The following is a 72,089-nucleotide window of genomic DNA, read 5'->3' as shown; positions in this document are numbered from 1 at the left end:
CGGCTTGCAACTAATTCAAACATATATAGATCAGATTCATTAAAAAAAATACCAATTGTCATCTTGAAAGGTTGAAGGAGTTCAGTTTCAACATTTCTCCAACTCAAAGGATTTATAGAAAATTCTCAAATGTCAGTGTTTCTTCCTTAGTCGAAAACAATGTGGAATAATTACATTTTTTTGAACTTATGTATTTCACGGTTATATGTGAATTTTCTCTACTTCAAAGTAAAAACAAAAATTCCTTTTCGGAAAATACTCTTATAATTCTATTAAATTCTATTTACCTCCCAAAACATATTTTTAGGGCTTGTTTGGTCAAGCTTCTAGGAGACCAATAGTACTCTTTTGGTTAAAAAAACACGTTTTGGAAATTTTGAGGTATTTGGCCAAGATAAAAGAGTGTTTTTGAGTAGCATCAGAAGTAGAAAATTAATTTATTCAAGATACAAACAACCTTGATTTATATTTTCAAATTATCCCTCTTAATTTTTCTTGGTACTAATAATTGTAGGGCTGTGTTCTGTTACTTTTATGTTGATGAATTCTTAGAATCTCTGTTACTCACAATGGAAAGATTTATATGTTATTGGGCGAGAAGGGGCTCCCAAGAATCCCATTAAGAGTTAAAGGGCCCACTAGATGCGTCTAGACTCGTCGGGTGGTGACAAACTTGGTATTATAACATAGATTTTACAAGTCCAAGGAGTCGAATATTGTCTTAGGAGAGTCTTATTTATGGGTATGTAGCAGTAGTGCGCAACACTTATAAGCTGGAGGCTGTTGAGACAGATTCTATATCCCAGGCAGTAATATAAAACTTCAAGGATCTAGCAATCCGATTATTTCCATTGACCTTTTTGTTTGATTATATATGATGAAAAAAGGGTAATTAAGGTCGCTTGAGGTGATTTGCTTTTATCCTACGTCAACCTCCAGATGTACTGGTCCATAAATGTGAAATCATGGTGAGTGAAGATTTTATAAAAGGACAAGGTAAACCTAAAACCAGATGAAAGAAAGTTATTTCGAAAGACCAACAATTTCTTACGATCTAGGAAGAAAAGATAAGGTACACGGGAAGAAAAAGATCTATGGGTGATACTTGTTAGTTGAGAAAATATGAGAACTTCTAATGTTTTTCATTTGTATTGCATAATATTAGCATGAGATGATCATAGATAGAGTAACATAGTTAGTGAGGATTTATATAACTGACACAACTTATTTGAAATTGAGGCATATCTATTGTAGTGAACAAGTACCAAGGGAAGGTGGGGTATAGAGATAATTACTCCTTCCATTTTAATTTATGTGAATTTTTTTTTACTGCGCCGGAGTTTAAGAGTGAAAAGTAGACTTTAAAAACTGTAATCTTAAATATGGGTGTATTACTATTATCTATTTATCTATACTATATTAAAAGTACGAAAGCCCTTAGTGAAATGTCATTCGCCTTTTTTATCCTTTAAAAATTGATTTCACATTGGACAAATAGTCATTTAATTATTTCTCTAATATTTAGGACAATAGTTAGATAATTATTTTTCTAATATTTAGAACTATTAGTTATTTTCTAATATTTAGGACTTCTAAATCAACTAAATTTTCTATATTAAAATTTTCCTTATTTTAACTATGTGATATACCATATTTGTTTAAAAACAAAATAATGACACATCATAATACGGTTTTTAGGTTTAAAAGCTTAAGGAAAAACATTGCACATTCACATTAATAAGACTTCTAAGCCACAAAGGCTAAAAGAAAACGAAAATTTAAAAGAGGAAAATAGAAAAGAAAAAAAAGTAAAAGACTGAAACATTGCAAATTCACATTTGGAAAGTTTCTAAACACATTGCACTTCTTTTAGATTTAGAGTCCCATTTTTTTTACATAAAAAGACGTGATTAATGAAATTATTTAATTACAAAAAAAGAAAGTCGCTTTTCAGGTTAATAAAATATTTATAATATAATTACAAAAAAAATCCCTTTTCAGGTTAATAAAATATTTACAAATATAATTTTCAAGGAATAGTTCACAACTACATAATACAATTTATCATTATATGCTTCCAATAAGCTATTAATAAATTAAAACCTAATTCAATACTCTAATCATTACTAAAAGAAAATTAATGGATATAAATACTTATAAGTTGTTATTCAACAAACACTAAATATTAAGTAATAAGTTTCGTCACCTACAAATATTATAAAATTATTTCAAACGAAATAAAGTAAAAATCAAGATTTGAAGAAAAAGTTATAAAGAATTCAATAATATCGGCCTAACAAAAATTATAATCTGAAATATTTTTGGATGAGAGGTTTTATCAAATTCACTTTCATGATGTAATATTAGTGTTTTTAATTTCTGATATGCAATTAATTAATAGAGCTTTTGACAAGTCAAAAGATTGTTAATGAATTTTTATGATCTACAAAGCTAATTACACAAAGCAGCACACGAATTGTGGGACGAGCCCGTGTGTAAAGTGTCAGACACGTCAAGCATATGTCGAGCGTTTGAGGTGTAAGCTTCGTAAAATAGGAGCCTACACATAAGTCCAAGAGCATTTCACGTGTGCCTTGCCATGTATCGGTCCCTATTTTGCCTAAACCCTGCTTTTGCAAGTGAAAATAAAAGGGTTTGTAATAGTTAAATACAAAAACTCAAAATTGAAACATTCGTCAACTTTTACCCTTTGATTCCTTCTTCTCTTTTTAAAATATGTTGGAAATTTAGATATTTATGATTTAAAATACAATCGAGATTTTACCTTCTTAGTTAAATAATGTAACATGGACACAATTTTCTGTCATAACATGAATATAATTTATTCGATTTTATATTTGAACTCTTTTAATTTCATACTCAAATAATATTTACTCTTCATTGACTTTTTAAGTATAATATTTTAAAACGACACTCTACAACAAAAACAAATATATAGAAGAGAAAGAGAGATTGACGAGAGAGAGAATTAAAGAAGACAATCAGATAATTTAGATAATTGGCGAAAATACAATCACAATAAGTCATATTACTTCATTTATCGAGCTAGCTAAATATGATAAGTATTCATAATTTTTAAGAACTTATATTTTTTTTAATGCAAATGTATTATTTAATAATATTTATTCAATTTCTTAAAAAGTTAAAAAGTTATATATTCACCAACATGGGTACACGCACAAAGTGCGTACCCTAAAACTAGTAGTGTAAATATGACTACCACCCTTTAAAGTCTATATATATCCCACTATTTAGGGATGCGTGTCAATCAATAAGAATAACTCCTCCGATATATAGGGTAAAAAAATATCCAATTTCCATCCTTATAATTAATGATATCAATATTATTAATTTGGTCCCTTTTCTCTCTCCCATAAACAAAAATTTGACGTAATCTCCCTCTCGATACTTTCATTCTTGTTAGTCTCGGGATACGTGCTTTGCGCGTATATTTATATTTGTTTTTAAGAAACACGTAAATACTATTAGACTATATATATTTGAATTATACAAAATTATAAAATAAAATTTAGAGAAAAGAACCTGAAAATTATGAATATTGTTCCCATTAGTTAGCTCAATAAATGAAAAATTATGTCTCACAAAAGTTTTCAGATACCTAATTGTAATTTAAGGGTACTTTTGTCGAAATATTTTGTGAAAATTCATATGACCTGAAAACAAAAACAGAAATGCTTTTCGTATGATTTTCTAAATATTTATCAAACAACACAAATGAAAAAATTAAATATTTTGGCCTTTTAGAGATTGGGAATGAAAAGATTGGGCATACACCTAAAAAAATTGATAGTGATAATCTAAAGTCTAAAAATGAGTATTAATGTTAAGTTAATATTTTACTACGAATAACTTAATATAACAAATAATATAGTGAGATATTGTCATTTATTGGACTAAATGCAAATAAAAAAATGAAAATTCATTTATAATATATTTTATCTTATACTATTTTATCCTAATTACTTCAAATTAATCAATTTGGCTCTTAATATACTACACTATAATCGATTTTGCGCAGTATTCCTTTTACCCTAAGAGTTTTGTCAACTTGACAAATAATTTTATTTATATGATGAATTTGAAAAGAATTAAATTAAATATTTTGCTAATTAGTTAACTCAAAGACGTAATTATTTATTTCACAATTAAATATAGTAATTTATTTTTTACTGATTCAAATTCTTAATGTTTGCTCATCCCAAGTTTTAAGTCTTAATAAAATTTAAATTATATCTTCAACGGGTGAGACATTTCAAATGTGAAATGATGATCAATGGGAATATCCTGAAAATGATTACCGGATTTAATACCTTCTAAAGATGAATTACTTCTTTAAAGTTTGATAAAATTATATTTTAAAACTTGGCCTAATTTTTATTTGCAAATAGTAATAGATACATCACAAATCGACTTAAAATTACCTTATCTACATGTTGTACCAAAGCTTAATGTCATGCACTATTCAATGTGTGTAACTTATCTTGAAAATATAATCTGTACATTGAGATCGAAAATATTCATTTAAAAATAGTTCAAATTTTCATAAATAAAAAATAGTTCAATTAAATTAATAATAATATTTTATTAGTAGTATTATTACAGACCCTAATATGAATCATTTTTATTTTGTTTTAACCTAATTTTCCGGTACCTTACACATAGACAGATTAGAATTAGGTGGCAACACTGTCATATAATACAACCAAGAAGCTAATTATTGGCCTTGAACACGCATTATCACTTTATGGTGATTGTTAATTAATTTTGAAGTCAAAATATTAAGAAAAGTAAACATATTATAGTTATGTTACGAATCAAATAAGTAAATAATTTTGAAGTCCTACATATTAGGATTTTTATGTAATATAAACAAGGAAGGATTCAATATTTAATATTTTAGCTGATTTTAAAATGCTAAATATTAGAAAAATAATAAAATAATTATTTTGTCTAGTGTAAACTCCATTTTAAAAGGGTAAAAAAGCCGAACGACATTTCGCTAAGGGCATTCGTTCTTTTAATATAGCATAGATTAGGCCAAAGCAAGGGGCTCTATTTTTTGATAAATTTTGCTATAGAACGTAAGTTTCCTTCGGCCATTATATGATAAGTATTCCCTCCGTTCACTTTTACTCGACACATTTTGACTTTTCACGCCTCTTAAGAAATAATAAATGAAGTGTATAATTTACCATGATACTCATATTAATTGATGTATATTTTATTGGATTTGAGAAAATAATTTGAAATGAGTAATAAATACGGTGGGTATAACAGGGGGAAAAATTATTTTCTCTTGATATGCGTAAAGTGACAAGTAAAAATAAAAATTTATTTTTAGTATACATGCCAAGTAAAAGTAAATGGAGAAAGTATTAGTTTTTGTGCTATATATGTAAGGTTTTGTTTATCATTGTATAGTTATGAAAATTTTCCAATATTTTGAGCTCATAAGGTAATGGCCGAATACATTGACAGCCCATTAAACTTTGCCCAATTTTTTATTTTGGCACTTTAACTCAATTGTGTTCTATTTTGGCCTTCCAACTCTATTTCTTATATTTCATTTTAACACAAAAACTTTTATCCGATGTAAACATGCAGCGCGTATACAAACTTGCTTGGCCAAATACATAGACAACCCATTGAACTTGGCTCCATTTTTTATTTTGGCGCTCTATCTCAACCTTATTCTGTTTTGGTCCTCCAACTCTATTTTTTATGTTTCATTTTGGCACTTTATCTCAACCTTGTTCTATTACGGGTTCGAAAGTTCGCGGTTTCGAAAATTTAGCGGTTCGAAAGTTTATGAAATTTGTGGGTATTTCAAGATATGCATGCACACACGTTTCACAAAATATAAAATTTATTTCATTTTGTTTTTAACGAAACCGACCAACTTCGGGAGTTTTTTTTGCGCAAAAATGCAGGAAACTCTTTTAGTGTCCCGCAAAATTTATTTTTTAAGAAACCGACTGAAATCAGTCGGTTTTCATATAAACAGTAAGTAAATGGGGAAGGAAATAATGAAGATGAAATATGGGGGAAGGAAGTTGGGAGATTAAATATGGGGCCAACAGTTATTTTATTACTGTTGGAGAAGGAATTTTGCCATAAACAATCTGCCTCACGCGCCTACCATGTGAGCCAATTCATACTATGTGACTAGTCAGCTTTCGTGTTAAAATGAAACATAAGAAATAGAGTTGGAGAGCCAAAATGGAACAAGGTTGAGATAGAGTGCCAAAATGAAAAATGGAGCCAAAAAAATCTCCCTCGGGCGCCTACAGGGTGAGGTAATTCACACTCTGAATCTAGTCAGCTTTTGTGTTAAAGTGAAACATAAGAAATAGGATTGGAGGGCCAAAATGGAACAAGATTGGGTTAGAGTGAATGAAAAATTGGACCAAGTTTAATGGGATGTCTATGTATTTGGCCTGAGGTAATATACAGTTACAAGGTTATATATAATACGTAGTCCAAAAACGAGATTTTGTTAGAAATTATGTACTCGCGCATATACTGTATGTATGTTGTTTGCTTTTATTAAAATTAAAAGGTTCTCCCAAATTAAAAGTAATCTGCTAAGATTTATAATTAAATGTCTCTATGACACCTTATAAAGTATGAGTTTTTATATGTAGATACTGTAATTTCTAATTTAATGTTCGACTAAATTAAAAACACAAAAGTTGTGTGCAATATAAATAGGGTTAATGTGACGTAGGTTTTCTTTTCTAATACCCTTCGTCTTGGTTTGAAAGACTAATAATCGTATGTATTGCTCCAACATTGAGTACATTTTCAATATGCCCGGATTTTTTTTATAAAGTCGTTTAGGAAAATATAAGAACTCAAGAAAAAGCAATATATACTAAATTGTCAATACATATTTTACATGTTAGACACTTCTTTGTTCCTCAAGTTCAATAATTTGTGCAATATAGAAGGTGACACAGCCATGACTTTTTGGTTATGTTCTTTTGCATGAAGCTCAGCATGAAGCCTACAAAGGGCTGAACCTGCAACTTTCCATGCAAAACCACATTTTTTGACGTCTCCGATAGCCTTTGCATAATCATAAGTAACGCGATAAATAGCAAGTGCATCGTTAAATATATCCGTTGTACTCCTTGCACTCTCCTCCATATCCGTCGCTTCATATAGCAGCTACATGAACAATTGCAAATTCAAGGTATTATATTGGGGAATCACGGGAGACAATGGAGAAACGGGGACAGTGAGAATTGAACTCATAGTTATTGTATTGAAAACTCCCCCACCGAAACCTTCATGGTACTCACGATGGCTTCTTACAAGGGAAAAGGTCCAAATTTACCACTATACTATACCAAATATCTAGTTCTACCCTGAGTTATACTTTGGAGTCTAGCCTTTAACGAAGCTCCAACATGAACTGAGTTAGCCTTGGTTATACTTTAGTTAGGATCCATGCTGGAGTTCCGTTAGGGCCAGGAGAAAATATGAGACAATATGCTAATGGCCCCAAAGTATAATGGAAGGTAACATTATGAGATATTTCATGTAGTAAAAGGTATTTTTTCCCCTTCTTACAATGATGGTTGAAGTTTCTTAAGATTAATAGAAGAAGGTTTACCTGTTTGTACTTCTTAACAACCTCGTCCGCTAAGTCATTTTTCGATTCACTGCTGGTGTTGTATTGGGGAATCACGGGAGACAATGGAGAAACGGGGACAGTGAGAATTGAACTCATAGTTATTGTATTGAAAACTCCCCCACCGAAACCTTCGTGGTACTCACGATGGCTTCTTACAAGGGAAAAGGTCCAAATTTACCACTATACTATACCAAATATCTAGTTCTACCCTGAGTTATACTTTGGAGTCTAGCCTTTAACGAAGCTCCAACATGAACTGAGTTAGCCTTGGTTATACTTTAGTTAGGATCCATGCTGGAGTTCCGTTAGGGCCAGGAGAAAATATGAGACAATATGCTAATGGCCCCAAAGTATAGCGGAAGGTAACATTATGAGATATTTCATGTAGTAAAAGGTATTTTTTCCCCTTCTTACAATGATGGTTGAAGTTTCTTAAGATTAATAGAAGAAGGTTTACCTGTTTGTACTTAACAACCTCGTCCGCTAAGTCATTTTTCGATTCACTGCTGGTGTTGTATTGGGGAATCACGGGAGACAATGGAGAAACGGGGACAGTGAGAATTGAACTCATAGTTATTGTATTGAAAACTCCCCCACCGAAACCTTCGTGGTACTCACGATGGCTTCTTACAAGGGAAAAGGTCCAAATTTACCACTATACTATACCAAATATCTAGTTCTACCCTGAGTTATACTTTGGAGTCTAGCCTTTAACGAAGCTCCAACATGAACTGAGTTAGCCTTGGTTATACTTTAGTTAGGATCCATGCTGGAGTTCCGTTAGGGCGAGGAGAAAATATGAGACAATATGCTAATGGCCCCAAAGTATAATGGAAGGTAACATTATGAGATATTTCATGTAGTAAAAGGTATTTTTTCCCCTTCTTACAATGATGGTTGAAGTTTCTTAAGATTAATAGAAGAAGGTTTACCTGTTTGTACTTTTTAACAACCTCGTCCGCTAAGTCATTTTTCGATTCACTGCTGGTGTTGTATTGGGGAATCACGGGAGACAATGGAGAAACGGGGACAGTGAGAATTGAACTCATAGTTATTGTATTGAAAACTCCCCCACCGAAACCTTCGTGGTACTCACGATGGCTTCTTACAAGGGAAAAGGTCCAAATTTACCACTATACTATACCAAATATCTAGTTCTACCCTGAGTTATACTTTGGAGTCTAGCCTTTAACGAAGCTCCAACATGAACTGAGTTAGCCTTGGTTATACTTTAGTTAGGATCCATGCTGGAGTTCCGTTAGGGCGAGGAGAAAATATGAGACAATATGCTAATGGCCCCAAAGTATAATGGAAGGTAACATTATGAGATATTTCATGTAGTAAAAGGTATTTTTTCCCCTTCTTACAATGATGGTTGAAGTTTCTTAAGATTAATAGAAGAAGGTTTACCTGTTTGTACTTCTTAACAACCTCGTCCGCTAAGTCATTTTTCGATTCACTGCTGGTGTTCAACGCTTGCATCATCTCAAATCTGTACTTTTTGTACCTTTCCTCCCATAACCTCAAGCATGTCTCAGGGATTTTGACCTCAAAAGCAGGAAGTTTCTTGATTTCTGGACATATAGAGCAAGATATATCACATCCACAACTAAAAGACAACTGTAATCAATGAATATCTTGGATCAAACACTTGCCTACTGCAGCTGCTTCTTCAGCTTTAAATGACTTGACCCTGTCATAAATTTCTCCTAAAACTGAAGTAGAGATATACTCTGCTTTCTTTTCCAAGAAATGTGGAAACTTATCCACTTTCAACCTTTTCGGGATGTAGACCTGTGGGTAGAAATTAAGATTTAGGGAACAGGAAACACTTACTTAAAGAGCATACAGTGATTAAGTAAACGATGATTAATAAGGATATCAAACAGAGATCAGGTCAAAGCAACCAACCTTATTCCCACTTTTGGGGGCGTCTATAGCATCGTAATACAAATCAGTCAACTCAAACAACTTTTCTTTCATGGTCTTTGTCTCTTCATTCTCTGTGGTGTAATTCTTCCTCAATATCAGAAGTCTATCCACGAGCGCCAACCAGCTAGAAGAAGCGTCAGCCATACTATAGCTGAAAGAGCATTCTTGTTTAAATAAGAATTAAGACATCTTCACAATACGAAATAAAGTTTTTTCATTGATGTTGAAAAGGACCATATTTTGAAGAAATTCCAATGATTGAAAGGTTCAAACATACTGAAACTGTATGTTGCGTTCTTCATGGAGCCGAGAAGACAAGTTTCAGACAATATCAAAGAGACATATTCTAATTTTGGAAAGCAAAGAAAAGGGAATTCTAGACTGAGATGATACAATAATACATACTTTGGCATCCTAGTTTCTAGGAATGTCTGAAAGAGCTCATGCTCCATTTCCTCGGCAGAGAAGTCGTTGGGCTCTCTATGCAATGTCTTTGGTGTTGAATGGATTCGGCTCCACGGTCTACTTGCACGGTAATATTTTAACAGCTGAAGAATACAACATAATATGCTCAAACTGGACGGAACTCATTGAGTATTTTCAATCATTCAAGAAATGAAACGACAACACGATATGTTCTATTTTGTTATTAAAATTTAATGTGTTCTCATTATCATTTCTAATTGGACATGTAGAGTGAAATGAAGGACGCAATCTGAGACAGTTCAATTATATCATTAAGCAAAGAAACTAGAACAGTTGGCCAGTAGTAATGAAAAATTGACCTGGGGGTTTTGAGAGACCCAATATTTATCTCCATCAAAATCGCCATTAGCAATTTCAGTGGCCGCAGATCTTGGACCTTTAGTCGAGAACAATATTCCATATTTAGCATTTCCAACTACGTCACCGAGGTTCTTCACTGGGACAGCAAGTAGTCTGTGGATATCACCAAAGTGAAGTCCGGGATTCCTGTATACTAGTACCTCTCCAGATATCTGTCCGTGTTCACTGCATAAAATTGTTGAGTTTTACTTCGCAAGTTTCCAGTTAAACTTTTTAAAAGTAAAGGTGTAGCATCAAAAGATGACACAAGTTACAAACATACATGTGCTGAAATTACTAGGTAAAAATAATTATTAGGTTAGTTAAACTTTTACTCAAGACTAATTAGAAAATATGGATTGATGAGACGTTCCGACGATCAATGGCTAAGTTGACGACGATACAGAAAAAGCCCAGTGTATCTTTGACCAAAGTGCAAATCCGTGGTGCATGGTACAAGCACCTAGCCAGTGGCAGAGCCAGGAATTCTAATAAGTGGATTCAAAAATAATGCAAAAATGCATGCCTAGGGCTCGAACCTGAAATAAAGCAATTTTTTAGCCACATTTACCACTAAAATAGAATAAAAGGGCAGCCCGGTGCACAAAGCATCCCGCGTTCACGCAGGGTCGGGGGAAGGGCCGCACCCCAAGGGGGTGTGATATTGTCCAAATTCATGATCAAAATTACGAAAGTTGACTCTCGAAATCCGGATGATGTCACATAAATTGGGACATAGGGAGTATGTGTTGTGTGCGTATAAATAAATTTACTTTCCTATGTGCACAGTATATTGTTTTGACGAAGAATTGGACTATTAAGGATCATACATGATGCATTTAATGTATACTTACAGAATAACACAGACTTCATGAGGATTTAAAGTATCCGTGGGATCAGCTGTCCCCATTAGATAGAAAGTATCAGAGATAGGAAGTTTTCCTCCTTTTAGACCATTTCTTTCTTCCTTTGCCAAGGAAGATAAGCAACACCTAAGATACGGTTCACAGAGAGGTACTCCAGCCATTATCATACCCGTGGCAATAGAGGCATCATCACGATCTCTATGGTTTGCTGCAACTGCACGGAGACATAACCAATAAAACAAAAAAGTAAAGATCAGATTTGGTAAAGCAATCAACAGAGACTTAGAACAGAGTCATGCATTTTAAAATCAATGCAGGTAAAGGAATACTACGATTAAAGCTTCGATATCAAATTGCGAAGATGGCTTCAGACGATGTTTATTTAAACCAGTACAGGCACCAGCTTGTTAATTGTGCAAATAAGCATGTGATGTTTTCAATACATCATTTGAAAGTTTGAGAACCAAAACGTTACCACATGCTGAAATTTAAGCAAGACTAAGTATTAAGTTTAAAGTTGTCGGGTAACAGTATCTGAAGGTCGACATTTCTCCTTATACCTGGTAGATTATAAACCATAAACAATAAAACTTAGTTTTATTTTAACTTTTTTCTAAACCAAGAATTACCTTTTAGTGCGGTCACCTCATCTGAGTATAACCTTTGTGTCTCCTCCAAAGTGTTATTCAGTATATCAAAGAAATACTCTCCGGGAACACCTCCATAGGTCAACAGAGCAATAAGAGTTCTTGATAGATAAGTATTCCGAGGTTTAAAACTGAAAGAAGAACGTAAATGGTGTTAGTTGCACACAGTCATGAAAGTAGCATTTTAAATTTCATGTTCCGACAAAGATTCCTAAGGTGAGACTTTAGCTTTCTACTAATTGAATTGACTAAAAGGCACAAAATACCTAGGTGTAACTATTTCCAGCGAGTTAAACATTCGAGCTCTTGACAATTTTGGGTCAGCCTCAACCTTGATCATTGAAGGCCTAATCTGAATCGTGCCCCGTGGCAGCTAATATTTAAGAACAGAACATTGCATCTATTAAGAAGTTGATTTGGCAAACTAAATAAATACTAGAGTAAAAATTTGCTATAATAATGCCATGCAATAAGCCAATTAAAATGGAACAGACTAAGGTTTTGATAGACGGTGCCTTAAGGAAGAGCTTACCTTTCTATTGACTAGAAGGGTTCCCTTTACAGCAAGACCATTGTAGAATAGACGGCACTGCATTAACAAAGGCTAGAAAGACAGAGAGACATGAAAACTGAACAGATAAGAAACAAGATGAGCTTGTTTAGTGAAAACAGATTGCTAACAGCGGTTTGGAATCCAAATCAATTGATAAAACATCAAAACATTTACCGGTTCCCCACTCTGGAATTCTGCCTCTCCCAACTCGGATGAACTCTCCCCAAGTTCAACACCATTGGGATATCTCTGAAATAGTTAATTCAAAATTTAATAGAAAGTTGTTCAAGAGAGACGAAAGGAAATTGTTGCAAAGAAACGGAACGATGAATTTGTCAGATACTAAAATCAATACAAGCATGAAGCAAACCGAGCAAGAGACCGTTTCGTGTGCATTGCCTAAAACTAAAGAACATTAAGGAAATAACATAATTTCAAATGAATTAAAAAGGAAATCAAAATCTGCAATACGAACACATCCTTCCAAGTTTCTGCTACAAAAGAAAATGCTTAGTGAACTAGGTCTAATCAGATTACCTCTAACTTGGCATTCTTATACTTCACATTGAAAAAATCTTGTGGACACTTTCTTGCCAAATCTTCCGAAATATATCCAGTCCCATCTGTGTGTATAAGGGGTTTTCCATCTTCGTCATAGAGAGTACGTCCATTCTTGTCCTGAAATTATTTATTTCCAAAAAAAGAAGGCGATATTTAAATGATAAAATGAGTGTAATCGTGAGATAATCGAAGAACGGGATAACTGACAAGAGATGGCATCGAAGAGCACAAAGAAAAGAAATAGCAATGAATATAAACATGATTATATATACACATATATTATATGTTTGATAAGCAATATACATGACAATATATATCTTCAATTCTGTCAATATTCACTGAATTCAGATCAACTTGAAGCTTTACTGTCGTGGATAAAATTAGGGAGAACCTGCATTATCAGAGTAACTATGTAGCTCAGAATGAAAGCAAGTATCCATTAATTATTGAAAAGTTATAACAGTCGGGGAAATAGCAAACCTGGCCATGTATTTAGCCATGCTAGGGACCATATGTACATGCATGAAACGACACCTTGCTTCGTGGACTATCTTGTTGTGCAAAATGTAAGTTAAATTTTCATAAGGATTAAGAGATTCCATTCGAACAAAGTAGCATTTGACTGTATCGATCTTTTCCTCTTTGTCCATTGAATTTTTCTTCTTCCCGTCATCCTTATAAACTGCACAAGTACCACAATGACACAAAACCTCATTGGCATCATAAACACTTGAAAACGATAATCTCTCAGGGATTTCCCACCCCGATTTTGAGCATACTAGTGAGAATGACACTTCCATTTATTGGGAACATGAGAAGCTTCATTAAAAAAGCTACTTGTGAAAACAGAAGATCCACATTGACATAGGCCAATGCAAAGGTTCTAAGACAAGGATTTCTTTAATTACAAGTGATTGTAGATAAATAAGCAAAAAAATTGCTCTTTCAGTACAACACTTTCATTTTTGAAGACCATCGATGTTAGATGGGAGCAAACGTTGGGCTTTAGAAGTTAGAACCAAACATATATATGTTGTAGAAACACATGTGTTAAGATGGATCTACGATTATTCAAGAAAAGACAAGATTATATATGACTAAGGTGCAAGTAGCACACAAAATATAAAATAAGAAGAGGTCAAGTAAGATTGTTTGGGGCATGTCTTAGGTAGACCTTCATATACACCGGCTTATAGAAGAAGTGGCAATACGATAATTGAAGATGATAAAGACGATGAGATAGACCTAAAATCACATGTAGAGAAATTGTCTCAAAAGACCTACATACTCTTAAAATTAAGCAAATTTAGCTTAGAACACAAGATGACTGAAACAAACAATCCGCCTTGGCGATTCCAACCAGCTTGGATTAAGACTTAGTTATCAGTAGGTTCAGTGTTATTCAATCTATTTATTCTACCTTATTACTTATATGTTAAGGTACGAATAAGTGTAATTAGAGCATCTTTAATTTTAGAAAGCACAAAATTAGCATCAAAGAGACAAATTTCATCGGGAAAACATCTAACAAAGGGAAGTTCTCATTTTTCAAAAAACAAGATAGATTAGACGGCATATAGATAAGGTAATTACCAAAAAAGCGATAGCGCCTCAAACCAACAAGAATTCCATTCTTAACAATCTCTTGTGGACACCTTGGGGCTTCTTCCATAAACCTGACAACCAATATATTTTCATCTCCTAATGACTGTTGTAGATGGGTTCTTTCTGCTTTCAGGTAAGGACCCTGACGCCAGGAAGGGAAATAAAAGGTCAAAAGATGGATATAATAGCTTAGCGGAATGTGAGATGCACTGTCCAAAGTTAACAAATGTTGCCCTCTTTCCTTTTGCATTTAAAAACACTTCAAATGCAAAAGGAGTAATAACCGCGAGAAAAACTGACCTTAAAAGCATAGCTTCCATCCGAATAAACATGGCAATGATAGAAATGACTCCTTCCGGAATCCCAATCAAGATACTGGAAAACACATATATAACGCAATTATTGAATTACCAATTCTAGAGTTTAGAGATTATTATGCAGGTCTCTCATCAGTATTCAGTAAATACTAATGATAAAAATACATCAAAAGATAGAAACATAAAAGCTCATGTAAAAGCTTTTAAATGTGGAAGAACATCAGTGGATTGGGACCAAGACCTTAAATCCGGACTCGGAAAAAAAAAATAGATTCACTTGTACAAGAGCGGTATTTGAATTGCAACATCACCTGCACCCGTTTAACATTTTCACAAAGATGACCATATTTAGTCCAAATACATGACTCAAAATGAGCCATAGGTTGACATGTCATATCCAAAATATCACCAACATCATGAAGCATAATTACATCCTCCAACTTCCTCCTGCAATTGATATCGACCAAAATACCAAATTGTAGTAGTATAAAAATCACAAATTAAATATTGAATAAATGCTAAGATTACCTCCCAATGTAGTGTAGAATCAAAAATAATTTCCTGAACTCAAGATTACTGAGTGCCAGCAACTGTTCACTTATTCCTTGTATGCCGGCCCTGTTTCTAAATTCAGATGGCGTAGGATCATAAAGATCTCTTTGAAAGATTGTTCTTTCTGGACTCATTGGAGGTGATAGCATTTGTGGAGCAGATGTTGGAGAATCAGATCCATCACCGACTATGTCTGCAGACAGCAAATGAAAAATTACAGCTCTTGAACGCAACGAATAGAAAATTTGTACGAGATTGTCATTAAGCATAACTCAAAATGTCCAGACAGTTTGCTAAATGGAGGATTTTAGAGTTTGAAAAGTGGAGGGAGCATCCATGCAACAACAGCAAAAACAACAACAACAATGTGGGATATGGGGAGGGTAAAGTGTACGCAAACCTTACCACTACCTTGGGGGTAGAGAGGTTGTTTCCGTAAGACCCTCGGCTCAAGAAAGACCCTCGGAGCATCCATGCAACACATACTAAAATATTGTAGCAATTAGCAAATTCTAAGTTGCGCGGACTCTCCAAAATGCCGCCGCACCCGTGTCGGATCCTCGATACACTACATTTGGAGGATCCGACACGCACCCAGCGGCATTTTATGAGATTCCGAGCAACATACTAGCAATGGACTAGTAGGGACTAGGGAAAGGAGTTCAGTTCAAACTTCAGACACCTAAACCAAATGGTAAGCTAGAATCACCTCTATCATGTGAACATTGGTATAAAATTCATGTTCCTTCAAGACATACTTAAAAAAAAATAGTTTAAAAATTCATTAGTACCAGTACAGCAATTAGAATAAATTGATCAAGTAATTATGAAAACCGTAAGACCAACTTTACATTTAGATAAAAAAAGGTACAGAATAAAGGACGCACCCCAAGGTAACCTTACATTTAGATAATTGAATAAACTGAAAAATAATTGTGAAAAAAATAATAATAAAATGGTATAAAAGAATATGAGCAAAAGAATTAAGTTGAAAACCGTAAAAGAATTAATTTGGAGGTCAAAGTGATAACAAAAAAGTTTCTTGGGTTTATTGTAAAAGAAAAAGATTAATTTTTTGTTTTACTTCTGTTGAAAAAGACAATGTCTGGATATTATTATTTTCCAAAATTAACTAAAACATCATTATTATACCATTTTATAACGCCCTTCAAACCAGAGCAACTAACGCCCTCGAATGCAAACTTGGACAAAAAAAGTAAAGTACAGTCACTCATTCATCTCCATTATTTTACCCCCCCCCCCTTAAAAAAACTAAAGTTACCTGCAACAGACAAAAACTTGACAAATTTTTCAACATTTTGAGCAAAAAAGTTACCTTTTTCTGCAAATCATATCAAAATAACATAATAAAACATGAAAAACAAATTGATCAAAATAATTTTCACTTTGTTTTTGTTCCCACCACAAAAGTAACGTAAAAGATAACTGCATGTAACCCTTCATTAAAAAAAAAAAATTAAGTAATAACTTAAAAAATAAGCGTAAGTGAGAAGCTAATAGCACAAAACAAAAAAAAACAAAAAACCTACATGCAACAATCATAAAAAATTATCACTTAATTATAATAATAATAACTAAGTTTAGTAACAATTATTACTTGATCCCTTGAAAAAAATGCAACTTCAAAAAAAAAATACTACACATTTTAAAGAAAAAAAATGGGTACTTACCATTATTATGAACAGTAGCCTGAAAAAGTGGCCCAATTCTAGGAGAAAAATTTATTGAAGAAGAAGACGAATTTGGAGAAGAAAGAGAAATCCTTTGAATTTGAGGAGACTGAAAAAAACTTTCAGCAGATGAAACTTGAGTTGGCTGCTGCTGATAAAACTGTTGAGTTTCGGACTGATAATATTTTTTCGCCATAAATACAATAAATCCACTGAGTGTTTTTTTAATTTGAGAAACTGAGATTTCACTCAAAATATCAAGTGAACCTTCTTCTCCAATTGATAAAAGGAGTCTTCGTACTTTCTTATCTGGTAAATTTTGTCTCTGATTTTTGCAGATTTGGTTTAGCATTTGTTCTACTGATGGTGGAAGTTTAATGGCTTCTTCTTGTTCTTCTACTTCATTGTTGTAAGAGTAAAAATCTCCCATATTTTAGTTCTCTTTTTGAAGAAAACTGGGATTTGGACAAAGAAATTGAGGTTTTTATGAATTTCTTTGAGGATTTATGGAGGTTGGTTTGATGTTGGAACTTCAAAGTGCCTTTTTTGTTTCATCAACTTCAAAGTGACTTTGCAGTGTACTGACTTTGATTTACAAGAAAATAAATCAAAAAGAATATAATAATATTAAGTAATATTTCGTTTCAAATTAGACGATATAATTTGATTTAATACAAAAGTTAACAAAAATATAGTTTTAAAATATGTTACCTTAAAAACTTAATGTCCAAAAGTTTTGCGTGGGTATGATGTTTGTATGTCTATTAAGGATGAAGCGAGGAAAATAAAAAATTTAAAATTAAATTATTTTTAACTAAAGAAATGTATTATCTTTTTGGAATCGACTAATAACTAAAGTTTGTCATTTAAATTAAAACAGATTATTTTTATATTTAAAAAATTTACCCTTCAATTCGATGATTTCTCTTTGTCGTAATTATTAGAATAATTGGTATAAATACTTGTTATATTTTAAAAAAATAAGAAAATAGTAATTAATTTTTTTTTCATTATCTTTACTCTTGTAAATATGAAGAGAGATTATTAATATAGTGAAAGTAATAGTAACAATAGTAAATTAAGATTAAAAAAAATAAGAATAATTTAGTTGAAATTCAAACATGACAAAAGGGACCGAAAGGAATATAAACTTCTCATTTTGTATTAAGGAGAACCTTTTATAGTCAAATAAATATTATTATATATTTAATATCATAAAATTTAAAAGCCTTATAGTCATATAAATATTATATTACACGAAAGACTATAAATTTTAAAAGTTTTTGGTTCTTTAGTAAGTATCGTGTGGAGTTTGGATCGTATAAATTGGAAATAAAAACTTTATGTAATTTTTATGTAATGTACAATACAAGAATTTTCATGTGCTCCTTTCCTTCGTAAAATCAAACGAGAGCACAAAAGCGGGAAAGAGCGGACAAACCATGCAATTCAAAAGATAGCTACTTATAAATTCAAGTCAAAGTAAAGAATGTAATCTAACGATTATAACAGATTACCCTTTAGTTACTGTAGTAGACACATAAAATTTATAAGTTTAATCCATGCAAAATTTGGATTGAAAAAGATTATTTTTTTGTTTTACTTCTGTTGAAAAAGACAATGTCTGGGAAATTATTATTTTCCAAAATTAACTAAAACATCATTATTATCAATATTTCTAAAAATCTTTTGAAAACCCGAGCAACTAACGCCCTCGAATGCAAACTTGGACAAAAAAAAGTACAGTCGTATTCATCTCCATTATTTAACCCCCCCCCCCCCCCAAAAAAAAATTAAAAAAACTAAAGTTACCTGCAACAGACAAAAACTTGACAAATTTTGTCAACATTTTGGGCACAAAAGTTACCTTTTTCTGCAAATCATATCAAAATAACATAATAAAACATGAAAAACAAATTGATCAAAATAATTTTCACTTTGCTTTTGTTCCCAACACAAAAGTAACCTAAAACATAACTGCATGTAACCTTTGTTAAAGATAATAGAACTTACATGCAACAAACATAAAAAATTATCACTTAATTATAGTAATAACTAAGTTTAGTAACAATTATCACTTGATCACTTGAAAAAAATGCAACTTAAAAAAAAATACTACACATTTGAAGAAAAAAAAAATGGAACTTACCATTATTATTAACAGTAGCCTGAAAAAGCGGCCCATTTCTAGGAGAAAAATTAACTGAAGAAGAAGACGAATTTGGAGAAGAAAGAGAAATCCTTTGAATTTGAGGAGACTGAAAAAAACTTTCAGCAGATGAAACTTGAGTTGGCTGCTGCTGATAAAACTGTTGAGTTTCGGACTGATGATATTTTGTCGCCATAAATACAATAAATCCACTGAGTGTTTTTTTAATTTGACAAACTGAGATTTTACTCAAAATATCAAGTGAACCTTCTTCTCCAATTGATAAAAGGAGTCTTCGTACTTTTTCATCTGGTAAATTTTGTCTCTGATTTTTGCAGATTTGGTTTAGCATTTGTTCTACTGATGGTGGAAGTTTAATCACTTCTTCTTGTTCTTCTACTTCATTGTTGTAAGAGTAAAAATCTCCCATTTTAATTTCTATTGTTGCTGAAAACTGGGATTTTGGACAGAGAAATTGAGGGGTTTTGGAAATTCAAAGTGACTGGCGAGAAGGGGAACGTTGTCTGCTTGGTTAATGTGCTCCTTTGCGTAGAAAGAAAGATTTTAAGAAAGTAAAATCAAAAAAGAATATATTAATATTACTCCTCCCCTTCTCACTTATGTGACCTTATATTTTTATATTTTAATTTGTTCTTATCGAAAATAGTTTTTCTTTCTTTTTACTAGCACTAGCATGTCTCCCTACACTTTATCCTACCCAAAACTCATATGTGAGATTACGTGTTGTTCCGAAAAGAAAGGTAAATTTTTAATGATTATCAAAAATAATTAGTGTATACTTATTATTTTAGAAAATTAAGAAAGTATTGATAAAGTTTTTTCACTTTTATCCTCACTCTAATAATTGGCGATAGATATTAAGTAATCGAATGTACATAGATTCGATTCAAACTTGAAAATAAATTTTTTTTGAAGTAATACTAAAAAATAGTTTTTTGGAAGTTAAGATTGTATTTGGATATATATTTTACTTTTTTTTAAAAGTGAAGATTTATGAGTGGAAGCAAATTTTAACTCAAAAACTTGCCGAAACTAGTTTTTGGAACTTGAAAATTTTTCTTCATATTTTTTTCAAAAACGGGTCAAATTTCATGAAGAAATAATACTTTCAACTTAAATTATATATATAGAGAGAGAAATAATACTTTCAAACGGGAGCTAATTTAGTGAAAATATAATAAAGTCATAAATTAATTAAGATCAACGAATAAATAAGAATATTTTAGTTAAATTATCTTTTTAATTAGTGTTTTTTAAGTGGAGTGCAAAAGCCAAACATGACAAATAAAATGGATCGAAAAGAATATAAAGTTCTCATTTTATATTAATTAAAAAATTTTATAGTCACACAAATATTATAATATATCTGATATTATAAAATTTAAAAGTATTATAGTCATATAAATATTATGTTATATGTAAGAGTATAAGTTTCAAATTTTTATTGTTCTTTCGTAAGTATGTTTCAAGTTAAATTTGATCACATAAATTGGAACGAAACGAGTACTATTTAAGTAAAAACTTTATGTGCTCCTTCCTTTAGTAAAATCAAACGTAGAGTACAAAAGCTGAAAAGAGCAGATAAACAATTCAATTCAAAATATAGCTACTTTAAATGCAAGTCAAAGTAAAGAATGTAATCTAACGATTATTACTGTAACGATCCGACAGATAGTTCAACGGTTTGGGGTCTTGAATAGCTTCAATTCAAGTATTATGACTTGCATATGTGGTCGCAATTGAATTTCGAAAAGTTCGGACTTGATTTGGAAAGAAAAAATTCTAATTTCTGAAGGTTTAAGTTGAAAGAATTGACAAGGGTATGACTTTTGAGTAAATGACCTCGGAATCTAGATTTGAAGGTTCCAACAGGTTCGTATGATGATTTAAGACTGGGCGTATGTTCGGGTTGAGTATCGGATCACCCGAGAGCATTTCAGTGCTTATTATGGAAAGTTGGTATTTTAAAGGTTTAAGAAATTTTTAAGTTTGACTTGAAGTGATTTTTAATGTTATCAATGTCCGTTTGGGGTTCCGAGCCTTGGAGTAGCTTCGTTATGTCAATTATGACTTCTGTGCAAAATTCGAGGTCAATCGGACTTGATTTGATAGTTTCGGCGTCGAATGTAGAAGTTTAAAGTTCTAAAGTTCATTAAGCTTGAATTGAGGCGTGATTCGTGGTTTTAGCATTGTTTGATATGATTTGAAGGCTCGACTAAGTTCGTATTGTATTTTGTGGCGTGTTAGTATATTTGGTTAAGGTCTCGAGCGTCTCGAGTGGATTCCGGATGGTTAACGGAATGAATTTGGCCTTATGAAAATGTTGGTGGCACCATATCTGTTGTAACTGCACCTACGAGGTTTTGGCCGCAGGTGCGGTGCCGCAAAAACGGCCAAGAGGGTCACAAAACGGCCAGACGTGATTAGGGTTGGGGTTGCAGAAGCGAGCAGGTGGACCGTAGAAACAGAGTCGCGCTTGCGGTTGAGCGATCGCAGAAGCAGAATGGCTGGGACCGCAGACGCGGTCGAGTTTCGCAGAAGCAGGACCGCATCTGCGCATGAGGAGCCACATAAGCGAAAGCGCAGATGCGGAAATTTAGGGGCCTGAAGGGAGCCGCAAAAACGGAGCCGTAGAAGTGGCTCATGTTCCACAGATGCGAAAGGACGTTGGGCAGTAAGTTTTTTTTAAAAACGGGATTTGGCCAATTATCATTAAGTTTTCACTTGGTTGGGGCGATTTTGGAGAGCTTCAAGGGAAGATTTTCATCAAGCAGCACAAGGTAAGTGATTCCCACCTACAGCAAGTTAAATACATGGTTTGTATAAAAATTTAAACATGAAATTAGTATAAATTGTGGGAAGGGGGGAGGGGTTGGTAGAAAACCTAGGATTTGATATTTTGGATTTTTGACCTCGAAATTGGATATGGAATTAATAATAAATTATATGTTTGAGTTCGTGGAGTTATGTGTAAGATTTGTCTTCAAGAATTTTCGAAATCCGGGCACGTGGGCCCGGGAGTTGATTTTATTGACTTTTCGAGCGGAGTTGGGAATTATTTAAAATAATTAATTATGGGTATTAAAATATATTTTGATTGGTTTGCATATATGTTTGAATAGTTTTGGATCAACGGGCATCGGTTTGAGGTGTTAGAGAGGCTTTGGAGCTGGTTATGGAACTTCGGAGCGAGGTAAGTGATAGGTTATAAGTGTCCTTGTTTTATGTTTTGATGATCTAACAAACTTAATATCAAGAACCGAATAAGGAACCTGATCCACATTTGGTCAACATTCTCAAGCGCATGGAAATAACCAGACTTAAGCTGGAGATGTTCGTCAGAATTTCATAAGTTAAAGAATCAACAAGGGGAACAAATGGACTTCAGTTCCCTTGGTGATTGTACCAAGTCAACTCTTCAACAACTGAAAAGTGACTAACTGCACACGCAACAGTATAGCACAGTGCAACAGTCACCTCCATTGGGAAGGACCTTGTACCCAAGTTGCTTACATCATTCAAGTGATGTCATCAATGTTATATTAATATTAAACCAATGAAAAAACATCACTTGAGCACGGAGAGAATTTATTCAAGCCATTTACGGTGATTGATCATCAAAAAAATGATTCTTAAGTGCATCAAGAACAAAGTACAACACTACTGCGGACCAGTTCCCCATATCAAGTTATTGTAAGTCCTTAGTTGAGTTGTAACTTTGTAATAGTTCTTCAATTATAACTCCTACTTAGCTTGTTTAGAAGAATTTTGTAGGAAACCCTTTGTAAATCATAAACCCTTGTGTTTGTGTCTTGGCTAGAGTTAGTCGAGTTGTAAAGTCTTTGTAATAGAGTTATTATAAAGTGGCTTGTAATAGTATGTTACAAGTTAGTGAGGGATTAAGAGGTTAGTTCCTAGGTTGCATAGGGCGTAATCGGAAAGTTGCTCAGTAGTGAAGTTGAAATCCTACAAGGGTAGGTCGTGGTTTTTAATCCCGTTGATTTGGTAATTTTCTACGTAAAAACTCTCAGTGTTATTTACTTTATGATGTGTTCGTATAATCTGTGAAAACTAATAGAGAACCTGGTTCTCAATATAGTTTGGTGGACCCTCGAATTCTATCAATTGGTAGCAGAGCAGGTTCTATCTATCAGGCTAACACCTAAAAAGGAACCTCATAGCTACTCTACCAAACTTTGAAGAAGGTCAGTCTACCTACAAGCCACCACGTTTAATGGCCCGTACTATGGATGGTGGAAAACTAGGATGCATGACTTCATCGTGGCTGAAGATTTAGAGATATGGGATGTTATATGTGACAGACCCTTTGTTCCCACCAAGAATCTTGGTGATCCAGCTGTAGCCATTCCCACGACGAGGAAGGAATTCAATGACGTTGATCGAAAGGTCATAGAAAAGAACTTTTGTGCAAAGAAAATTCTTGCTTGTGGCATTGGTACTGATGAATATAATAGGATATCGGCATGCCAATCAGCAAAAGAAATCTGGGAGGCTCTCCAGACAGCTCACGAAGGAACAACACAGGTTAAGAAATCCAAGATCGACATGATCACAACTAAATACGAGCTCTTCAAGATGAAAGATGATGAATTCATCCAAGATATACATACTCGCTTCACCTCCATCATTAATGCGCTTCACTCTCTTGGTGAAACCATTCCAAGAAATAAGCATGTCAGGAAAATCCTTAGTGTACTGCCCAGTTCTTGGGAAAGCAAAGTGAACGCCATTACATAGGCGAATGACTTGCAGACACTGACCATAGATGAACTCATCGGCAATATGAAAACATATGAAATGAAGAAGAAGAAGAAGAAGAAGAAGAAGAAGAAGAAGGACAATGAAAGAAGAGAACCCAAAAGGGAGAAGAACCTGGTCCTCAAGACATATAGCAATGATTCAAGTGGTGAGGATAGTGATATGGCTTACTTGACAAGAAGATTCTAGAAGATGGTTCGCAGGAATTGAGGCATTCCAAAAAGGGGAAGTTCTAGCAAGCCAAAATATTATGACCTCTGTCATAAATGTGGCAAGCCAGGACACTTCATCAAGGATTGCCCTCTCCTAAAGAAAGATCAGTACAAAAACAACCTTGACAAAGCAGCAAAGAGGAACCCGATTCTTGATAAACACTTCAAAAGAAAGAATGTCGTTGAAAGCAAGCTCTTACTACATGGGGAGACTCCTTCAGCAAATCTGAAGAAGAAAATGATCATGGTGATAGTTCAATGATAGCAGTGGAAAGTGAAGCAACTGAGTATGACTTAATTTTTGCCTTGATGGCTCAGTCCGATGACGATGAAGATGGCCACGATGATGCGGTAAATTTTTCGGATGTTCAGAGAAATCTGAATTCTTATTCTCCTAAAAAACTCATATCTTTGGCAAATGTGTTAATTGATGCTTATCACAGTCTTATAAATATTAAGATGCTTTAATTGTGGAGTTAGGATAAGCAGAACAAACCAGAGATGCTTTAGTAATCGTTGTTGTAGATTTAAAGAAAATAATTGAGAACCTAAAGAAAAAGAAGGATGCCTTAAATGAAAAAACTGCACATATAGAACATGAAAGAGATGATCTAATGGTCGTTGTGGCAGACCTGAAAGAGACATTTGACTGTGCAAAAAAGGAAAAAGAAGTCTTAGCTGAGAGAGTTGCTAACATTGAGCATGAGAGAGATGGCCTATTAGTGGTGGTAGTGGACTTGAAAGAAACAATTGGGGAACTTAAAGTGGAGAGTAGGCCTAAAAATTCTCAAAAGGGAAAAGAAGTTGCAAGTGAGGCACACATTAAGCTTGAAAGTGAGTTAAATTCAGTGAAGTTTAGTCTGTGTGTTGAGCTTGAGAAAAACAAACATTTTCAGGAAGAACTAGGTATAGTGAAGAGTGATCTTGAAAAATCACTCAGGTGGACCTGGTCCTCTGATGCTATCACTGCCATGCACACTAATAATGGGGGAAACATGCATGAGATTGGATTCCAAAGGGAAAAGATTTCCTACAACCCTCATAGCAAGTACGTTACTGCGGTAACATTGGGCACTTTAAAAAAAACTTTATGGCCAAATTTCAGTCACAACAGAAAAACAAAGTTTTTGCTGAAAAAGTAACTACTGGTAGAGAACCTGGCCCCTCACATAAAAAACGCATAATGCCTTCTTGGATCAAAAGATCCCTCATTCACCCCTTTCCTCATTATAAGGGACCCAAACTCGTTTGGGTTCCTAAGTCTCACTCTTGATTTTCTTGTGCAGGGAACAGTGAAAGGATGCACCCTACAATGTTACATGGATAGTGGATGCTCAAGGCATATGACTGGAAGTACAAATGATTTCCTTTCACTTAAGTCCATATAAGGAGGGAGTGTATCCTTTGGAAATTGAAAGAAAGGATACATTCTAGGACTTGGAAGGATTGGGAAGACTCTCTCACACTCAATCGAAAATGTCTACTACGTGAACGGGTTGAAGTACGGCTTGCCAAGTGTTTCCCAAATTTGTGACATGGGAAACAAAGTGGAATTTGTGTCAAAAATATGTACAATCACAAACCTAATGACTGGTGAGGTGGTGCTAGTAGAAAAAAGATACAAAAATATCTATGTTGCTAATTTTGAGTCTCTGTAGAATGGTGATCTCAGTTGTCTGAGTGTTGTTGATAATGATGCAAAATTATGGCATAGGAGGTTGAATCATGCAAGCTTCACGTCGCTGAACAAATTGGTCAGGAAGAACCTGGTTCGTGGCCTTACAAAGTCAAGTTCCAAGGATCACAAAGTGTGTGATGCATGTGTAAAAGGCAAGCAAATCAGATCCTCATTGAAGCCCAAAAAAGAAGTCAGCACCTCAAGGCCACTTCATCTTCTTCACATGGATTTATGTGTACCCATGAGGGTGGCAAGCAGGGGAGGAAAGAAATATATCTTTGTTATAGTTTACGATTACTCTAGATTCACCTGGACTCTATTTCTCAGAACCAAGGATGAAACCTTTGAAGTGTTTGTTTCCTTCGTCAAAAAGATTCAAGTGAAGATGGGTAATAATGTAGCTTGCATCAGGTCTGATCATGGGACAGAGTTTGACAATGCCAAATTTGATGAGTTCTGTACTGAAAATGGTATCACTCACAATTTCTCAGCTCCAAGAACACCTCAACAAAATGGTGTTGTGGAAAGAAAGAATAGAACTCTTGAAGACATGGCAAGGACAATGTTGATTGACAGTGGGATTGCAAAATTTTTTTGGGCAGAAGCTGTCAACACTGCTTGCTACTTGGTGAACATGTGCATGATCAGGTCCTTTCTGAACAAGACTCCATATGAACTGCTGAATGGAAGGAAGCCCAAGCTGACACATCTAAGGACTTTTGGGTGTAAATGTTTTGTCCTCAACAATGGAAAGGAAACTCTTGGAAAATTCGATGCCAAAAGTGATGAAGGAATCTTTCTGGGATACTCATCTCAAAGCAAAGCTTACAAAGTATACAACAAAAGGACTCAATGTGTTGAGAAAAGTATACATGTGATATTTGATGAATCCCACCTCTCATGTGAGAAGGACAGACATGCTAATCAAGATGGATAACATTTATCTGTTCCAGGAGAAGCTATTGACATGACAAATGGAAAAGCAGACATGATGAGTCATGTAAAGGAATCCAGTGAAGATGATGTGATTACACCTCCATTTATTGGAGAGGAATCTGGTCCCCTGATCACACCAACCGAAGCTAAAAATAGTGTTGTTGATACAATCCAAGGTACTCCACTTGCTGAAGTAAGAAATGCCCAAGAACCTCAATCAGACATACCTGGATCCTCTGCCAATGAGATTCATGTACCAAATTGGAAGCACAAAATCTCATATCCTCTTGACAACATAGTCACCCTTTTTGAGTCAGGAGTTTAAACCATAACAAAAGCAAGAATGCCTTTTCAGTCTTTCTTTCCCAAATAGAGCCCAAAAATAGCAAATAAGCATTGAAATATGCAGACTGGATCACAGTCATGCAAGAGGAGTTGCATCAGTTTGAAAGAAACAAGGTATGGCACCTGGTTCCTCGACCTGCAGATCGAACTGTCATAGGGACCAGGTGGGTATTCAGTAACAAGCTTGATGAGTTTGGAAATACAACAAGAAACAAGGCAAGGCTTGTAGTCCAAGGCTACAATCAGGAAGAAGGGATTAATTATGATGAAATATTTGCTCCAGTTGCTCGAATGGAAGCTATTAGAATTCTTATTACATTTGCATCTCATATGGAGTTCACATTATTCCAAATGGATATCACATTATTCCAAATGGATATCACAGGCTACCTGAAAGAAGAAGTTTACATCAAGCAGCCTCCTGGATTTGAGTGTCATGAGCATCCTCAGCATGTACTCAAGTTGGACAAGGCATTGCATGGGCTAAAGCAGGTTCCCCGGGATTAGTATGAATGGTTATCAAAGTTTCTTCTAGAAATTATAAGAGGGAAAATTGCAACACTCTTTTTATGAAGAAACGAGAGAGGAACTTGTTCAGGTATATGTTGATGATATCATTTTTGGAGCTACAACTACTCTCTTTGTGAAGAGTTCGTAAAACTCATGGGGAGTGAGTTTGAGATGAGTATGATGGGAGAATTAAATTTCTTCCTGGAACTTCAAGTGAAGCAATCTCAAAAGGGAACAATGACAATTCAGCATAAGTACATCAAGGAGTTGCAAAAAAGGTTTGATATGGAAACATCAAAAGTTATTACCACTCTTATTGCAACAACTACTCGTCTAGACATGGATGAACCTAGTTCTCATGTAAATCAGACCATGTATATAGGGATCATAGGGACACTCTTGTATCTTACTGCAAGCAGACCAGACATTGTGTTCAGCGTGGGCCTTTGTACAAGGTTTCAATCCAATTCAAAGGAATCTCATCTGAAGTCCTCCAAGAGAATATTAAGATATCTCAAAGGAACGCAGGACTTGGTTCTCTACAATCCCTCAGGTGACAAATTTGATCTTATTGGGTATGCTGACGTTGATTATGCAGGATATCTGGTCGACAGGAAAAGCACGTCTGGAATGGCACATTTCCTGGGTTCTTGCCTAGTCTCATGGGGTACAAGGAAGCAAAACTCAGTGGCACTCTCAACTGCATAAGCAGAATATATAGCAACTGCTTCTTGATATGCTCAACTAATATGGATTAAGCAGCAGCTGGAAGACTTTGGAGTGTTCTCTGATTGTGTGGCCTTGCTGTATGACAATACATGTGAGCCCAACATGGCCAAGAATCTAGTCCAACATAAAAAAACAAAGCACATTGATATGCGTCACCACTTTTTCAGAGACAATGTTGAAAAAGGGCTCATTTGCATAAAATTATACAGCACAGAAGATCATATTGTAGACATATTTACCAAGGCCTTGAGTAGAAAACATTTTGAAAGAAATCGTCTGGTACTGGGATTGATAAAACCCAACTAAGAACCTGGTCCCTTGATGATTGGCTATGAAAGAAATGTTTAGGTAAAATTAGCTAAATATTATTTTCTGGGCAAAGTATAACTCATCTTTATACCGTTACAGGTAGACACGCATGATGATTACATAATAAGTAGGTAGTTGATGTAGTACGCGCTGGTAAAAAGGACAAAGCTTACAGATGCAAAATTAGTCAGGGAATCTGGTTCTCCTGACGCAGGTTAGCAGTTTCTCTGTTCTCTCATGCACAATTTTGAATGGTTAAAATAAGTGCCATATTATCAGTGTGTCAGTTTCTTTTCTTTGCGTCTTTTGAACCCAAACGTCTCACCCATTAGAAATCGACTGACTCCCAAAACTGCCGCCTTTTCCTAACCGGTCCCTCATCAATCTTAAATACATCCATCACTGTCACAACTCCTCACATCAAACATTAAAATTTTCCTTCTTCTTTCTCTCTTTCAAACTACCCATCTATTCTCCTCAACTCATCACTTCTCTCCATGACTGACAATCACGAAACCTCAAGTGTTCCAAGTGACACCCTTATTGCATCCTCAGCCATTCAAACACCGATATTAGACTCCTCCCTCAACACCACCACTAGCCAAAACCCTAGGGCAGAGTCACCCCCACACTCTGTCTCCTCTCCTAACCAATCGAGTTCTGCTTCTCATATGAGTCACAAAATCTCAACTCCTAAAAGTTTTTTGGTTACAAGCTCTCCTCCTACCTCACCGGAAAAACTTGGCGAAAAGGGTCGTGTTGATGAAGCAGAGAATCAGGAAATCTCTAGTCTTCCTTTGGATGAAGGCTCAAATATAGATCCAATTGCTGGTTCTGAGAATGCTACAATTCCCAATCTTGAGCCTACAGGTATAACTTCTTCTTCTTCTTCTTCTTCTTCTTCTTCTGCGTTTTCCATGTGGTTACAAGAGAAAGAAGCAATAAAAAACATGTTATATATAGATAATTAAGGGGTTATTATCGAAGTAAGTGTGGATGGGTCTGAGGCTCAGGGGGAAGAGTCTAAAACTATGGTAGAGGGTAGAGAGTTTGTGCCTGTTGAACAATCGACACAAGATAATACTATTTGGGACATGATCCCTCCTCAGAGGATCCAACTCAAGGGTCTTCTCAAAAGCCCCAGGTCAGTATTGATCCTTCCCCCTCCCCTCATTTCGATGCTGAGCCTTTGTCTGTAATCATGCCTGAGATGAGATCTGATTCTGAAGAAGTAGTTGGGGAAAGTGAAGAGGGTTCTGATGATATGCCAATTGCTAGCTTGCCTAGGCGTAGACCAATGTTTGCTCAAGAGTCTACTCCTAAGCGACCAACTACAAGGTTGCAAAGGAAAGAGGCTCTTGAGTCTGCGCTTAAGAATAGCCAAGCTAAGTCAAGGAGAAGAAAATTAGTGAAAGATGGGAAAGTTGTGAGCGAGAAGTTAGTGCCAGTTGTGAATGTGGATGATGAAGTAGAAGAGGAACCTGGTTCCTTGACTAGAAAGTGCTCGCAGAAGCATGGTCTCCCCAAGCCTAAAAGGGGATCTTTTATGTTTGCTGAAAGTCTGAACAAGTCTGATGATGTTATCGCCACTGAAAATGTGGTGAAAGAATCTGGTGTTAAGTTGGTAGAAGAGTCTGCTGCCAGGGTGATGGAAGAATTTGGTGAAATATCTGTGAAGTCTGATGAAAAAGGAAAGGATGTTCGCAAGTCTGCTAAGAGAAAAGATGATACTGATGAGGAACCTAGTTCCTCAAAAAAGGCCAAAGTTGGTGATCCAAGAAGTGCTCGGAAAGAGAAGTTGAGAAATCAAAAGGTGCTATGGGGCCGCACATTTACCCCTGACATTTTGGAGGAGGATGGTATGAGACAGCTGGTTGAAATTTGTGAGTTTCAACAGTGGACACATTTGTTCACAAGTGATGCTCCAAAGGTGTATGAGGAGGAAGTTCAAAGTGTCTATGCCAACCTCTTCAAAGTTGAGGATGATCACATATGCGTGCTGGTGAATGAAGTTGACATGGTTATGGAATCTGCTTTATTGGGATCTATTCTGGGTGTGCCTGCTGAAGGGCTGTCTAGTATTCAGGGATCTTGTTCTCAAAATTTCAGAAACGCCATCCTGAAGGATAGAGCAGTTCAGGGAGGGGAACGGGTACAGAAGAAGTCCCTCCTTCTAGTGTACCAACTGCTATTTGAGATGGTGAACAAGGTCTTGCTCCCTTGTGCTGAGAGAATATCTATCACTTATCGTGCAGACCTGTTCCTCATGGAAGCATTGGACAACTTCACTACCATTAACCTGCCTGGGATCATGATAGAGCACATGCAGAAAGTGGAAGATTTTAAAGATGGTAATCATGGCCTGCCTTATGGGTTCTTTCTCACCAAGGTCTTTGAGTACTTCAAGGATCCTCTAGGACAAGCTAAATTGGGCACTAAGAAGCAAACTTTCTCCAAGTTCACTCTGGAAGAATGTTAGTGTATTGATAGGGAGGAGTTGGAAGCACTTCTACTATTTATCAGTTGATCAACGCTCAGGACAGTGCCACTGCTGAGATAAGGTAGTTGAAAGCAAGAAATGTTATTCTTGAGAGTCAGTTGAGTCAACTTCAGGAGGCACCTGGTTGCAGTATCTCTCAAAGTGAAGAGGTTGCCCGTCTGACCAAGGAGAATGTTGCGCTCAAGAAACAGGTGGAGGACCTGAAAGAGAAACTGCTCAATGAGCAAATGTAGGCGAATGCTCGAATGGATCTCATCCTCCAAACCCTTGGCTCTACCTCTAAGCCCTCTCCTTCTAGTGCTCCCTAAACAGTGTCCCCTCAGTGTTAAGTCTTAAGTTTTCCTATGTTTTTTTTTATGTTTGTGGTATTTGTCTTTGTTGTTCTGAATTGTGAACATTGACTCTACTCCCCCTTTTCAAATTCAAATTGTTTAATGGAAGCTTTTCCCCTTTTTGCTGTATATGCCTTGTCATTATGCTCTGTTTTTAGTCATGTTGTGTGCACACAAGTGGCATGAGTTAACTCAAGCTATACTTCTTTCTGCTATCAGCCTGTTACTAATCTTTTTATGATGCCAAAATGGGGGAAAATAATTCAAGGGGAATTGTTCAGGAAATGATGGTTCTTAGGGGGAAGAATTTATGCATAATTGAATAATGATGTGCCTTACTGGTTCACTGTCTAGGTAAATAATTCAGGGGGAATTCTTCAAGAAATGTTGGTTCTTAGGGGGAAGAATTTATGCATAATTGAATAATGATGTGTCTTCCTGGTTCATTGTCTGGTTCTTTGTGGTTATTCGTAGGATCTTCAATTATAAGTTTGTCATCATCAAAAAGGGGGAAATTGATATGTTATAAGTGTCCTTATTTTATGTTTTGATGATCTAACAAACTTAATATCAAGAACTAGTTAAGGAACCTGGTCCATATTTGGTCCACACTCTCAAGCGCATGGAAATAACCAAACTTAAGCTGGAGATGTTCGTCAGAATTTCAGAAGTTAAAGAATCAACAAGGGGAACATATGAACTTCAGTTCCCCTGGTGATTGTACCAAGTCAACTCTTCAATAGCTGGAAAGTGACTGACTGCATACGCAAGAGTACAACATATGCAACAGTCACCTCCATTGGGAAGGATCAATGTTATATTAACATTAAACCAATGACAAAATATCACTTGAACACTGAGAGAATTTATTCAACCACTTATTACGGTGATTGATCATCAAGAAAACGATTCTCAAGTGCATCAAGAACAAAGTACAACACTACTACGGACCAATTCCCCATATCAAGTTATTGTAAGTCCTTAGTTGAGTTGTAACTTTCTAATAGTTATTCAATTATAATTCCTACTTAGCTTGCTTAGAAGCATTCCGTAGGAAACCCTTTGTAAATCATAAACTCTTGTGTTTGTGTCTTGACTAAAGTTAATCGAGTTGTAAAGTCTTTCTAATAGAGCTATTACAAAGTGGCTGGTAATAGTATGTTACAAGTTAGTGAGTGATTAAGAGGTTAATTTCTAGATTGCATAGGGAGTAATCTGAAAGTTGCTCAGTAGTGAAGTTGAAATCCTACAAGGGTAGGTCATGGTTTTTAATCCCGTTGAGTTGGTAATTTTCCACGTAAAAACTTTTAGTGTTATTTACTTTATGTTGTGCTCGTGTAATCTGTGAAGACTAATAGAGAATCTGGTTCTCTATATAGTTTGGTGGACCCTCAAATTCTATCATTAAGTCTCATATCCAACTCTGTGAGGGGGAAACTACACCTAGGTGTTGTATTTGTTATGTGTTACTTGTTGTGGTGGCTAAGTATACACCAGGTGACGAGAGTCTGTGCATAGCTAGATTCATGTTATATCCAAGTAGACTTAGGTTTTTGCCATGCTATGACTGTACTATTTGAGTTGTCTCTTACCTATTTAATTCCTTCATATTACGTTGAGACTTGTGACTAGACTTGTGTAGAGTTATATACCTTCTATTGTAGAGATTCGATGGGCTTCATGATTAGCCATGATATAATTGTACTCCTATTATGAATTTCTCCCACGTTAGACGTTCTCACCGAAAGGTTTCCCTTAAAATGTTATGACTCACACGTCTATTCGTGAGTGGGATCAAGGACCCGTCAAAGCTTCTTATTCTAATGGGATCGGGCCGTTCGCCTAGGCAGGATAGATACATCTATGGTTCGTGTCATTTGAACATCAGCAGTGCACACACTAATGGGATCGGATCGTACGCCACGACAGAATTTATGTAAAACACTCCTATGGGAACGGGCCGTTTGCCTCGGCAATAAAATAGATGTATCTATGGTTTGGCAATGTTATGATGGATCGGGTCGTACGCCTCGGCATTCTATGAAATACTCTTATGAAATCGTGTGCAATAATTGGCAAGAAGCCATCATATCTGTGAGCTTCCCCTGATTGAACTATGTCGACCTATCTGGTAAGGTCCATATTATATATACTCCAATTGAAGAGGTGACTACTAACTGAGAGCTTGAGATATTTCTTAGAAGAGAGACGCACCACGTATCTACGCCTGTTATATTCGTTTATTTACTCTGATTCACATCTGTTTACTCTTACTGTATCTGTCTTATTGGACCTCTAGTAAGTGTCGATGTCGAACCCTCGTCACTTCTTCTCTGGGGTTAGGCTAGATACTTACTGTGTACGCGTTGATTTACGTACTCATGCTATACTTGCTGCACTTTTTGTGCATGTACATATATGTCTAGTGGTCTTTTGGGTGGAACAACGCGGCTATTACAGGGATTTTACCATGAGTTGCATTCCATGTTACGCTCCGCAACCTACAGAATCTCCATCAGGGTTATTTATATTTTTCATGTCTCATTTGTATTCTAGATAGATGTTGTATTTTAATATATTTCCTAGTTGATGCTCATACACTTGTGACACGGAGTTTTGGGGATTCTTTCTGTTGTTTGTCATTTCATATCACATAGTTATTAACATTTGTCCCATGTATATTCCATTTTATACTATTTAATTAATAAAAATTATGATTTCAAAATACTAAAATGAGTGGTTAAATTGGTGAATCATCGTTGGCTTTCCTGACGGTGATTTTAGGCGCCATCACGACCTTGAGTGGATTTTGGGTCGTGACAGTTCGGTATCAGAGCGTTAGGTTAACTTAGGTCTCACGAGTCATGATCAAATCTAGTAGAGTCTTGCAGATCGATACGAAGACATCTGTACTTATCTTCGAGAGGCTACAGGGTTGTTAGGAGCACTTCCCTTCTTGATTCCTCATCATGCGATTTGATTCCATTGAGGCTTGTGCCTTTATTTCCTTCCTACTCAATCTTATACGACGTGAAGCACTTGTTGTCAATTGGACACCGAATAATGGTATTGATACTGCAAACGTAGAGCATGATGTTTTTCCCTGCGTGTTCGGGTAGGTTATTATCATCGCCTAGTGGAAGGATATTCTTTTGTTCCAGCTTAGTATATGTATTTTCTATGGTTTCGAGACTATGCACGGATTGCTACGATGTTCATACGTTGTTATCGCATAACGTTGGTGTAATGGTAGGGTGTTTGTCTATTTGTTGAGGGAGTGAATGACTTGAAAGTAAGATTTTTCGGTGCATGATTTAGAGGCTTAGTATTTAATTCCAACAAAAGGAAAGGCAGACGGATTATGGATGTTCAGGTTTTGGTTGATGGAGTAATTAGACTTGGTATTTTTGAGCGTGTTGGGATTTTAGTTTTGATATGGTGTCGTCGTCCTTGTTGAACGCATTAAGGTTCGCATGTGGAATGGTCTTTTTCATTTTTCCTTCGGGGCAGGGTGTTATGAGATGGTGCCTCAAGGCGGTCGTCAGAGATAGTGATATGCAGCGATTCAGGATTGAATTGGTATTTCCAATGTTGATGGCTCGAGGAAGATGATCTGCTAGGAGGTTTAGAGTTGGTAGCAACTCATTAGTTCCGGTGCTACAGTTATGGATTTGACTTGAGGCAACATTTGGGCAGCGAAGTATGAGGAAGGACGTGGCATGAAGTGTTTCGCGGTGGTTGAAGTACTTGCAGGTCAAGTATGAAAAGCAGAGGTTGAGAAGTTGCATAAAGGAGATGGTTTAATTGAAGTAAGGATGATAGATTAGCATATGGATTATGTGGTAGAATAGCGCGTGACTTGAGAAAGTGTAGGATGGTTTGGGAATCATGATGGAAGGTGATTTGGTCTACAGATTTTATTTGGAATGATGGTTATCGTACGAAGAAATATTGAAAATGGAAGAAATGAGTATGCTTGATATGAAGAGGGGTGTGAAGATTTGATTATCGTTTCAGATGCAATAGGACTTGAGTTTGGAAGGTATTGTTAAACTTCGAGTTTATGTCAATAGGAAAGGAACAGACTTATACAGTCGGTGTTTGAGCATGGGATCAGGAGAATTTATAGATTACGTGGTAGTTATACCCAGTGCAGCGTTGTTGGAAGATGTCGGTAAGGAATTCCACAGGTAGGTTATCTCTTGTGAGCAGGTTAGCAGTTACGTGATGTTGCTGAAACTTATGCGAAGAATACTACCTGCTACCCGGCAAGAGGTCGAATATGTGATTGTGACTGATAATTCAAAATGTTTCATGAAAAGTGTCACAACCCAATTTTCCCTCTGTGTGACATCGTGACGGCACCTAGTCTCTACAACTAGGTAAGCCTAACACATTGCATAATAATGAAATAAAAATATAGATTTAACCAACTATTCAAAAATACACAACAATCCTCAAAACCCGGAACATCGTGAATCACAAACTACAGAAGGAAAAGTCTAGTGTCTCTATACATCAGAATATAACAAGGAAGATACATAAAATAATGGACATGAGAAAGAGTAGAAGGGTACTCCGAGGTCTGCGGACGCGGCAGATATACCTTAAAGTCTCCAAAGTTATCCCGACTCACTGATAGTACGGCTGATAAGGTGCACCTAGATCTGCACACGAAACAAATATGCAGAGAGTAGCATGAGTACACCATAATGGTACCCAGTAAGTGTCAAGCCTAACCTTAGTCGAGTAGTGACGAGGTTAGGTTAAGGCCCTACCGTAGTAAATATAATAAATTAAACAGCAAAAGATATAAGTAAAATTTACGATAACACAATTAAAGAAATTCTCGAAAATTTAACAGTTAAAGGAGCCCTCGGCTCAGAACGAAGTAAACACAATGGGGAATTTCCCGGGATGACGTCCCATAGTTCCGAATGAATATGCAGTACATGGGGATCTCTCGGAATACGTCTGTAGTCCCAAAGTAAATATGCAGTGCTGGGGGATCTCCCGGAATACGTCTGTAGTCCCAAAATAAATATGCAGTGCTGTGGGATCTCCCAGAATACGTCCGTAATCCCAATTTAAATATGCAATGCAAGATAAAATGACACGTATGGCCTCAAATTAAACAGTTTACACTAATCACAGATAAGGAAAATAGGGATTTAACTAAGCATGGCGCACATAATGTCAATTAGGCAGTTAAAACACGTAAGCATGCTTTTCTAGTCTAAACTAAATAATTAAACATATTAGTGCAATTCAATAAGAGAAGCCATTTATGATTTAAAAAGGATAAGCGGGGTTTTTGCAATAACAACCCGTGTTCGTACTCGTCACCTCACGTACACGGTTCCCACACACCAAATAATATCGAAATATCCTAACGGAAAGTCTCCAACACAAGGTTAGGCAAGCCACTTACCTCGAACCAAGCTCAACCAATCGGTCACAATGCCTTTCCCACGAATATCCGGCTCTAAATGGCCCAAATCTCAAGAAACCCCTTCACAAACTCTCAATAAATCGCCAAACCGAGCTCAAAATGTTGAAAATGAGCAAAAATCGCGAACACTTGCATTTAAGTGTTCTGTCCAGAAATCTCGCACATGCGGTCCATAGTCGCACCTGCGGAATTTCCATCGCAGGTGCGGAAATAACTTAAGGGGATTTGGTCTGCATCTGCGAGCAATGGGCCGTACCTGCGCGCCCGCTACTGCATAATATTTTCGCTTCTGCGATCCATTTTCTGCATCTACGGATGCGCAGATGCAGTTATACATCCGCACCTGCGACCTCTAGCCTTTTCCTTCCAAACCACACGTGTCCCTGTGCTCGCTTCTGTGAGGCCGCACCTGTGGACTCCCCACCGCAGGTGCGAAAATACCAGAACCAGCAACTTCAAAATTCTTCTATGTCCAAGCTTTCACCCGTTAAGCACTCGAAACTCACCCGAGGCCCCCGGGACCTCGACCAAACATATCAACCAATCTTAAAATACCATACGAACTTAGTTGAGCTCTCAAATCACATTAAAAAATGCTAAAATCACGAATCACCCTCCAATTCAAACTTAAAGAACTTGAAACTTCAAAATTCTACAACCGATGCCAAAACCTATCAAATCACGTCCGATTGACCTCAAATTTTGCGCACAAGTCATAATCAATATTACGGACCTACTCCAACTTCCGGAATCAGAAAACGACCCTGATATAAAAAATTCCACTACCGGCCCAAAACTCCAAAAATTCGACTTTTGCTATTTCAAGTCTAAATGAGCTACGGACCTCCAAAACACAATCTGGGCACGCTCCTAAACCCAAATTCACCTAACGGATCTAACAGAACTGACAAAATTCTATTCCGGAGTCGTCTTCATACAGTTTCGACTACGGTCCAAATCCTAAGGCTTAAGCTCTCATTTAGGGACTAAGTGTCCCAAAACACTCCGAAACTCAAAACCAATCATCCTGGAAAGTAACAATAGTAGAAATAGATATGGGGAAAAACAGTTAATAGGGGCTCGGTCTCTAACTCTCAAAATGACCGGCCGGGTCATTACAAAAAGTTTAACAACTGATTTTGAGAAATTTGACGAGCTATAGGTGCGAGATCATGGGAAATAAGAAGAAGGAATTGTTGTGGTCTCTACATTATATGATGGTAGTTTAAACCTAAGTAGGGGAGCCCTACCATCTATGATTGGATCGCGTGGTTTGTCAGTTTGTACAGTTTCTGGTTATCGATACGTTGGTGGATTGTTTATGACTAAGAAAAGGAACCATCAGTGGTAATTCAACAAAAACTTGATGAATATGTGCTATACGTCGCCTTATCGATTGAGGTGCATATTTTGAGAAGATCCAGAGTTTATGCTTCTTGTGGATGTAAGGTACAAGGAAAAGAATTAAGTCAGTTGCCTCTTTGAGTGAGTGTTCATGTACTAGCAGAGCGTTGAAGTTTGGTGATATTCGGGATCAGGTCACAGTGGGTAAATCTCAACAATGGTTCTAGTGGGTTCAAGAATTAAAGTACAATGCCTAAGTATTTCGGGTCCGTTGCGTGGTTAAGGATCGAACATTCACAGTGGATTGCAAACGGGACTTGGAATATTCTATGTTATCATCGAGTATGCGGTGCAGTATTGGAGGAAAGGAAGAAATATCTTAGGTTTTGCATAAGGGCTTGTAGAATGGGTGTACCCGTCGGAGATGCTATCGAGCACATAAGGAATATATAAAATGGTTCATGAGTATTGAGACGATGTGGTCTCGCGATTCGGGTCACTCGGGAAGAGTGCGAATTGAGTCTGTTATGTTATGAGTTGAGCTATTATATTTCAAGTCAGGTCAAGAGTAAATTGAAATAAGTTGGGTCGGGTAGGAATGCTTGAATTGGCATGATTGGGGCAATTAACATCCCCTTCTGTGTGTGAAGTCATACATGTGGTTTTTGGCTGTATGTGTGGGCTTGACAACCACCATAACCTGATTGATTTGGGAGGTATTTGATTCAAATGCCTTTGTTGTGTAAATGGATTCCGAAAGAGCTATGACGGTTTAGATCACAGTTTGAGGTTGTGTTTTCTGCGATTTGGGAATTCCGTTGCGTGTTGCATCGGTTCTTCAAAAATGAGCTAAGTGAAAGGTTTCTAGCCAATGAAACGTTATTCTACTGGTAGTGCAGGGGTTATGATTAATTCATGTATTCCCGCGTAGTGGCATGATGGGTGCAGTGAGCGGCGTGTGAAATTGAAAGTTGAGGATCAAGGTTGTGGTTCGATGTTGATAAGAATGTCAAGAGCTCGGATGATCAAGAAAGTATTCAGATGTTTAGAGTGAGCTGGTGTTATCTTAGTGCCGCATGAGAATGGTGTTCTGTGGAAGAGGCATTATATATTGATTTTCGGATTGTGATTTGCTTTACAGAATTAGTACAGTTAGTGGTATGGATGTGCAGACTTGGCTACCTGAGCGGAAGGTCGTAGGAGCGTACCCCACGAGGAAATTGTATGAGTGTGATGTGCTAGTCACTTGATGGTTAAAGATCGAAACCAAGTACAAAGATTTTTGATACTATCGTTAATGTGAAGGTTTATGCCTAGAAAGCGCTCTATTCCTTTGGTTGTGAACTGTGGGGGGTTGTGCCGGATTGAGACAACTTGATTATTTGCATGTGTGTTGAGTTCTAGTGTAGATTATAGTGTCATATGAGCAGGATTACTCTCGAGATGCAAGTCATTTATCGCACCTTAGTCGTGCTTGGGGTTTGTGACGTATTGTGCTATCCGTCTCCCCAGAGTTGTATTTTTGCACTTAGCGTGTTTATGGACGATATTCGGCATTCTGTAGGTATAAGCATTATGTCTTGGTGAGTATGTCCTTATTTGTTGTTTTGAGTGGATCGAGTGGCACGCCGTCACGGGTACGTTATTCGAATCGGGTTGCACGCCGCAACGGTATAATGTTTGGATTAGGTTACATGCCGCAACAACGTTATGTTGGGTACGGCTCCATAAATCTATCCCTGCGTATTATGTTTCTCATTCTCTAAGAAGGGTTCAGAACATCTGTTCGACCGTTTTATTCGTTACGCGAGCTGGATAATTCTTTTCCAAAGTTTGTTCCTCCTTGTGTGTCATATTTGAGTTGTAACTTATCGGCGCATTGATGGTGTCATAAGAGATCCGAGTCAATGTTTGAGGCGGCTTATTGCCTGAGCGGCTTGTACTGGATGAGACGAGATAATTGGACCTGAAATTTGTGCAATCAGATTTATATAAGGTACATTGACGAGAAAATATCTTTATTCGATTCGGAACGAGGTAATGGTTATTGTCAGGGGGAGAGACTCCATAAATTATTGATTCGGCAGGTAGTTATGAGTTGCTACGTGTCTTTGTCGTCGTGGCAGTATTGCGAGAGTTGGAACAAGATTTATATACGTCATGAGATGTATTATGGGTACCAAATTTGTGAAATTTCAGTTATTGTGGTAGGAGGATGTTATTATAGGCAATCGACTTATGTGGTGCATGGTGTGATTTCAGCATAGATGCGTGATCATGTTTTGATACATTGTGTAATGATTGGCACGGTGTTAGTGTGTTAGAATCAGGTCTTGTAAAGAAACTCGGAGTTGGAATTTGGTTCTAAGGCTTATTGACTAAATAAAATAGAGGACCTTCAGTTTGGCTCGATCTAATATGCTCAGCATGGGCAGGTGCACGAGTTGTTAAACAATGATTTTGGATAACTCTGGAGCAGTCCTTAGCACGTTCGAGGACAAACGTATGTTTAAGTGGGGGAGAATGTAACGATCCGACCGGTCATTTTGAGCTCTAGAGCGTCGTTCTGCGGTTTGAGGCCTTAAGTAGCTTCACTTCAGGTATTATGACTTGTACGTGTGGTCGGAACTGAATTTCGGGAAGTTCGGAGTTGATTTGGAAAGAAAAAATTCTAATTTCAGAAGCTTTAAGTTGGAAGAATTGACTACGGTGTGACATTTGAGTAAACAACCTTGGAATCGGAATTTGAAGGTTCCAATATGTTCGTATGATAATTTCAGACTTGGGCGTATGTTCGGGTTGAGATCGGTTCACCCAGGAGCATTTCAGCGGCTTATTATGGAAGGTTGGTATTTTAAAGGTTTAAGAAATTCTAAGTTTGACTTGAAGTGATTTTAAATGTTATAAATGTCCATTTGGGGTTCAGAGCTTTGGAGTAGCTTCGTTATGTCAATTATGACTTGTATGCAAAATTCGAGGTCAATCGGATTTGATTTGATAGGTTTCGGCTACGAATGTAGAAGTTTGAAGTTCTAAAGTTCATTAAGCTTGAATTGAGGTGCGATTCGTGGTGTTAGCATTGTTTGATGTGATTTGAAGGCTTGACTAAGTTCGTATTATATTTTGGGGCGTGTTAGTATATTTCGTTAAGGTCTTGAGGGCCTCGGGTAGATTCTGGATAGTTAACTGATTGAATTTGGCCTTATGAGAATGCTAGTGGAAGCATATCTAGTGTAACCGTACATGTGAGGTTTTGGCCGCAGGTGCAGTGCCGCAGAAGCGGCCAAACGTGATTGGGGATGGGGTCGCAGAAGCGAGCAGGTGGACCGTAGAAGCTAAGTCGCACCTATGGTTGAGCGATCGCAGAACCAGAATGGCTGGGGAAGGCCAGGACCGCAGACGTGGTCGAGTTCCACCGAAGCGGGACCGCCACTGCACATGAGGAGCCGCAGAAGTGCTGGAGGGGCTGCAGATGCGGAGATTTAGGGACCTAAAGAGAGCCGCAAAAATGGACTCTATGCCGTAGAAACAGCTCATATTCCGCAGAAGCCGCTCATATTCTGCAGATGCGAAAGGACGCTAGGCAGTAAGGTTTTTATCAAAAGGGATTTGGCCATTTTTCTTTCATAATTCACTTGGTTGGGGCGATTTTGGAGAGCTTAAAGGAGAGATTTTCATCAAGCAACACAAGGTAAGTGATTCCCACCTATTAAAAGTTAAATACATGGTTTGTATAAGGATTTAAACACAAAATTAGTAGAAATTGTGGGGGTGGGGAGGGGGTAGAAAATATAAGATTTGGTATTTTCGGATTTTGACCATGAAATTGGACACGAAATTAAGAATAAATTATATATTTGAGTTCATGGTGTTATGGGTAAGATTTATCTTCAAGATTTTTCGGAATCCGGGTACGTGGGCCCGAGGGTTGATTTTATCGACTTTTCGAGCGGAGTGGGGAATTATTTAAAATTATTAATTATGGGTATTAGAAAATATTTTGATTGGTTTGCACATATGTTTGAATAGTTTTGGATCGACGGACATTAGTTTGAGGTGTTAGAGAAGCTTTGGAACCAGTTATGGAACTTCTTAGTGAGGTAAATCTCCTGTCTAACTCTGTGAGTGGAAAACCACCCATATGTGATGTATTTGTTATGTGTTACTTGTTGTTGGGGCTACGTACGCATCGAGTGACGAGAGTCCGTGCGTAGCTAGATTCATATTATGTCCGGGTAGACTTAGGTTTTCGCCATGCTATGACTGTACTATTTGAGTTGTCTCTTAACTATTAAATTCCGTCATATTACGTTGAGACTTGAGACTAGACTTGTGTAGAGTGATTGACTTGCTATTGTAGATATTCGACGGGCTTCATGATTAGCCGCAAGATAATTGTACTCTTCTTACGAATTTCTCCCACGTTATGCATTCTCATCGAAAGGTTTTCCTTAATAAGTTATGACTCACACGTCTATTCGTGAGTAGGGTCAAGGACCCGTCAAAGCTTCTTATTCTAATGGTATCGGGTTATTCGCCTCGGCAGGATACATACATCAATGGTTCGTACCGTTCGACCCTCGGTAGTGCGCACACTAATGGAATCGGGCCGTACGCTACGACATGATTTATGTACCACACTCTCATGGGAGCTGGCCCTTCATCTCGACAATAAAATAGATGTATCTATGATTTGACAATGTTACGATGGATTGGGTCGTACGCCTCGACATTTCTATGAAATAATCTTAAGAAATCGTGCGCAATAATTGGCAAGAAGCCAGCATATCTGTGAGCTTCCCCTGATTGAACTATGTCGACATATCTGGTAAGGTCCATATTATATATACTCCGATTGAGGAGGTGACTACTAGCTGAGGGCTTGAGATATTTTTGAGAAGAGAGTTGCACCACGTATCTACACCTGTTATATTCGTTTATTTACTCTGATTCACATCTGTTTACTCCTATTGTATCTGTCTTATTGGACCTCTAATAAGTGTCAATGTCGACCCCTCGTCACTACTTCTCTGGGGTTAGGCTAGATACTTATTGGGTACGCGTTGATTTACGTACTCATGCTACACTTGCTGCACTTTTTGGTACTTATATGTCTAATGGTCGTTTGGGCACAACGACGCAGCTATTGTGGGGACTTTACCATGAGCTACATTCCATGTTACGCTCCGTAGCTTACAGAGTATCCATCAAGGTTATTATATTTTTTTCGCCTGATTTATATTCTAGACAAATGTTGTATTTTAATATATTTCCTAGTTGATGCACATGCACGTGTGACACCGGGTTTTGGGGGTTCCTTCTGTTGTTTGTCATTGCAGATCACGTAGTTATTAACATTTCTCCCATGTATATTTTATTTCTATACTATTTAATTAATAAAAATTATGATTTCAAAATACTAAAATGAGTGATTAAATTAGTGAATCACCGTTAGCTTGCGTGACGACGATATTAGACGTCATCACGCCCTTTAGTGGATTTTGGGTCGTGACAATTACAGATTACCCTTTAGTTATCAATCTCCATAAATTATATTTCTAAGCAATTAATAATATTTAACCTACAATTAATCAGATAATATAAAAAGAATTCAAAGTTCTTGCACTGTCCAAATACATCTTAAGCATAACAAAGACATAGTTGGAGAGTGCCGAATAATTATTTTATTTTATTTCACTTGATATCTCATATACACATTAGGATTTGACCGGGGGCGGACCCACATTGATTCAAGGGAGGTCAATTGAACCCGATTCGTACATAATTTTTACTATTAATATGTGTGAAAATTATTTTTTGAATAAAAAAGATACAATAAAAATAAAGCAGTTGAACCCGCTTAAGCTTTTGCAATTGGTTGCGTGCTCGAACAAAAACTTCAACATTATTTGGGTTTTTTTCACTTTTTCAAGCTCGTTATCAACACTTCTTCGAGTCTGTTTGGGCATAAAAAAAAAATCACATTATTTTTTTCTAAATAAGTGTTTGACCATAAAATTTTCAATTTTCGCTTGAAGATGAATTTTATAATTTTTCGAAAATTTGAAAAACTCCAAAAGGTTATTTTTCAAAATTTTTACTCAAATCACTCACAAAACTTCAAAAACAACCCAAAATTATATTCATGTCACAACACAATTCTAATTTTCAAATACCATCTTTACTTGAAAAAAAAATTCACTTTTGTTTTGGAATTTTACTATTCTTATGTGCAAACGCCTTTAGTCTTCTTCTTTTTCTTTTTCTTTTTGTAAATTTTAATTTAGTCTCTTTCCATAGTTATGGAGCTTTCTTTATGAAATTATTAATTTAGCTTAGCTCTTTTCTATTTTTTCTGGTAACAATTAGTGCAAGTTAAAGTAAAATTAATAAATAAAGTCTAGTATTATAAATATAGATCAAACTTATGTTTGTTACGGTAAAATTTATAAAGATTTATGAAGTTTAATAACTTGTCAAATTGTAAAGGTAAATAAATCAGTTGTTATATACATAGGCAAATTTTCTTTAAGGTTTTGTTAGAACCAAAATAAAGAGCACTAGGTAAATCATATTTATTTGTTAATTCAACATCTCTTTTACTGTCGAATATTTTTAAGGTCTGAATCCGCTTGTATAAAAGTCTGGGCTCCGCCACTAGATCTTATTAAATCTGAATTCGCACTCGAAATAATTCTTCAATCCATTTAACATATACTTCAGAGATATGAATATACATAGTTCGATTTAAACTCATTTCCTATTTTTAGAAAAACTTACCAAATATATAGAGTTGTTGATTATATTAATAACATCAAACCTAACATAAAGTCTACTTTTACTTATTTGTTGTTTTTATTATATTCTTGACTTTCTTTATGGCTTTTTTTGTCAATTACATAAATATTACAAGGTGTTGGCTACTATGTTCAAAACACATACTGAATATGAGAGTCTTTATCCCCCCCCCCCCGGATTTGTAACCACTAGAACTATTAGCCTGTTTGGCGAACCATTTTTTGGGGCCAGATATGTTTTTTTTCCTGCCAAAAGTAATTTTCCCCAAAAAATGAGGTGTTTGGCTCAGCTTTTAAAAGGAAAAAAATATTTTTGAGGAGAAGCAGAAGCAATTTTTGAGAAGTAGAAAAAATAGTTTCTCTTTAAAAGTATTTTTCTAATAAACGCTTTTGAGAAAAATACACTTAGAAGCAATTTTTAAAAATTTGGCCAAACATTAATTCCTGTTCAAAAGTGTTTTTCAAATTAGTTAGCCAAATACAGACTGCTTATTACCAAAAATACTTTTTTGAAAAGTATTTTCGAAAAAAATATTTCTCAAAATAAACTGATATTACCGTTTGGACATAAGAAAAATTTTCCTTCGAAATCAGCGTTGTTCATAAAATTTTCAATTTTTACTTAAATATGTAATTTGGAAATTTTCGAAAATTTGAAAAACTCTAAAGAGCTATTTTTCAAAAGTTTTACGTAAATCATTCACAAAACTTCAGAAACAACCCAAAATTATATTCATGTTCAAACACAATTCTAAATTTAAAATATCATTTTTACTTTAAAATTATTTTCACCCTATTTTTAAATTTTACAATTCCTATGTCTAAACGCCCACGAAGCGGGCTATATGTTTCATTGCCATTCAATAAATAGTTGACTCAAATGTTGTCTTTATCAAACCACGCATTTATTTGTCTCATTGTTTCTACGACATTGGAAATATGCGCCACAATAGTTGCTTAATGGTACTTCCTCCATCTTCCTTTTTATTACTATTAGCTCGGTACTCCAACAACAACAACAATAAAAACTCAATAAAATCTTATCAGTCGGGTTTAAAGATGGTAGAATGTATGCAAACTTTACCTATTATCCAAAGGGGTAGAGAGTTCTGAAAGACCCGAAACTCAAAGACAATAGATCCATAACAACAACAGAAACCAGAAAAATAATACCAGCAACGTGAGAGACAACAAATAAATAGAAAAGCAATAACACAAAGACTATGCAAAAATGTAAAACACAACATAAACCGCTAGCAGTCCTAGACTAACACTATCACACTAGCTGACACAAAGAGGAAAACCGTTCGACTATCCCTTAACCTACAACCCTAATGCTCGACCTCTACACCTTCATATCAAGAGCTATATCTTCATAAATCTGGAGTCACGCCATGTCCTGTCTGATCACCTCGCCCCAATACTTTTTAGGCCACCTTCTACCTCTTCTCGTACCTGCCAAAGCCAACCGCTCACATATCCTAACCGGGGTATCTAGGCTTCTTCTCCGCACGTGTCCGAACCATCTAAGTCGAGCTTCCCGCATCTTCTCGTTCACCGGGGCCACGCGTACCCTCTCCCAAATACCTTCAATCCTAATCTTATTCAGCCTAGTATGCACGCACATACATCTCAACATCCTCTTTTATGCTACTTTCATAGTTCAGTACTCCCTCTGATCCATTTTAAATGATTTTTTGGTCTTTTTTTTGTGGTCCGCAATATTTGATTTTTTCAGATATCACGAAGTAATTAATTTCTTCTTTTCAAAGTTGTCATTGGAGTAAAGAACCTAGGAGTAATTTGTTATATTTTCAATGAGTAAATTAAGAATAATATGATCAATTTCATTATTAATTAATGCTAAATGGTAAATTCCTTAGCATATGTATAAAGAACCAAAAAAATCAAAGTGAACCCGAGTGAGTATTGATTTGACACCCTTTTAAGAAACTTTATTAACCGTTCTTTTACTAAATTATCTCTATAATTAGTTGTTAAAATCCTATCAATAAAACAATAATGAGGAAATGTGGGTACTTAATAATAAGGATAACACCGAAAGAAAATAATAATTTTTTTTTTAATTTGTTAAAATGTACAGGTAGAAGAGAAAAATATTTTTAACGTACTGAACTAATAAAAGGGAATGAAGGATGTACTCATAAATTGGACAATCAAGATATGGTTTGCGACCACACTCAAAGAATATTTACATCATTAAGATATAAAATTTATAACCTTGACAATAAAACATATTAGGTGTTATAACAAGCAAAGGTAATATAATGGTGAGAACGAAACTAAAGTCATAGACTAATGTCTGTCGACAGAGGTATTAAGTACTTACTTTTTATAGAGGGGCAGTACTTTGACACAAAAAAATAGTTTCTCTGACTATAATATTTTATAAATTTTCTTATGTTTACAAAAATATAAGGTTTGCAATTTGTGAACTTTCTTAAGTAATTTAAAAAGTTTCTAATTATTCTTCTGATTAAAGGTAGCAAAATAAATTTGCAACAAAAAAGATCTGTTTGGTTCTTAAAAAACAATTGGCACTTATTAGCATTTTTTTACCGAGTAGAACAAATCTGAAGAGAATCTTAGAACGGAAACTTTTGGAAAAAACAAATCAAAAAGTGAATATAATGCGGAGAAAGTTGAAAAAGCACAGTTTAAAGCAAAAGTTGGACGAAAATGCAAAAAGAAAAGCAAGATGTGACCATTCAAGATTACTAGCAACATGTGACAATGCAAGATTATAGTGAAAGATATTATATTCTGATTCATTTGGACTTTTGAGGAGTTGAGCCATTTTGTACATAATAGAATTTTCTTTTCTTTTTTTAAAAATCACTTTTTCTAAATTAGCGTTTGTTCAAAAAAAATTCAATTTTCATTTGAATATATATTTTGGAAATTTTCGAAATTTAAAAAAAAAATTCAAAAAGTTATTTTTTAAAATTTTCACTAAAATCACTCATAAAACTTAAAAAATAATCTAAAATTATATTCATATCCAAACACAACTCTAAGTGGCGTTTAGACATAAGAATTGTAAAATACCAAAAAAAATGTGAAATTTTTTTTCAAATGAAAATGGTATTTGAAAATTAGAGTTCTGCTTCGACATGAATATAATTTTGGGTTGTTTTTGAAGTTTTGTGAGAGATCTAAGTGGAAATTTTGAAAAACAGCTTTTTGGAGTTTTTCAAATTTTGAAAAAATTCCAAAATACATCTTAGTAAAAATTATAAAATTTATGACCAAACGATGATTTCGAAAAAAGTGAAAAATTTCTTATGTCAAAAATTTCAAATACCATTTTTTCACTAGAAATTTCACCCCCTTATTTTGGATTTTTACAATTCTTATGTCCAAACGTCCACTTGGTGTCAAATTTGTCAAAATCTAATCCAATGGGAGATTCAAATTGGAATCTAGCGTTTGTTTAAAGTTTGAAAAACAAATTTCAAAATTATTTTCCAACTTTTTGGAGGAAAAAAAAAAAAGAAACGCAAAAACTTTTAAAAAAACTGTGGATTAAAGTGTATGATTTTCATATTTCTTGATTGTAACTCTACACTATCTCTCCGGCCTCCTCATAACTTATGCCGTTTTAACTCTCCAAAAATATTTGTTGTATCCTAATCAGATCCTTAATAAACTGTATTACTTTTGGAGGATTAGTCACGCATCCGACAATATTTTTCAAAAGTTCAAGCAATATAATTCATAACCGAGATACGTCCAGAAAAACTTTATTGGTTTCTTTAGGGAAGAATACAACGAATATGATACACATAACTGAAGTAAATGAACACCGAGGTTGATAAACTAGTATTTGACCAGCACATTGCTTTTATGATTATGGAAAATATAAAATCATGACTAAAATTTATACCCAAAAGTTGTTCCATGGAAATATTATAAACCAAACAAAAGAGATTGTTTCAAACTACTAGCATGTTTGGTCAAGCTTTTTTTTTTTGGCCAAAAGTATTTTTTTTTCCAGTCAAAAGTGCTTTTTTCAAAGTGAAGTTATTTGGCCAAGCTTTTTCAAAGAAAAAAAAGTACTTTTGAGTAGAAGCAGAAATAATTTTTGAAAAATAGAAAAAAATAGCTTCTCCTCATAAACACTTTTTTGAAAAGAACTTTTGAGAAAAATACATTTAGAAACATTTTTTAAAAGCTTGGCCAAAAACTAATTGTTGCTCAAAAGTGTTTTCCAAATTAATTAGTCAAACATAAACTGATTCTCACCAAAAATACTTTTTATTTCTCAAAATAAGCAAATTTTAAAAGTTTGGCCAAACAAACTATACATCTATATGCAAAATTACTTGTATACCATGACTCAAGAAAATTATAGATATATCCATATGAGAAGCTTGTTAGATGAATTGGACATTTGCTGCTATCCGTTACCAATAATGCACCAAATATCGTCTAAAAGGTTGGACACACATTATCACATTTCAACAATCCTATCATTGGATGGATATAGATAAAAGGCATAAGGTGCATAGCGCTCAAACTTTTGAAAAATATATATGCATCATTCTAAGTTTTTGGATAATCGAGAAATATAGTGCTACGAAATTTGAAATTCGGTGGATAACGGACAATTTCGTCTTTTCTTCTTGACGTATGCCAAACTCACATACCAAGCAACACTCTTTGTATTTGTGGAAGAATAGACTTGACACGTGGATTAATGATGTCCATGTCGGAGGGCGGGCCAATGAGGCCGGGTCAAGCATGACTGACAGATTTCTAGGCTTACAAGCTTCTGAATAAGGGGTGCACATGTCACCTTAGACGAATCCCATATCGGAATAGGAGAGGAAAGTGAAGAGTTATATAAGGTATGACATAAGTTCACATGGTGCACGCCTTTGAGGCTCGAGGTGGCGTAGCCCAAAAAGACAAATTCGTACGGGACTAGGCCTAAAGCAGACAATACGTGCCATGGGCTTGGATCACCACCTTCTCAAAGATGTGGCAAACCTCAACGAGGGCGAGGAGTCCTAAGGGGGTGAATGTGATACCCATGACGGAGGGCGGGTCGATGAGGACGGGTCAAACAGGACTGACGAGCTTCTAGGCTAGCAAACTTCTGAAGAAGGGGTGCACATGTCACCTTAGGCGAATCCCACATCAAAATAGGAGGGGATAGTGAAGAGCTTTATAAGGCATGATACAAGTTTACATAGTAAACGCACTTTTGGAGCTCGATGTGGCGTAACCCGCAAGACAAATCCGTACGGATTTAGGCCCAACACGAAAAATATGTGCCATGAATTTGGGTCGTGACATATATATATCCCTAGGATAAGCATGACAGAGGAATTGAGATGAATGGAACATTTGATGATATCAGTTCCCAATAATCCACCAAATATTGTCTAAAAGGCTGGACACATATGATCACATTTCAACAATTCCATCATTGAGTGCTCAAAAGTATTGAAAAATATATATGCAGCATTCTAAGTTTTTCGATAATCACGAAATATTTCGAGGGATAGTGCCGCGTAATTTGAAACTCTGTGAATAACGGACAACTTCGTCTTTTTTTCTCCACTTAGATTATCAGACTTCTATTTAAGATAAAGTTCGAATTCGTGACGTGTGCCTAGCTCACACACCAAGCAATGTACTCTTACCACTAGAACAATACTTTGAGCTAGTGAATTCAAATTTATTGTCTCACAAAGAAGTAACAGAATACGCAATAATATTCTGCATCTTAGTAGGTCGTAGATACATCAATATTTTGCATCCACTGACTAAACTGTTCAAGCTATAATATCTCCCTCTAGTTAGGGGGATAAATTTAGGAATAATATCATAGCAATGTTTGAAATCCTTTCCCTTCCTTACAAGTTAAAAGGCAGTTTCTGGATAAGTATTTGATAGCTTACCCGAAATGTTCATGTATTGACAATTCCAATCAATGCAGTATCATATTTTTTCATTTATAAACAAATGCAGAGTTTGTTGTATATACAGTATATAATATACTCAATGCTCTCTTCGTAAATTTCCTGCTCCAACTTGCAGTTTTTTTCCATTTTCTGATTCATTATTAACAAAACTGTAGATGATGTGACGTTCAATTAGTGGATAAGAATCAGTTCAAACCTACCTAGACCTTGGTTGATCAATTTCCTTTTTTAGAGGACTCATCACAGAAGATTAGATTGCAGTCTAACAGTATAATAGCCCGTTTGGCCAAACTTCTAAAATCAACTTATTTTGAGAAGTGTTTTTCTCAAAAGTACTTTTAAAAAAGTGCTTTTGGTGAGAAGCAGTTTGTGTTTGGCTAATTAATTTAAAAAGTACTTTTGAGCAGTAATTAGTGTTTGACCAAGCTTTTGAAAACTACTTCTAAGTGTATTTTTTTCAAAAGTGCTTCTCAGAAAAATGCTTTCGGAGAGAAACTATTTTTTTCTACTTCTAAAAAACTGCTTTTGTTTCTTCTCAAAAGCACTTTTTTTTTCTTCTAAAAGCTTGGCCAAACAGCTCAATTTTTTACAAAAAGTGCTTTTGAAAAAAAAAAAAAAAAATTGCTTTGCCAAACATTCTATAAATCACACTAACTCCCAAGTTGGTAAGTGTCACAGGGTCAAATTGGGCCAAATTTTCGCGCCTAATTGACACTGCGCGGCAGCAACCTGACACTCAAGTTACTCAGCCTTTTCCAACACTTGGCCAACTTTCCAACAAGTTCGGCCTTAAGCAAAATTCGATAGCAACATAAAGAGAACACAAACAAGTACGGAAAAATCCCAACCTTTGTATTAATATGAAAATATACAAAGGACCCCTCACTTTGCTATGAACACAAGTCGTTCATAGCCCACTTCGACCAGCCAAGATCACAAGTCGATCTTGTCACACTAAGACCTGCCCGAAGGCCTAGACTTAGCCCACTTCTGAAACACTCAGAAACCCTCACGTTTCTTTCTTGTTTCCCACTTTACTATGAACACAATTCGTTCACAGTCCACTTCGTCTAGCAAAGATCACAAGTCGATCTTGCACACTAAGACCTGCCCAATGCCCAGCCTTAGCCCCCGTTTGAAACACTTAGAAACCCTCACGTTTCTCTCTTGTTTCCCACTTGGAAGTCTCACAACAGAACTTCCTTTCGAAGACACTCTTCTTCTTATGAAGACCCTCTTCTCTATCTGACTTCCTCCTGAATTTCACACGAAATTCCCACCTATTTATAAGTATAGGTGCTGCCACTGGCAGATCTGAAGGGACAATATTACAAAGGGACAATTCATTCTAGTGCTTGTTCCACTCCAAGCACTAAATCAGCACCTTGACCACTTAATGGGGCATTAACCACGAAATGGCCTTCATCAGCATGCATTGTGGAGCACTTGGCCCTGTTTTCTGGAGCACTAAGCTCTTTGGTGGAGTACTGGCCCCACCTTCCACTGAAACCTGCCTTGTACACAGCTTTGCTAATTCTGTCCTAATATTGTAGTTGACATCCCCAACTACTTAGGCTATTTTTCCAACACGAAATGACATTACATACAAGCATTAAACAGACATAGATACAAGTCATTACAAAACTACAACGGCCCACTGCTACGGCATGTGCACTGCATGTGCCCCTTTTGTTGGTCAGCTATTGCACGCCCAGGGCTGGCATTGCGCCCAGCCTTGGCTGATTTTGACATCGCTCCGCGCCAATGTCTTTGTCCGCAACCTGCTGTCCATGATTTTGCCGCACACGCCCGACACTCTTTGCCGCCCGCACATTGCCTTTGCCGCATTTCTGCCTTGTATTTGTCAATACTTGTTTCACCCATGCCATTGCTTGTATTTTGTCTCACATAGCTTTGCCTTAGCTATTGAAACCCTTTGCCATCATTCCGCGCTTCCGCATTTTAGCTTAGCTTGTACTTGGCGCCCCACAATCCGAACTGTCCGTACCTTTGTCTTTGGCGCGCATGCCGCTTCATGCCGCCCCAAACTTGTCCGCACTGCCTCGACAAGCCTTTGCCAAACTTGTCTTGCCTGTCCCAAGACTTTGGCCAATACTTGTTCCCCTGACAATGTTTCTCGTCCATTGTCCCGCATGATCGTTCCGCTCCCGCATAGGCCCATGGCAAGGCCATCATGCCTCAATCCTTGCCATAACCGCGCCACGTCCGATGACAAAGAATCAGGTCCTAACAAACCACCCGCACCCTTTGAAATCGACGTCCTCGTCGAGCCGACTTAACGAATCAACCCTAAGGGGTTGTTCACAAACAACTCCCCTGTAGGTGCATTCACATTTGCCACAATGGCATTTGCCTCCGCCACTTGTTCCTGTCTCTCCGCAGCCAGCATAACATTCACCCTAGCCTGCACCGGACAGTCCCTCTTCAAGTGCGGTCTCTCACAAGTGAAGCAGCCACTGAATTTGCCGCCTCTGTCCTTGCCTTTGGAAGTCTCCGTCTGCCTTCCATTCTTGGCAAGACCCACGTCTTCGACAGCTTGGCCTTTCCCACTTTTCTTCCATTCCTTTCCCTTGTCCTTTCTTCCGTCGGACTTTGAATGCGAAGATTCAGTAGAGTCATGACCTATATTGAGGTCAGCCAACGCATCTGCCGCTGCAATAGCAGTAGAGAGGCTTTGAACATTCTGCCTTCTCAACTCTAATTGCGCCCAACCCTTCAACCCGCTCATAAAGTAATGCAGCTTGTCTTCTTCTGCCATGTTACTTACATTGAGCATCAAGGATGAAAATTCCTTGACATACTCCCTTACCGTACCACTTTGTTTCAAGTGGCGCAGTCCGTCTCTCGCCACCCACGACGAGTTTGTTGGAAGGAATTGGGATTTTAATTCCTTCTTCAACGTCTCCCAAGTTTCAATCTTGGGCAGTCCAGCACTTTCCGCCTCTACTACTCGTGTACGCCACCAAACCTTTGCATCATCCGTCAAATACATCGGTGTGATGGTCACTTTTTCATCATTCGGCACACGAGCAGCCAGGAAATACTGCTCCATATCCCACAAGAAATTTTCCAGTTCTTTGGCACTTCTTGCACCGCCATAAGCCTTTGGCTCCGGGATCCTAATTTTGGTGCGATCATTGTTTCTAGGGGCATTATTTTGTAACGCCCTTCGAAGTTGAACCACCTCCTCGCGCAGTTCTTCTTCATCCTTGCGTACTAAGGCCATTTCTGCCAGCGTAGTCTCATACCTCGCTGCATAATCTGCCTCTAGGCGAGCCATTCTTGCAAGAACAGAAGAATCAGAACCCATTTCAAGAGCCTGCCCAACGAGTGCTTCCAACTGTTCCACTCTTTGGCGCAGTTCTGCATTTGTGCCACCAGCCATGTTCTCAAACAGCAACACACACTCTGCTACTGATCGTCTTACCACCGCTACGAACTTTGCTCTACTCTGATATTAGTTTATCAGGGCAGTTCTGATACCAGCTTGTCACAGGGTCAAATTGGGCCAAATTTTCGCGCCTAATTGACACTGCGCGGCAGCAACCTGACACTCAAGTTACTCAGCCTTTTCCAACACTTGGCCAACTTTCCAACAAGTTCGGCCTTAAGCAAAATTCGATAGCAACATAAAGAGAACACAAACAAGTACGGGAAAATCCCAACCTTTGTATTAATATGAAAATATACAAAGGACCCCTCACTTTGCTATGAACACAAGTCGTTCATAGCCCACTTCGACCAGCCAAGATCACAAGTCGATCTTGTCACACTAAGACCTGCCCGAAGGCCTAGACTTAGCCCACTTCTGAAACACTCAGAAACCCTCACGTTTCTTTCTTGTTTCCCACTTTACTATGAACACAATTCGTTCACAGTCCACTTCGTCTAGCAAAGATCACAAGTCGATCTTGCACACTAAGACCTGCCCAATGCCCAGCCTTAGCCCCCGTTTGAAACACTTAGAAACCCTCACGTTTCTCTCTTGTTTCCCACTTGGAAGTCTCACAACAGAACTTCCTTTCGAAGACACTCTTCTTCTTATGAAGACCCTCTTCTCTATCTGACTTCCTCCTGAATTTCACACGAAATTCCCACATATTTATAAGTATAGGTGCTGCCACTGGCAGATCTGAAGGGACAATATTACAAAGGGACAATTCATTCTAGTGCTTGTTCCACTCCAAGCACTAAATCAGCACCTTGACCACTTAATGGGGCATTAACCACGAAATGGCCTTCATCAGCATGCATTGTGGAGCACTTGGCCCTGTTTTCTGGAGCACTAAGCTCTTTGGTGGAGTACTGGCCCCACCTTCCACTGAAACCTGCCTTGTACACAGCTTTGCTAATTCTGTCCTAATATTGTAGTTGACATCCCCAACTACTTAGGCTATTTTTCCAACACGAAATGACATTACATACAAGCATTAAACAGACATAGATACAAGTCATTACAAAACTACAACGGCCCACTGCTACGGCATGTGCACTGCATGTGCCCCTTTTGTTGGTCAGCTATTGCACGCCCAGGGCTGGCATTGCGCCCAGCCTTGGCTGATTTTGACATCGCTCCGCGCCAATGTCTTTGTCCGCAACCTGCTGTCCATGATTTTGCCGCACACGCCCGACACTCTTTGCCGCCCGCACATTGCCTTTGCCGCATTTCTGCCTTGTATTTGTCAATACTTGTTTCACCCATGCCATTGCTTGTATTTTGTCTCACATAGCTTTGCCTTAGCTATTGAAACCCTTTGCCATCATTCCGCGCTTCCGCATTTTAGCTTAGCTTGTACTTGGCGCCCCACAATCCGAACTGTCCGTACCTTTGTCTTTGGCGCGCATGCCGCTTCATGCCGCCCCAAACTTGTCCGCACTGCCTCGACAAGCCTTTGCCAAACTTGTCTTGCCTGTCCCAAGACTTTGGCCAATACTTGTTCCCCTGACAATGTTTCTCGTCCATTGTCCCGCATGATCGTTCCGCTCCCGCATAGGCCCATGGCAAGGCCATCATGCCTCAATCCTTGCCATAACCGCGCCACGTCCGATGACAAAGAATCAGGTCCTAACAGTAAGCTTGTTCCTGCAATGTCACAAAAGCAATAAAATAAAATGATAAATTCTCACTTTATAATGTACCATTGAGTTTCTGTTAAAATTACTATATGTACCCAGCCAAAAAGTGTTTCATCTTTGATTAAATATGTTGTAATTCCCCTCTTATGAACAATTTTCATGCTGTACCATTCTACTTATATTGATAAGAAAATGAAACCAATATGTAAAGATGAAAATGGAGGAATCACAGCTTGCTGCAATTCTTTCACCTACTGCATTCTTCAGGAATTAATGTTTCACATCTTGAGCAACAGATTCTTTTGTGAAGCCTATCCACTTGGAAAGGGAAGTTTTGGTTCAGTTTATAGGGGGAAACTCAGTGATGGAACAGGTATAGCAGTAAAAGTTTTTAACTCGCTTTCAGAAAGAGCAACCAAGAGTTTCTATGCTGAATGTAAGATATTGAGCAACATCCGACACCCAAACATTACAAAAATCATCAGCTGTTGTAGTAACACAAGACTTCAAATCCCTAGTATTAATTAAATCCAAGAATTGGACTACTTGCTGCAAGGAGACACAAGAGATAGAAAGCAAAAACAACTAAAATTAAAGAAGTTCAGATTGTCGTGTGAAGCTAGCTTTGCACTACAAATAGAACTGAAGTTTGCACTGTTTCAGGCTAACTTCAGACCCTGCCTCAAGCGAACTTCAAACCCCAAGGTCTAAAATTTGCACTTCAGGCCCCGAGTCTGAAGTTTGCACTGCCTCAGGCGAACTTCAATACAACTGGTATTTCACTATTTCCTGTGGCAACATCTGCAACCTAGTAAGTTGCATTCAAGACCATACAACTCGGGTACAAGGTGATAGCTGCATTAGCCACAGTACAGAAGAATGACTTCTTAAACTTATTTTGGTAGCTGGAGCATGCAGTTGAGAAACGATCCTAATACTACTAAAGAAAGTGAAGTCCGGAGGTCTCAACATTATCAGCAAATACAAAAACTACTATTAAACCACTAGGTAAAAGTAGTAATCCCTCCCCTACTAACTCCAAAGAGAATGTACCTCGTCGGACTTGGTAATTGGGTCAGCTTCTCTACCGCTAACACCATTTCTTGCACAAGAGTTTTGAGCTTGCGGAATTACATATGAAAGTCAGACTCATTGACATCAATGTCAGTGCTTTCACTCTGATTGCGGTTCAATGTCAAAGAAGTTTCTGAAATACAAACTGCCGACCCAACAACAATCCAATTCTGTTCAACGTTTGTCAATCTCGTCTCCTCCGGCAAGAGTTCTGCATTTGCACCACCACTGAAGCGATAAATTCTGAATCAGTAGCTTGATCCAATCAACTGTACACTATTCTCCTTGCTATTGCTACTGTTGATACCATCATCATCAGTTGGCATTTCAACAAACAGTTTGTGTGCAAATTTTTGAGGACTTGTTTTCCCATATGCAGTTAGTGTTGAGGCTTCTCTGTCCCGTTCTAATAGAGTAGAAACTAGCATCTTGCCTTCCATAAAGCAGGTGAACAATACTGATTATGTTGGATCTGCCGATTAGTACAATATTTCTGCTTTAGAATTAGATCCGGATACAAAATGACAAGACAAGTAATAGTAGCTGGGAATTTTTCCATTTTATTGGACAAAAATAGGAAAATTTCACTCCAACACTCCCCATGTTTGTCCCTAAAATGGAGAGTGAATTCCTATTAAAATATTATTATTTTTATTATTTAATCTTTTAATTTATCTTTTTATATTTATTTAATTATATTTATATAATATATTTACCTAATTAATTTTGGCCAAATACCTATACGACCACTTAAACTTGGCTCTAATTTTCATTTTGACACTTTAACTAAGTTCATTACCTATTGAACACTTTAACCCAAATCAAAGTATGCATATTGAACATTAAAAACTTAATCCAAAAAAATAAAACAAATGTGTGAAGCTCAAACGCGCTTATGTGAAAATATAATCAATGAATAGATGCCAGATCATTAAAACAAGCCATATCAGTTAAAAAAAAAAAGGCCATACTGTTATTTTTTTGGTTGTAAAAAAGCCGCTGGACCTTACTCGTCGTTGTTCATCTTCTCCACTCCCATCGTTGGTCATCATCTTTCCCCCTCCCTCATTCTTCTTCTCCTTTCGTTCATAGGCCCTTCTCTCGTAGGGATCAAATCTAAAACTGATAGTCAGGCAAATCATTTTTGTTTTTAAAATTTCTTTGTTGTAAGTGTAACAAAAAAAAATCAGATCTGGGTTGAAAGAAGATGGCGAAGCTGAAGAAGATGGTGAGCGGAATCTGAAAAAGTTGAAAAATAATGGATAGAATTTGAAGAAAATGAGTCATTGACGTATTTATTTTGCCCAAATTTATTGTTGGAGAAAAAAATATTCTTCTATCCTTCTTTTGTCACATTTCAGAAGCTGCAAAATAGAGCAATAATGGAGATGCATATTTACAGAGGTGACAATGGTGGAGATTAGGTGGTTATGAGTGGCCTTTAGAAAAAAAGTCAATTTTAGTTTAAACAAAAAAGAAAAGAAAAACATGATTTCAAAACCATCAAAATTCACGCGCCTAAGAGGGGTTGAAATACAATTCTTTTGCCATGTTAGCTTTTGTGTTCAATATGCATACTTTGATTTGGGTTAAAGTGTTCAATAGGTAATGGGCTTAGTTAAAGTGTCAAAATAGAAACTGGAGCCAAGTTTAAGTGGTTGTATAGATATTTGGCCATTAATTTTTCATCTTAACTTTGACGTATAATTTTAAAAAATTAATTATCGTGCATCTATTTTTTAATGTAAAATTGGTAGTTAATTTTATTATGAGTTATAATTATATGAAAAAAATATAACCATCACAAAAAATAAAAGGTGCAAATATAAAACATTTGATGTTGCTAAAATTGAAATACATTAAAATTGAAAATACATTAAGGACAAAGATGCTCATTTTGTACTTCGTAATGCATTAATAGATTATTTATGGGAGAATACTAGAGGTTGAAGTTGAATATTTATGTAGTACTTCGAATGAATTTTATCGTTATGTAATATGTATTTAATTAATCTTGTATCATAATGATTTCACTTTTATTTGAATTATTAGTTAATCTATAATAATTACTTACAAATTATATTATTTAAAATTTTATGGAATTGTTTTAATGAAAAATATAAATTAATGAAAATAAAAGATGGAATTTGTTTAATGGAAATTAAAAAATAAAATTAAAATGAAAGATAGTAATATAATATAGAAGAGAGAGAAGAATATAAAAAAAAATATTCTTTTGGGGGGGGGGGGGGAATAGGGGAATGGTTGGAGTAAGTTATCTTCAAAATGGGGGTAAATGTTGGAAATGCCCCAAGTCATCCAAAGGTTTTTAATGTGATTTACAAGTCACAATCGGAGAATAGGATTTACAAGTCGTAATCGAAAACTACGATTTATAAGTCGCAATCTCAATCGGTCAATGCGATTATAAAACGCATTCGAGTGTGATTCATAAGGTGCAATCATTAAATTTCTAAGTTCATTCATTAAATACGATTTACAACTCGCACTTTATTTCAACAAATCGATGTATAAGTCGCATTCACTAAATTTGTAAGTCCATTCATTAAATACGATTTGCAATTGAACGAATGCGATTTATGATGAACACATTTTCAGACATCACAACGGTGTGGTACCATGAAACCCAGCAGAGCCACTGCCAGTTCTCTCCAGGAACCCGCGTTCCTCTTCAAACACTAGCTCATGCGGAAAGATATTCGAGGTGACTTTTTGAATTGCATTTGTCTTTTCTTGACAACATATAAGGGGCATACCATATTGCCATATTGCTTGTGGGTCGAAGGACTTTCTGCTTGAGCCAAAAACAAGAAAATTGAATGAAAGTCGCAGTCACTAAATGCGATTTATAAATCGCATTCTCCAAATGCCATTTATAAGATGCAATTAGTAAATTTGTAAGTCCATTTATTAAATACGATTTACAATTCAACTAACGCGATTTGTAATAGCCTGTTTGGCCAAATAAAAAATTGGTCAAAAGTACTCTTTTTCTCAAAGTTAAGGTGTTTGGCCAACCTTTTTTAAGGAAAAAATGCTTTTGAATAGAAGTAGAAACGGTTTTTGAGAAGCAAAAAAAGTAGCTTATCCCTAGAAGCACTTTTGAGAAAAATACACTTAGAAACACTTTTTAAAAACTTGGCCAAACACTAATTGTTGCTCAAAAGTGCTTTCCAAATTAATTAGTCAAACACAAATTGTTTCTCACCAAAAGTACTTTTTTGAAAAACACTTCTCAAAATAAGTAGATTTTAGAAGCTTGGCCAAACAAGCTACTAAGTCGCAATTTGTTTCAACAAATCGATGTATATGTCGCAGTTACTAAATTTCTAAGTCCATTCATTAAATACGATTTACAATTAAACGAATGTGATTTATGATGAATACATTTTCAGACATCACAACAGTGTGGTACCATGAAACCCACCGGAGCCACTCCCAATCCTCTCCAAGATCTCACGTTCCCCTTCAAACACCAGTTCATTCATCTGAAAAGATATTCTAGTTGACTTTTTAAATTGCATTTGTCTTTTCTCAACATCATATAAGGAACATACCGTATTGTTTTATGGGTTGAACGACCTACTGCGTTAGCAAAAAATAAGAAATCGAACGAAAGTCGCAGTCACTGAGTACGATTTATAAATCACATTCTACAAATGCAATTTATAAGACACAATCAGTAAATTTGTAAGTTCATTCATTAAATACGATTTACAGTTCAACTACGAAATTTATAAGTCACATTCTACGATTTAAATCTCATCCTCAAACGGGATTATAAGTCACATTTCTAGACAATTTATTAACGGTGTTAATGCTATGCTACTTATAACTAGTATTTTCGAAATTCAGTTTATATGTTGCATCTCTAAAATGCTATTTAGTCTCTTAATAAAATTTGTAAGTCGTGTTTTGAAATGCCATTATTAGTTGTGTTTCTGAAATGCAATTTAATATAACGACATCTCCTATCATGCCAAACAATATCGAAACTACAAATCATCCTCCAATTCAAACCTAATGAACTTTGAAGCTTCAAACTTCTACCTTTGATGCCGAAACCTATCAAATCATGTCCCATTGACCTCAAATTTTGCACATAAGTCATAAATGATATTACAGACCTACTCCAACTTCCGGAATCGGAATTTGACACCGATATCAAAAAGTCCACTTCCGGTCAAACTCTCCAAATCCCTTCAAATTTCTTACTTTCGCCAAATGACCCCGAAATGACCTACAAACCTCTAGATCCACTTTCGGGCGTGCTCCCAATACCAGAATCTCCATACAGAGCTATTTCCGGACTCAGAATTCCAAACGGACATCGATAGCATTGAAATGCACTCCAATTCAAATTTATGAAATTCTTCCAAAACGCCAACCTTCCACAATAGGCGCTGAAACGTTGCCGTGTCATCCAAAACACGATCTGGACATACGCCCAAGTCCAAAATCAACATATGAAACTGTTGGAACCTTCCAATCTCGATTCCGAGATCGTTTACTCAAAAATTAAACCTTAGTCAATTCTCCCAACTTAAAGCTTCCGAAATTAGAGTTTTCTTTCCAAATCAACTCCGAACTTCTAGAAATTTAATTCTGACTACGCGCACAAGTCATAATACCTGAAGTGAAGCTACTTAAGGGCTCAAACCACCGAACGACACGCTGGAGCTAAAAACGACCACGTTACATTCTCTCCCACTTAAACATACGTTCGTCCTCGAACGTGCTAAGAACTGCTCTGGAGTTGTCCGAAATCATTGTTTAATACCATGTGCACCTACCCGTTCTACCACAACCCAGTTGAGCACATTAGCTCGAGCAAACCCAAAAATCCTCCCTTTTATCTAGTCAAATAAACCTTAGAGCCAAATTCCAACATCTGAAATCCTCTACCAGTTCTGTTTCCAACATACGAACACCGTATCGATCACTACACGATGCACCAATACATGATTGCATACCTTTACCGAATTCATACCATGCACCGTGTAACTCACATGACCATAATAACATCATCTGACAACGATAGTCGAAATCTCATGAATCTGATGCCCACACGCACCTCACGAAGCATATAGGTCCCGTTTCAACTCTTGAAATACTGCCACAACAGAAAGGATGTGTAGAAATTCATAACTAACTTCCGAGTCGATAAATCATTGAGTCCCTCCTCCTGACAATAACCATTACCCCATTATGAACCAAATAACGATATTTGATTTTTAACATGCCTCATATAATCCGATCACACTGATTCAAGGTCCAATAATCTCGTCTCACCCAGTATAAGTTGTTCCGGAAATAAGCCACCACAAACACTGCCAAAGGTCTCATATGATGCCATCATGTGCCAACAATCCACAAACTCGCATATGATACATAAGGAAAAATGAACTCCGAAAAGAACTGCACAACCTATATGACTAATTAAACAACCGAAAAGATGTTATGAACCTTCCTCAGAAAATGAGAAGCAAAACACACAAAAATAGGTACAAGGAACTGTACTCAACATCACACTGTTGCGGCGTGCAACCCGATCTACCCATGATACCCGTGGCGGCGTGCCACCAGATCCAAACAACGTACCCGTGGCGGCATGACACCCAATCCCCATATAATAATATATAGAAAATACACCTCAAGCCGTAACGCTCATACTCATGAAATGCCCGAATATCAACCATAAGCACGCCAAGTGCATAATACAAATCCTGGGGAGACGGGTAGCGTCATATGCTATAAAACTCAAGCACAACTAAGGTGAAACAAATGACATGCATATCGAGAGCCATCCTGCTCATATAACACCACAATCTTTATGGGATCTCAATACGAGTGCGAATAATCAAACCGCCTCACAACCCACATGACATAATAGAGACTACGCGGAAGGGCCAACAATAGAAATAACCTCCAAGGCCTGAAGACCCCTCCGAAAATAGTGTTATGCTGAAATGAACACATCTGACCTGATATAGAGCCCACATTCACATTTAGATCGATCCACAGACCTCAAGTCGATTTTGATCATACCACACTAGGCTAATAACCTTTCAAGGATCTACAACACCCATTTTCCCATGACACACAATAACAACCGTCAAATCCGAAACAAACTTTCATAATTCACAACCAACTGAATAGAGCGCATTTCAGGCCTAAACTCTCACATTAGCGATAGTACCAAATCCCCATACTTGGTTTCAAATATTTAATCAATCAAGTGACTACATGTCACACTTATACAATCTTCCCGTGGGATACGCTCCCACGACCTTCCGCACCAGGTAGGAAGTCTGCACATCCATACCATCAGCCACACCAATGTTGTATAGCAAATCAAGAAGCCGCAAATCAGTACACAAAACCTCTTACACTAGGCACCGATCTCAGATGACGCTAAAGACAATACCAACTTACTCTAAACATATGAATTCTTCCCTGGTCATCCGAGCTCGTGACATTCTTGTCAACACCGAACCGCAATATTGATCCTCACCTTCCAATTTTCCCATGTCGTTCACTGTACCTAACATGCCAATACGTGAGAGTACCAGAATTCCATAATAAACCTTGATCCACTAATAGGATAAACACTTCATCATATAGAAACCTTTTACTTAGCTCATTTCAGAAGAACCAATGCAACATGCAACTAAATTCCCAAACCGCAGAAAACATACCCTCATGTCGTAATCTAAACTGCCATAACTCTTTTGAAAATCCCTTTACACCACAAAGCTATACGAATCGAATACCTCCCAAATCAACCAAGTTGTGGTGGCGCTCAAGCCCAAGAGTACAACCACAAACCATATGTATAACTTCACGCTGGAGAAACTGGTCACTACCATAATCGTGCTAATTCAACTATAACCAACCGAGCTACTTCTTCTAATTTACTCGGGACTTGCCCTAGAAATAATATTAGCTCCATTCAAAACATCATGAACCCAAATCCGTACTCATTATGAGTGACCTTATTTTACGAGACCACGTTGTCTCCAAAACACACGAACCATATCATAACCTCCTTATGCGCATATTCGCATCTTCAACTGGTATACCCATCCTGAAAATCCCTCTATGAATACGAAGTTATTTTCTCCCATTCCTTCAATGCCACACCGCAGACCGAAGATAACGCAGAACACTCCAAGCCACTTATCATAATCCACTGCAAAAGCTCAATACTTAACAATACTACTGGCTCGAAATCCTTAGGCACCACACTTTGAATTTTTGAACCCACTAGATCCATTGTTGAGAGTCACCCACTCTGACTTGTTCCCAATTATGATTAAACTCCAAGGCCCTGCTAGCACATGAACACCCTCTCAAAGAAGCAATCGGCTGAATTCCTTTCCTTGTACATCACATCTACACGAAGCATAAACTCTGAGTCTTTCCAAAGCCTGAACATGAATCGATAAGGCCAATTGTAGCACACATTCCTCAAATCCTTGGCTCAAATCACCACTGATGTTCTCTTTCCTTAGTTGTAACAACCCACAAATATACTGATAACCAGAAACCTCACAAGTAGACATCCATGCAATCCAATCGTAGGCGGTGTGACTCTCCCACTTAATCTTGAAGCTACCATTATATGACCCTGGAACCTACCACGATTCCTTCTCCCTTACTGATATGACCTCGCGCAATCGACTCGCCAAATTCCTCGAAATCCTTATGTTAACCATTTCATGAACACTCTGAATTATTATCCACATTTACATATTCGACCTCTTACTAGATAGCCAGTAAAATTCTTCGTAGAAGCTTCATCAACACCACGCAACAGTTAACCTGCTCGCCGAAAATAACCCACATGTGGAAATTCCAGGCTGTCATCTTCCAACAATGCTGCACCGAGTACAATTACCACGAAACCAATAAACCATCCTAAGCCCATGCTCGTTCACCGGCTGTACAAGTCCGTTCACTCCTCATGGACATCAACTAAAGGTGTGACAATACATTCCAATCCAAAGTCATGTTGTATCCTTCTTCATACCATGCAACTCATTTCTGTCGTATCCAACCCTTCTCCGTATAGTAGCCAATATTCCAAATTAAGTATGTAGACCTGGTCACTATCCACTATGAATCCCAAATCACTCTAACTTCCCCCAAGGCGTGTGGCTATCCTATCACAGAACCCATATGATACTCTACCATTCTCCCACTTTGGTCAAACCCTCTCCTTTAAGCAACTACTCGACTTCTGTTTCCTTATACTTGGCCTTCTAGAAGTTTAACCACCGCAAGACTCCTCCCACATGTCCTTCCTCATCCTTCGCTGCCTAGTTGTTGCCTTAAATAAAAATCTATCTCTGTATCACTTGAACCAATAGATCGCTACCAACTTTAAACCTTTACGAAGATCCTCTTTCTCAAGCCATCAACACTAAAAACACGATTCTATTCCGAAATCGCTACACTCCGTTATTGTTGACAACCGCTTCTCCGACACCATTTCATAATACCTCGCCTCGAAGGAGAATTGATGAAGAACACACCATCAGCGAACTTAACATATTCAATACAAGGCGATAACACCACATCACAGATGAAAATCCCACCATGCTCGAAATACCAAGTTTCGTTACTCCGTCAACCCAAACCTAAACATTCATAGTCCGATTGCATTTCCTTCGCCTGAAATAAAATATTTGGATATCTGAATCATGCACTAAGTAAACCTCCTTCCAAGTCATTCACTGCTTCGATGCATAGGCAAGCATCCTACCATTACACAAACACGGTGCGATAGCAATGCACGAATCGTCATAACAATCAATGCCAAACCTCAAAACCTTAGGTAATACTGATACCAAGCTGAAACGACATAACGATCTTCCGCAAGGCGATGATAATAGCCCAATCAAATACGCGGGGAGAAACACCCCGCACCACATCTATAGTACCATTAAAATTTCTCGATTTTCAATGTATAACAAGCGTTTTACGTCGCACAAGATTGAATAGGAAGGAAATGAAGGCATAAGCCTCAAAGGAATCAAATCGCACGATGAGGAATCAAGAAAGGAAGTGCTCCTAACAGTCCTGTAGCCTCTCAAAGAAAAGGACAGATGTCTCTGTACTAATCCGCAAGACTCTACTAGACTCGCTCATGACTCGTGAGACCTAAGTGAACATATTGCTCTGATACCATGTTGTCACGACCCAAAATCCATTAAAGGTCGTGATGGCGCCGGACACCGCTGTGAGGCAAGCCAAAAATAAATACTTAACTTGGTTCTCATTTTAATATTTTTTTGAAAATCACATTTTCTTCAATTAAATAGTAAAAGATGGAATTTACAAAATAAATAATAATATTTTTAAAATTTTCAATACAGGACAACCCATAACCACACCAAAATCCGGTGTCACAAGTGCATGAGGCTCAACTAGAAATGTAAAAGAAAATACAACATCTATCCAGAATACAAATTCGGACAGGAAAAATATAAATACTCTGAAGGAGACTCTGCTGGCTGCGGACTCATAACGTGGAATGCAGCTCACCTAAGTCTCTGCAATAATCGCGCCTCTGCGCCCACAAGGCCTCTAGACATATATGCACCTGCACAAAAAATATGCAGTAAGTGTAGTATGAATACGTAAATCAACGTGTACCCAGTAAGTATCTCGCCTAACCTCGAAGAAGTAGTGACGAGGGGTCGACATCGACACTTACTATGGGCTATAAATAAAACGTCGATGATATAATTAAGCATGGATTACGTAGAACGGTTGTAAGCTCAATATCATGAAATAAGTAAACAATTCTTTTGTTCATAAGAAATTTCCAAATTTATTTTCGTCATTTAACATTTTTGGACATCAATTCCAAAGACATATCATGCACAAATCATGTTGAGGTCGTACGACCCGCTCCAACATAAATATTTAAACGGTTCCCTACCGAGAGTCGAACGACGCGAACCATAAATGCATCTATTTAACATGCCGAGGTGTTTGGCCCGCTCCACAAAAGAGAAAATACACATTAAACAACCAATTCAAGATTTATTAAGGGGCAAATATTCCTAAATTTCAAGTTCTCATTTAACGCTCAAGTAAATGAAGTATAACCTTTTTAAAGTTCTTTTACCAAGTTTCGATATGATTTAAGCAATTTAAATTAATAAGTAGGATGCAAGCATCGCAATTATAACATGATCCGGGTCCTAGACTACCCGGACATAAAAATATTAGTAGCTATGCACGGACTCTCGTCACCTCGTGCGTACTTAGCCCCCACAAATAGAAGCACATATTGAGTTATTTCACTTATTGGGTTAATTCCCTCTTACAATGTTAGAAAGGAGACTTACCTCGCTCCGAAATTCCATAGTCGGGCTCCCAAGCCTTTCCAACAACTCAAACCAATGCTCAACGATCCAAAACTAGTCAATAAAGGTGCAAATCCATAAATATATACTCTAATATTCATAATAATTCAATTTATAACAATTTCCAACTCCGCTCAAAAAATCGATAAAGCAACCCTCGGACCCACGTGTCCGGATTCCGAAAATTTTCGAAGATAACTATTACCCATGACCTCACGAACTCAAATGTATAATTTATTTCCAATTCCATGCCCAAATTCGTGGTCAAAATCCAAAAATACCCATTTCTAGGTTTTTCTTCAAAATCCCAAATTTCTACAAATTTTCATGCTTGAATCCATGTATAAATCTTGTATTTAACTCACAATATGCGAAAATCACTTACCTTGACATAGATGATGAAAATCCCTCCTCGAAACTCTCCAAAATCGCCCCAACTAAGTGAAAAATGGGGGAAAATGAACCAAGTCTCGTTCTTAAATCAATCTGCCCAGCGATATTTTCGCACATGCGGCGTCGCTTCTGCGGAACTCACCCCAAACACAAGGCCTCACACCTGCAAAAAAAAAACCCCGCTTCTGCGACATCGCAGGTGCGAGCTTCCTTCCGCTCCTGTGCCTTCTTCCGCTTCTGCGCCCCACTCTTCGCCTCTGTGCTTGCGCAGATGCGGCCAAAATTCCGCACTTGCGGTCCTTCCCCTGGCTGACTTGCTCCGCTTCTGCGATCCTTGGGCCGCTTCTGCGGCCCGCACCTGCGGCCAAAACCTCGCAGGTATGGTACACCAGGTGACAACAACTTCATCATTTCATAAGGCCAAATTCGATCCGTTAACCATCCGGAATCCACCGGAGACCCCGAGGACCTTAACCAATTATACCAACATCTCCCAAAATACATTACGAACTTAGTCGAGGCCTCAAATCACGCCAAACAACATCGAAACTACGAATCATCTTCCAATTCAAACCTAATGAACTTTGAAGCTTCAAACTTCTACATACGATGCCGAAACCTATTAAATCACGTCCGATTGACATCAAATTATGCACATAAGTCATAATTGACATTACGGACCTACTCCAACTTCCGAAATCGGAATCCGACCCTGATATCAAAAAGTCCACTCCCGACCAAACTCTCCAAAAACCTTCAAATTTCTAACTTTCGCCAAATGACCCCGAAATGAACTACGGACCTCCAAATCCACTTTCGGACGCGCTCCCAATACCAGAATCATCATACAAAGCTATTCTCAGACTCAGAATCCCAAACGGACATCGATAGCATTGAAATACACTCCAACCCAAATTTATGAAATTCTTCCAAAATACCAACCTTCCACAATAGGCGTCGAAACGCTCCCGGGTTATCCAAAAACCGATCCGGACATACGTCCAAGTCCAAAATCGTCATACGAACTTGTTGGAACCTTCCAATCCCGATTCTGAGGTTGTTTACTCAAAAATCAAACCTTAGTCAATTCTTCCAACTTAAAGCTTCCGAAATTAGAATTTTCTTTCCAAATCAACTCCGAACTTTCCGAAATTCAATTCCGACCACGCGCACAAGTCATAATACCTGAAGTGAAGGTACTCAAGGTCTCAAACCACCGAACAACACGCTGGAGCTCAAAACGACCAGTGGGGTCGTTACATATTACATAATATTTGTATATTGTATAATTACTATGATATATATATGTATTACACATTGTGTATTATGCATGTATATAAAGTATAATTGTTAAACCTAATAACTCCTCATGTTTCTTGAAGATGATTTTCTCTAATTAAAATGATGTTGGTAGTGATGAATTGATTGTAGGAAATATTCCTACGATAAGTATATCAAAGTGGGGAATAAAATTGAAAGAACAAAAGAATCCCATAATGTAAACTTAGTTTAATGGAGGATGCAAACTATTTTTATGGAGGATCTCTCCTGGTAATGAGATAATATTATCATGATAACCTAAAGCATTTATAGTAATAATCTTTAATTAACAAAAAGAGAATTTTAAGGAACTAATTATGGATACGTTTCAAAATTAGATTCTTTTTTTATAGGCACTTTGCCGTATTTTAGGGTATATATTTTATACATTTATTATGTTTATGTTGTAGAATATGTTATTATTTTAATTGTTGTAAATTCTGGAATTTTTTATGAATTCATACGTAAACATGAAAATTTCCCAATAAAAATTAACTTGTTACTTTTCAAATGAGTTAAAAATTCGAGCATGCCAGACTAATTTCTGTTAAGACAAAAATTTAAACTAGGTAGATTTTGACTTTTTATAGATTAGCTTCAATATTTTGCACCAATGCAAGCTTAACGCAAGATAGTGCTAATACTATTTTCTTTTAAGCTTTTGTAATGTAGAATGATTTTTCTTGAATGAATATTCTTATCTTTTTAGTGTATTTGATGAGATTTCTTATTTCTTTTGTCTTTTTTTCTCAACAAGTAATATTTTTTGTTGTTTTGTGCTATTTTTGCCATGGCTTGAAACCGAAAAACCGAACCGAATCGAAATTATTATGGTTCGATTTTGGTTATTAAAATCACAAATCGAACCGACCGATGCCCACTTCTAGTAGTTAGAGCGGTCAAAATGGGCCAACTCAGCCAAGCCTCGTGGGCTTTTAAATTTGGTGGGCTAGGACGATCCGGCCCGTCATATGAATGTGCCTTAAAATGGCCGACCCAACCCAGCCCTAAGAGGGCCGCAGGCTAGGGCGGGTCGACCCTTCAATTATTTTTAGAAAAAAGAATTTCTTTAAATCCTTAAATATTTTTTCGTGACACAATCGATTAATCATGTAAACAACTTATGTTTGCTTAGAGCATACAAAAAGGTTGATATTTGACTAGGAATCTAGTAATTGAAATGCAAATTCTCTATATCTCTAACTCTTCTATTTTAAAATTACATGAATATATTCTTAATACTTTTCTTCTATTTTCCTTAGATTTAGGGATTGTTTCAATAAGTTTATATGTTGAAATTTTTTAATTAAGGATTAACATCATTTTCTAATTTCATCATTATAGTTCATAAATTTTTTAAAATTCCTGAAATTTGCTAGTGGTCAATTTTTTTTTTTTGAGCAGTTTAAATTATATTAATAATACTAGGCAGAGATAGCACGTGTCGGCACGGGCCCAATATGGTAAAAATTGTAACTATTATTTTTTTTCACTTTGTTATTTGTTCTGATATAAAATAATAGGTAGTAAGAATTGATGCACGTAAGCTAGTATCAAATCAGAGAGATAACATCACATGCTAATTGCTAGATACTATTTTCATGTAAATTGGAACAAAATATTCACTCATGGATATTGTAAGAATTGAGAATTAATACTCATTACATTTATGGCGGCACCATACTATCACATGCTGAAGTGTCACATTCTGACAAACGGTGATGCGTTTCTCTTGCTGTGTTTAATCTTCTTCTTAGCCTTTTTGTTAGCAGTTTTTACAAGAAATACCTGTACACGGTTATGAAGTAACGATCAATTGTCAGTGCTCATATCACAAACAAAGAAGAGAAAAAAAAAACAATAGACATCTGCCAAACTGATGGGCGAACAGTGAAGAACAACAAAGACCAGAATTTTGCTTCCAAAAAATCTTCGAGTATAAATACAAGTACTGTATAAATCATTTCACATATATCACAATTGACAATTAATGCTTTATCTACAAGCTAGAGGTTCAGATTTAGCACAAACTGATATGTATTCATTCCTTTAAAAATACATTTTCCAATCAAGAAACTCAATCATGTGACGAAAAAAGTTCATAATACTTTGATCTCTCATGTGCTTCTGATATGACATGTCTGCTTTAAAAATAGTTTCATATAAGGTAAGATTCTCAAAATGGCCGTCATTTACTATTGTTAACCTAGCACTAAAAGAATAACAGTAAATACTTGCCTACTAATGAAAATGTCAAAGCTTTGCTTCTGAGAGTGTAAACATGATACATAGAGGTGCTTTTAACTACCACACTTTTGTTAAAAATAGCTTAAATCTTCTAGATATAATGTCAATTATTGTATCATGATGTTTGTTGAAACTTCTCTGTCCTCCTAGTCAAAGAAAGCATGGCACATGAAGGATATATAGGAAAACCCAAGCAATTTATAATAGCCTGACTATTACATTTATTATGATGCATCATATATGTAGGCTGAGAAAATTATTCTTTTTAAGGAAGTATTTTT

The 72,089-nt window shown here is 36.6% G+C and overlaps 4 protein-coding genes across 14 annotated transcripts in view; 1 reads left to right on the top strand and 3 right to left on the bottom strand.

The window, feature by feature from the left end:
* Positions 1-6,887: 6,887 nt before the first annotated feature.
* On the bottom strand, positions 6,888-19,957 carry LOC104098354 (probable RNA-dependent RNA polymerase 5). 5 transcript variants are annotated; one of them, XM_070177091.1, is made up of 20 exons: positions 17,231-17,909; positions 15,516-15,732; positions 15,299-15,434; positions 14,971-15,045; positions 14,659-14,812; positions 13,546-13,747; positions 13,369-13,456; positions 13,042-13,182; positions 12,679-12,753; positions 12,484-12,555; positions 12,218-12,324; positions 11,934-12,082; positions 11,293-11,518; positions 10,399-10,624; positions 10,019-10,161; positions 9,593-9,764; positions 9,337-9,475; positions 9,113-9,255; positions 8,614-8,634; positions 6,888-7,212 (listed from the first exon to the last, which is right to left on the bottom strand). In XM_070177091.1, the coding sequence occupies exons 1-20, from the start codon at positions 17,658-17,660 to the stop codon at positions 6,937-6,939; spliced, it is 3,192 nt and encodes a 1,063-aa protein (XP_070033192.1). In that variant the 5' UTR covers positions 17,661-17,909; the 3' UTR covers positions 6,888-6,936. The 5 variants fall into 5 exon arrangements, with proteins under 5 accessions (XP_070033192.1, XP_070033191.1, XP_070033194.1 ...); XM_070177090.1 differs by lacking the exons at positions 8,614-8,634; positions 17,231-17,909 and adding an exon at positions 19,380-19,957 and having other exon boundaries at positions 9,092-9,255; XM_070177093.1 differs by lacking the exons at positions 8,614-8,634; positions 17,231-17,909 and adding an exon at positions 19,380-19,957 and having other exon boundaries at positions 9,092-9,255; positions 15,516-15,726.
* An 8,056-nt stretch (positions 19,958-28,013) lies between these two features.
* On the top strand, positions 28,014-28,568 carry LOC138893552 (secreted RxLR effector protein 161-like). Its single transcript, XM_070178176.1, has one exon. It carries the CDS (start codon positions 28,014-28,016, stop codon positions 28,566-28,568), a length of 555 nt encoding a protein of 184 aa, XP_070034277.1.
* Positions 28,569-52,154: 23,586 nt separating this feature from the next.
* Positions 52,155-58,788, bottom strand: LOC104092874 (uncharacterized). The gene is made up of 3 exons (XM_070177088.1): positions 58,420-58,788; positions 57,428-57,920; positions 52,155-56,381 (listed from the first exon to the last, which is right to left on the bottom strand). Exon 3 carries the CDS (start codon positions 54,681-54,683, stop codon positions 53,574-53,576), a length of 1,110 nt encoding a protein of 369 aa, XP_070033189.1. The 5' UTR covers positions 54,684-56,381; positions 57,428-57,920; positions 58,420-58,788; the 3' UTR covers positions 52,155-53,573.
* Positions 58,789-71,109: 12,321 nt separating this feature from the next.
* The window catches only part of LOC104092875 (pentatricopeptide repeat-containing protein At4g14850-like), a 4,427-nt gene continuing 3,447 nt past the window's right edge, over positions 71,110-72,089 (bottom strand). For all 7 annotated transcript variants that reach the window (XM_018769692.2, XM_018769693.2, XM_018769694.2 and 4 more), the window contains one exon: positions 71,110-71,349. The gene's annotated coding sequence lies outside the window, so the exon portion shown is untranslated. The remainder of the gene's footprint in view (positions 71,350-72,089) is intronic.

The sequence above is a fragment of the Nicotiana tomentosiformis genome, chromosome 6 (assembly GCF_000390325.3).
Source record: "Nicotiana tomentosiformis chromosome 6, ASM39032v3, whole genome shotgun sequence".
In the NCBI taxonomy this organism is placed as follows: domain Eukaryota; kingdom Viridiplantae; phylum Streptophyta; class Magnoliopsida; order Solanales; family Solanaceae; genus Nicotiana; species Nicotiana tomentosiformis.
This window is presented reverse-complemented; position numbering and strand designations above follow the sequence as displayed.

Bases quoted from the DNA above. Each gene is read 5' to 3' on its own strand.
- LOC104098354 (XM_070177090.1), bottom strand. From the start codon at position 19,809: ATGGGAGATTTTTACTCTTACAACAATGAAGTAGAAGAACAAGAAGAA. The intron at 13,457-13,545 runs GTTTGCTATTTC...CTGATAATGCAG, and splicing joins ATGGCTAAATACATGGCCAG to GTTCTCCCTAATTTTATCCA. The intron at 9,476-9,592 runs GTTGGTTGCTTT...TTCTACCCACAG, and splicing joins CCCCCAAAAGTGGGAATAAG to GTCTACATCCCGAAAAGGTT.
- LOC138893552 (XM_070178176.1), top strand. From the start codon at position 28,014: ATGGGGAGTGAGTTTGAGATGAGTATGATGGGAGAATTAAATTTCTTC.
- LOC104092874 (XM_070177088.1), bottom strand. From the start codon at position 54,683: ATGGCTGGTGGCACAAATGCAGAACTGCGCCAAAGAGTGGAACAGTTG.